Source organism: Lactuca serriola, chromosome 8 (assembly GCF_051521515.1).
Source record: "Lactuca serriola cultivar US96UC23 chromosome 8, Lser_US96UC23_V15, whole genome shotgun sequence".
NCBI lineage: Eukaryota > Viridiplantae > Streptophyta > Magnoliopsida > Asterales > Asteraceae > Lactuca > Lactuca serriola.
Window position 1 is genome coordinate 30,849,061 of NC_136415.1, and position 72,089 is coordinate 30,921,149.

Sequence of the window (72,089 nt, forward strand, 5' to 3'; positions counted from 1 at the left end):
ATTTTAAATATGTAAAATACACCCTAATATTATTACAATATTAAAAGTTAATACTTATATATATATATATATATATATATATATATATATATATATATATATATATGTGTGTGTGTGTGTATGTATGTATGTATGTATAAGACTAAAGTCAATCTTACCATTAGTAGACCTCATTCACGAAGTCGGTCTATAATGTGGGTATAAGGTTACTGCCTATAAAATGGCAGTTTAATGGGTGTCCACTCTTACCCACCGCTTCCATGACTGGTGGAGGGTTGTTAGCCGAACGGGTAGGAAAGGACTATAATTCTCCATTCATTAAAAGTATAATGATAAATACTAAATAACTAAACACTTATAAATTCCCACTCTTAGTTACTTAGGAAAATGTGAAAAGGTGCTAACCCATGAAATTTCACTTTGCACCTTGTTAAGTCGTTAGTGGAGCGTGTGTGGTTAACCGGCACACTAACCTGGGACTGACCAAGTGTGGCAAAGGGTAACTTAAATTTATCATAGATTGGTGGAGCGTGTGTGGTTAACCGGCACATCGAGTAATGATAAATATTAAGGGTACAAAGTATATTTGCATGGTTATTCATACCTTGTTTGTGATCCTTGACATCCCAGTCACAAACTTGAGAGGGCACAATCGAGATTCAAACATGCCATTGAAAGTTCAATGTATCTCACAAGATCTAGGAGTTTCAATTCCAATTAAAACTTAGCTATATTTCGGTTTTCATGGTGGAAATTGGTAAATCATCATTTAACTACCTTCAACTATTTTATAACTTGGATTACGGCATCCCTCTTCCGGTTATAAGTAGGTTGTTGGGTCCTAGCCTTAATTTTTAATATTGGGTGTTATATTAAGGACTTTAAATCAACTAACTTGAATTTCTCCCTTATAGATGTCTCCTCCAAACAACTATGGTTTTCCCAAATCATTAGGAACAAGCTTCCTAATGAAGATGATATCCTAAATGGCAACCAAGGTGAAAGATCAATCCCTTTGTTGTGCATTAGTGGGACTGGAAATCATACTTCACTTCCTCCACCTCCTCCAATAAATCTCCCTATCCCACAAGTTTCAAGACTTGATAAGTTCTAAGTCACTCAGTCCCTATTGGCAAGCAAAGTCTATATGTGTTTACATATTAGAGGTTAAATCACATATTGACAAGCCGGGAGAGTCGGGTATCGAAGTCTCGAGGTAGCTGGCTATTGACTTGGTTCTTCAGTCACACCCTGATGACAGATCAAGACATAACCCTTAATGATCTTACCTATTTGCTTGATACTGCTAAATCAACAATAATTTGGAGCATTGGTAAAGCAAACTAGACTAGAAGATCTACTTCCCAAACCTATTTGGACATAGACAATAGTGACATTGGAAGTCCAGAAAAACTTTCTCTTCCCAATTGAAAGGGATCGGCCATGGTCAAGTCGTTTGACCTAATGGTAACGAGAAAGTTTAAGTCTGTGATTGTCCCATATACCATTTCCAAAGAGTTCATATATTTGTTTTGCCAATAACAGGGACATTGGTTGCGAAGCTACCTAATTTACCTGAAATTTCATATGGAAGGTAAAGTCAAAAGGTTTGACTTTGCTTCAGGTAAACTCCATTATCTAACTCTATTAAGTCTCTTTTTGAGATTCTTAATATATGATGTAATGTAATTACATTTTATGTTTTGGAAGAATCAAAGGAAGCTTATAGTATGATTATGTTGATTCTGATCGTGAAGATGGATTTCGATCGCATGGTCCAATGATTAGAATTTTGAGCTGTTGCATAAGAGTTATGATATATATTGGTTAGGAATAGACAACAAAATGTTTTTCATATGTATTTTCATTGTAAGGATAAGATATTTCCGCAGGTTTTAAAATAAAAGAGTTTTGATTTATTTATTTTTAGTATCCTTACAATGACATTTGTGACAAATTGTTGTTTATATGATTTCGTTGATAGCAATATTGGAAAATAGATTTGATTCTTTCATTTGTGGTAGTGTCATAATTTACCAAATAAGGAAATATTCTCATCACCCAAGTTTCAATTGGACCGAAACTTGGAATCATGCAAGTTGTATAGTATGATGAATAAGAATTTCATCTTTGGAAAATTAAGACTAATTCCCTATTCACATGTATATGTGAGTCAAGTGAAGTACTAAAGGATCGGGTACATTAGGTTGTGCGTTGGTCAAGTCCACCACAAAGGCTACTAAGATTATTCATTATGATTTACTACAGTTTAGTAAATATGGTTATGCTTACAAGTTTAAGTGTAATTCTGAAACATTGGAAAGGTTTCAATGATTGGCAGAACGAATAAGAAGAATAAAATAAGGCAGGAAGATAAAAGTTTCTCCAATCTGAAGAGATGGGAGAGTGTTTGAGCATCTAGTTTTATGATTATCTTAGTGATTATGAAACCATATCACAATTGATCCTCTAAGGACACCTTAGTTCATTTGTTTGGCTAAGGAGAGGAATCATGAATTGTTGAAATGGTTAAATCAAAAGATAAATCATACTTCGTTCCAAAATCAAATCTTAGAGTCATACTCCAAGATTGAGCCTTGAGAGACATAATCTTAAGAAAGGTTTAAAACACTTGTCAAATGTAGAGTAAAATGTTTTCTTACTCTTGTACATTTGAAATTGGTAAGTTGTGATGTTTTGGATAAGACAAAGACCAACTAAGACCAATTGTGAGAAATGTTTTTCCTTGATAAGAATCCGCACTAACTCTTAAATATTTGTTTTTTCGAGGTTTAGTTCTTGACAAAGAGAATCTTATATGACAAAGATAGTTTTGAGAACTGATCAAGAGTATTGTTAATCACTAGCCCACGACTTAAGGTTTATAACATATCGTGTTGACTTATTCTTGTTTCTATGTCATTCCAATTAAAGTTGGCTATGATTGTGAGTTTTATGAGTTCTCAATTGTTTTCATAACAACCTAAAATCAATGGTAGGCCCTTGTGCTGCTAGGTGGCAAGAAAATGAGACCGGGCAAGTTTAGTCCATATGAGTTTGGATTTGTCACTAAACTTGTCTTGTGATTATGGTTATGAAAAATTCACATGGATAGGAACACTTACACCATAAAAATCTAAGTGTCATAAGGTTTCTCTTCGATTCATGAAAATGATGGTGAGGAAATGCTTTCACTGAGTAGAATTTAAGTAGATAGCAATTGTGATATTTGCATTCTCATGTCGTTAGTGGAGCGTGTGTGGTTAACCGGCACACTAACTAGTGAGAATGGCAAAAGGTCTAAGCATTATGATTACGGCATCCCTCTTCATAATTGTTTAGACACACATGTGAGCTATCTAAGGAAAAGTGTATGGCTTTGATAAAGTCTTATCAAAGCATCTCGTATCAGAAATCTGAACTTTGGTAAGAGAGTCAATAAAGTATTGATTTCTAGAAGTCCAGTTGATTTTTGGGTACATGTCAAAGCTAGTGGGAGCATAAGTGTTATGCTAGTAAGATAATAATCATCATGTTAGTGGGAGCATGATTATTATGTTAAGTGTTGCAAGTTAGCAATGTTAATTATAGAAAACAAAAGTTTCAATTCGGGTTTGAACAGTTGTTTTGCTATAATTAAGGGAGAGGATTTTATACTTCATTCCAGTTCTACAAGCTTAGATTGAGATTTTAATCAAATTTAGTCAAGGATATATATGAATGTTATGTTGGAATGGTTCAACATAAGGAAATTCTATATATGTTGTTTTCTCCAAATTCGATTATGATTACGGCATACCTCTTCATAGATCGAATTGTGAGAACATGACAAATAAAAATTTTATAGCATGAATCATGTCCCATATGCTTTGGGTATAGGTTTGATTACATGTGCTATAATATTTATCCATTCTAAAATTTTCAAATGCCTAGGACATTAGAAGGGAAAAAGGAATAGAAATGGATATGACTAAAATGATTAAGCAATTGTCGAGGACAATCTGAGGTTTACCAAAGGTTGCTTGCTCATGGACAATTGGAAGTATATGGTTAGGACCATATTGACATATTCTGAAAAGAGGCAACTCTTGTTCAGAAGTGATAGTCAAAATGGTAATGTGGAATTGTTTCCCTAGGTGTAATTTATTCTTCGAATCTGTGTAAGATTAGAAAACTTAATGCAAAGAAGGATGTTCAATGGAATGTACTTTGAATTTGATATTTCATTTCCATGGGATTGCTTTCCATTGGAATACTCTGTAATGTCTGTTGCCAAGTCTTTGTGACTTTGTGTATAGTCATTACAAGGGGATCATTGCATATAAGTTTAGAATCTAACAGATTATAGTAAATGGATAGAGTTTTGTATTCTTACATTTACAATAAGGATTGGAATTGTGAAATAAGCATCATTGAAATGTTGTCAATCGATCTGCTTCACAAAGAGATGACCATATTTAAACACAGTGTGCATACTTAGAGTATGGCATAGCTATTTTTTAGACAAACATAGTATGCATGCTTGGAGCATGGCATCACTACTGTTTTAATTCAAGTATTAAGTTGATTAATCGATACATGAATAATGAGTAATTCATATGGTGCTTAGATAAAAGATGTTTTATTTACACTCAAAGTGTTGAGGCCATACAGGATTAGTATTATTTTTGTGTTTCACTTTGCATGTTTTGACTTCCACGATAACTAGGTCATTCTTCCCAAATGACTAAGTTATTCAAACCATCCACAATCGGTCATATGTTGGAAGTAGATATGAATCAAGACTGTCATGAATCTGGCTTGTAAGATTTGTCTAATGTGCATTAGACATAGCAATGGTTGCTACATCATTCATTAGTGCTCATAAGTTCTAAGTATTGGATTAAACCCACACTCATTTGAATCACTTCATGGATTTTATCACGAGTGAATCATGAGACGATAATATCTTATATTCTTCAAACCTAGAGATATGAGTTGTTGACTAAGAGTTGGTTATACATTGATTGCACGAAAACGCATTGGTAACTTGATGTTATAAAACGTGTCTTTGTGTATGATTCAACAAGTAGTCAGTACAAGCATATGAGTCGAAGTTTATCCATTCCTTTTACCCTTAATGGTATGAAAGCGATATTTGTGGGCCCCTCGATGATTTAGTGATGGCACCCATAAGTGCTTGGTCAAGCCTGGACTGATTTGATTTGTTCAATTAGCCGGTCATCATAAATCGGAAATCGGAAAACAACAAATGGACAAATAGAATGATTAGAATCCATGTCTCAATCCATATGATATCTAGAATGGAGGAATATATGATCGCTTGTCTAATGAACGCGTCATTGATTTGTTCAGATTCCGGCAGCAGCTTTTAAGAGCTACGATTGCTGGTTAGGTTGTGAAGTTATACTTGCAATGATAGTTATTAGACTTATCCAAGCGGGAGACTGTTGGATTAGTGTCTAAGTCCATAACTATAATTGGTATATACTTGACCCGACCCGGCATGGTCCATTTGGGTTGCACGGCATCGGAACATTTGGGTAGACCTTTTAATGAGAAGAAGATATTTGTGACATATTAATATATTATAAGTGGTAATATATTAATATGAAATCATATTACTTCTTTAGTATTGATCAAGAATTAATTTAGTGAACAAAAAGAGACTAATTAAATATATGGGGATTGATTGTGTAAATCATTGATTCTTATATATGTGGGCTTATGATCCATGATTCCTTATGTTGGGTTTAACCCATGTGGTGGCCCATGGATACTCCATGGAGGTTAAAACCCATGGAGCATAAGGAACGGGTAAAGTCATAGGTTACATGGTGTAACCCTAATGTGCACACTATATAAAGACCCCATTGGTTGGTGAAATTGGCGTTAGTGCATAATATAGAGGGCAAGCCGATTTCATAGAGTGATAAGACTCATATCTTCTCTCATGGTTATTCCAAGTTGGTCATGGTGCTGTGTGAACCATTTGAGGTGTCACATTTGGGGGCTCTTAAGCTCCATGGAATCAAGCACCAATAAAGAGGTATGTAATTCTACTAGTTTTATATTATATGTACTTAATATTATGCTAGTTAGAACAATACCTTGGAAAATTGATATTTGCATGTATAATAGAGAAAACATAGATCCAAGGTATTTAGGGTTGCATGTACACCATAGGAGTGTTAGAATGCTCAAAACCCAACACCAATATGGCACGTACTTGCTTATTTCAAGCTTATAATTCTTCTATTAATTCACCTAAATGGATTGTTGACTCGGGAGCTAATCAACACATGTTTGCTTCTGAGTCACTTCTTCATGATACTTTGGATGTATCAAAATTAGATTTAGTAGTTAGTCATCCTAATGGCACATATGCCAAAATTAATAAAATTGATAATCTAAATCTGTCTGACTCTTTAACCCTGTTTGATGTATTTTCTATTCCTGATTTCAATGTGAATTTACTGTCTGTCCATAAGGTTTGTAAAGATAGTAATTGTGAAGTTGTGTTTAATGAACATAGTTGTAAAATTCAGGGTTTACAGTCAAAGGCGATGGTGGGGAATGGTAGAGAGTCTGGAGGTCTCTATTACATAAATAGTGCACCTTCAGGTATTACTTCTAGTCTCTCTAAGTCCTCTTCAGTTTGTTGCGTGTCTAAATTGACTTGGCATCATAGGCTTGGTCACCCTTCTGATCAAGCTTTGGGTGTTTTAAAATCCAAAATTAAAATTGGTAATGAAAGTCTTCCTCCATGTGATGTTTGTCATAAAGCTAAATAGACTAGAGAACCTTTTCCTGTTAGTCAACACTCTACTTCTAAACTTGGTGAGTTGATTCATCTAGATGTTTGGGGTCCCTATAGGGTGACAACTGTAGAAGGATTCAGATATTTTTTAACCATTGTGGATGATTATAATAGGTCTACTTGGGTCTATTTGTTAAGATCGAAAGATGAAGTGTATGATTGTATTGTTGTTTTCTTTAATATTCTTCTTAATCAGTTTTGTGTTAAAATTAAAACCGTTAGGTCTGATAATGGGACTGAGTTTTTAAATAATAGGATGAAATTTTTAATTGAGTCAAAAGGGATTTTACATCAAAATTCTTGTGTTCATATCCACAACAAAATGGAGTTGTGGAAAGAAAACACAGACATACTTTAAATGTTGCAAGGTCACTTATGTTTCAGTCAGCTATTCCACTTAAATATTGGGGAGATGCTGTTCTAACCTCTTTTTGATCAATAGAACTCCTACTTATGTTTTAAATGGTGCTTCTCCTTATGAACTTGTTTATAAAAGTGTTCCAGTCCTTGATAAACTTAGAGTGTTTGGTTGTTTATGTTTTGCCACCAAATTAAATAATTCAGATAAATTCTCTGAAAGAGCTGATAAGTGTATTTTTCTTGGATATTCTTCTGATAAAAATGGTTACAAAGTTCTTAGTCTTGATTCAAATCATATTTTTGTTTCCAGGGATGTAAAATTCTATGAGTCTGTGATCCTTTTCAAGCTTAAATCTTCATCTTTGGCTGATAGATCTAATGTCCCTATGAATCCAAATGATTTGTTTTCCTATGATGAGTCTTTAAATTCTAGTTCTGTTCTTAATAACACTAGGGTAGAAAACCTGGATAGCAACCATTAGTTGGATGGTGCTAATGCAGACCATGGCCTGGATGAGACTTGTCCCTCTGATGTCAACAACCGGACAGGTGAGGCATATGTGCCTCCTATTGGTGAGATGTTTCCAGGTTCTTCTACATTGACTGAGGAAAATGTTATAAATAATTTTGATCCTTCTGATAGTTTGTCAACTAGGGAAACTAGATCTGGACGTAGTATTCACATGCCAGTTAGATTTAGTGACTATGTTATTGAAGGAAAACATAAATATGGTTTAGAGAGGTCTGTCAATTATTCAACTCTTGATAATAATACTTTTTGTTTTCTTTCAAGTCTTAATAAAACTATTGAACCAAAAAGCTATAGTGAGGCTGCCCTTGATCCAAATTGGGTTAAATCCATGAATGAGGAAATGGAAGCTCTTTATAGAAATAATACTTGGGAAATTACTAATCTTCCTAGTGATAGAAAAGCTATAGGTTATAGATGGATATATAAGATTAAATACAAATCTAATGGAGATATAGAAAGATATAAAGGTAGACTTGTTGCTAAAGGATATAATCAAAGGGAAGGAATAGATTATGAAGAAACTTTCTCATCTGTGGCTAAAATTGTGACAGTTAGAGTAGTTCTCTCTTTGGTTGTTCATAATTCTTGTCCCCTTTTTCAACTTGACATTTTTGAATGGAAACTTATCTGAAAGTGTTTTCATGAGTCAACCTGAAGGATATCACTCAAAGGGTGATACTAAAGTATGTAGATTGTTAAAATCTCTTTATGGACTTAAGCAGACCGCTAGAAATGGATTGAGAAGTTATGTTCTTCTCTTTCCAGTTTTAGATTCAAACAAAGCATGAATGACTATTCTTTATTTGTTAGAGTTTTTCAACATTTTTTTGTGATTCTTCTTGTTTATGTAGATGACATTATTTTAACTGGAAATAATAAAATTGAGTTAAATAATGTTAAAGATTTTTTTAAATCACAGTTTTTAATAAAAGGTCTTGGTGATCTGAAGTATTTCCTTGGTATTGAAGTTTTAAGAACTGAAAATGGTATTTGTCTTAATCAAAGGAAATATTGTATGGAGTTACTTCATGAATTTGGAATGCTTGCATGTAAACCTGTTAAAACCCCTTTAGAGTCTAATCTTGTAATTAAAAGAGAATCAGACGTGGATAAATCAGATTATTTGGTTGATATTACTGAATATCAATAACTTATTGGAAAATTGATTTATCTAACCATTACAAGACCTGATATCTCTTATGTTGTTCAGTTGTTAAATCAATACATGCATAGACCTTACAAATCTCATGTTAATGTTGCTTTTAGATTATTAAGGTATTTGAAAAATGCTCCATGAATGGGGATTCATTTAATAAAGACAAATTCTTTTGATCCAATTGGATTTGTAGATGCTGACTGGGCTAAATGTTTGTTTAGTCGTAAGTCAGTAACAGGTTATCTTGTATATATAGGAGGGTGCCTTGTCTCTTGGAAGAGCAAAAAACAGAGTATTGTTTCTCGCTCATCCACTGAGTTTGAATACAGAGCCCTAGGTAGCGTAACCTGTGAAATTATATGGATTCTAAAATTGCTTTTTGATTTGAATATAAAACCAAAGTTACTAGTAAATATTTTTTGTGATAATGAGTCAGCAATTAAACTTGCTTTAAATCATGTTTTCCATGAAAGAACTAAGCACTTTGAAATTGATCTGCACTTTGTAAGAGAAAAAATTGAAAATGGAGTATTAAAAGTTAATAAATTTTTATCTTCAGAACAAGATGCAGATATTTTAACTAAGTCTCTTGGTAGTAGTCAACATGAATATATTGTGGATAGACTTAATATGGTAAATGTTTTTAAAAAATAACTGGAAATTATTTTTGAGATTAATGTTTAGTTTGAGGGGACATGTTGAGAAAAGTAAAGGTTTAGATGAAACTTCAACATTAAAGATTGTTATTCACAAGGTAGAAATGGTATTATATGTATTTTTGTATGGGTGTGTTTTGTAAAGTGCAGGAGGAAACGGGTTTATACGCGGGTTGTAGTTCGGGTAATGGATATATTCATGAAGTTATGACCCGTGTATATATTCTAGCTGAACCGAACAGTTGATTAATTATCTCAAGATATTTTATGAGTTCACCTACTTTTCTCTCATTCACTGTAACAGATTAGGGTTTGTTCATAACCTTTCTTTGTTCTTAGATCACATAGATTCTCCAGTTCATATGAGTGTGAGTGGTTTATGTAGTAAGGTTTCTTTTGTAATCTGTTGATGTATAAACAATTTGTTTCATGATTAAATGAAATGATGAAGTTGGTAATTGTTGAGTTGATTAGATTTTTAGAGTAATGTTATCCACCGTCTTTGAAGGAGCGGTCAGGATCCTTTTAAACACCTTGTTGACTCGTTGTTCCTAGAATTCTATAAACACCAAATTGTCCCATAAACAGTGAATAACATAACTTTTCTTTTCTTTGGGCAATGCCCTTAACTTATAGCAAAGTCAATCACCTCTTGTAGCCTTGAAAAATATCGATAATTTAAATCGCACCAATTCATTATCAGAAGCCATACTTCAAAGGCAAATGTTCACTTCAACAATAAATGCTCCGCACTTTCCATTTCCATTTCATCATTACAAAGGGGGCTAACGGTGGAGGATATATGCACACCTCAGAAGCGAAGAGTGTATGATGTTGGAATTCTACCTAAACATGTCTTCCAAAAGTAAATAATCTTAAGCGGAGGGATGATGAACCAGGTTATCTTAGAAGAGGAAGGCTTGGATAGTTTTTTTATAACTATTGTGTAACACCCCGTATTTTTCAAACAAATTTAAAGCTATGGTTTAACCAATAAAACAAGGTTTAACAAAAACATTTAACAACATATCATAGTTTAAACCAAATACTTTCAAGACAATCTCAAGGGTGTTACCAACATTGTATCATATAAACCATAGCAAGAAAACCAAGATTTACAAGATCAAAGCTAAATGTAACTTATGTTTCACTGAGTCTTCCATGGACTTCAATACCTATATAATACTTCACACCTTTGAACTATCACTCGCGATACATGGCATAAAAGAGATACGTAAGACAAAACATCTCGTGAGTTACGTGGGTACCATAAAACATTTCAAATAATCTATAAGAAAATAATTTCATACATAACATTACATAACATAACATATCATATCATTTGATCCCTTTCCAAGTCAAGTGTCAAGGTGAAAATAACAAAATCAGTCCACCTAGCTATCATGTTATATCAGAACATCTACTTCGCGAATGGAATTGTAACACCCGCAAATCCAGACAATTTAGAGACAATAACCGTCAAAAATGACTATTTGATGAAAGATTATTTAGAATAAATAATCTTAACCAAGTTATATTATATGCCACAAGGGTTCCGTACATATAAAGCACGCTAAAATCCGAGTTATAACAAAGAAGTTAAGACTTGTCGAAGTTTACGGCAAAACTGGCAGTACACCGGGAATCGTAAAGAGCGAGTTTGCGATAAAATACTTTTTAGCCTTAGCGATCTAAACAAAAGTCGTAGTATATGTTGGACCGAGAGCATGCATAAAAAGAACATCCAAATATGACTTCATATGAGGAAGTTATGATTTTTCTAAGATTTCGCAAAATAGTACGCAACCCAGAATTCGAATTTTAGAACGATCAATTTTTAGCCGACACAATCTAAACTAGAATCGAAGATCTCGTTAATAAGGGATCGACGATAAGAAGATAGACAAAAACGTACGTCGGATGAAAAAGTTATGAATTTTTAACGAACTTTACCTGTCCACACCTGTTAAAATATAACTTTAAAAATAAAGTCAAAATTAGCCGACGAAGTCTAAATGAAAGTTATAGAGTAAGTCGCCACCTACGCGTGGATATAAAGAACGTCAAAAACGGAGCTCGTATGTGAAAGTTGCAGAGTTTAGAAGTCGGGAGCGTGCTAATGTGAAGAGGGTGATGTGGCCGAATCTTAGCCTTTGCTTGCTCCCCATGGTCTTCGCTTTGGATGCTGACAGGTGCCCCCTCCCTCGTACGTGCAACGTACCTCCGAGTAACGTCCTGCATACCGAGGATCAGCCCCCTATAAATACCATGCGAGGGCACCCTATTTTCCTCACACCTTAACCCTTCTCTCTCTAACTTCTCTCTGAACCTCTCCCAAGCCTTAGTACTTCCCAAGTGATAAGAGGCAAGTCCCGGAGCGCCAGAAGGCTCCGAAAAGAAGAGCTTTTCGGCTTGGAAGTTCTGTATCCGCAGAGCCCAGTTCCTAGCCAAACCTCCTAGTAAGTGAGTTATGCTTACCTTACTTTAAGTATAGCTTATGTTTAAGTTCAAAATTGTTATTATGAACTTATAAAGAATATATATATATATATATATATATATATATATATATATATAAAATATGAAAAGTGTTATTATAATATGTTTTAACTACTCGCGGTACGGGGCATCTGGTTTGAAGGACCGAATATGGTTGTTGGATTTTAGAAGTGCTATAATGCCAAAATGGTCTTGCCCTCCAGTATTTCATGTTTGGCCCATTTCTGTACATAGTGGTTGAAAATTATTGTTTAACACTTATAAAACAATATCGCTTTTAAATAGTCGCAATAAATATTAGACTAAAATCTAGCGGTAATGATACTAGGTTTCGTCGAAGGAAAATAGAATTTTTAGAAGCGAAGCGCTGTCCGAGTTTGGAATCATCACTTTAACAAGTACGTGCATAGTTAATTTCATCTTACACATAGATTTGAAGTATTTAATATAAATTACGTGCTATGTGTGCATATTATCTGTGTTCTTGATATTTATGTTGGATGAACAAAACATATACGTTTTATTTGATTTAAATTGTATATGTATTTTATACCTATAAAAATATTGGGTAAAGGTGGGTAGATGAATGATGATATAGATGAAAATTGGCAGCTATGGACTCAGTGCCTGATAGATAAACCATGGCAACTATGGACTTAGTGCCACATAGAAAAACCCCGGAAGCTATGGACTTAGTGCCTTACAAATGAACGTTGGTAGCTATGGATTTAGTGCCCTATAAATGGATATTAGCAGCTATGGACTTCTTACAAATGAACGTTGGCAGCTATGGATTTAGTGCCATATAGATGGATACTGGCAGCTATGGACTTAATGTCTAACAGATAACATCGATAACTATAGACTTAGTGCATGTTGTATGAACCCTGGCAGCAATGGACTTCGTGCCTATTCCTTAGGACAATCCTTAGGAATGAATGAGTGAATGATAGATGATTCTTAGGTTAGATCCTTAAGAAAAAAAAAGATAATGGGGATAAGTAATTGGGTTAATTTTTTGATGATGAAACATAATAACTTTATTATTGTGGGTTTAAAACCCTATGTACTCACCAGGTTTTACCAACCTGACCCACTTAGTTTATTTGTATCATAGGTGTCGATACGAAGCTATATTACATTGAGAGATTAAAGGAGAAGTAAGTCACTAGTGTAAATGAATGTAATGTCTGTTTATGCTTATGTTTTTGTATTGACGACAACATCCCAAAATTTTAATATAAACAAAATACATTTCTTCATAAATGTTTTGATAATATATTAGCATGGTGCGGTTTTAGCCTAAAACTGCAACTCATACCGCTAGGTGCGGTTTTTTTTTGTAAAACTTTAGGTGCGGTTTTATTACGGTACGATTTTTGCGTTTTATTTGCGGTTGCGGTTTGTAATGGTGCGGTTTCGGTTTTAAACTGCAAATTACTAAAATGGCCCAATACTAGGAAAATTCATATGTCTAAAATAAGTAAATAGCCATATTCATTTAGCATCTTAAAAGCCAATAATATCATTTACTACTTAACCATGGCAGTAGGCCAGTAGCCATTTAAATGGCAGAAATTGTAACAAGTCAAAGTAGAAAATTACAAGTTTAAACAAGTCAACAACATAGCCACTAGTTTGGCCCAAAATCGATAAACTTGCAACATATTAAAGAACAAAAATAAAGTTTTTCCAGTTTTTCACTTTCCAACTATGGATCAGACAATAGACATCTATAGCCAAATTCCACAACTTCCACAACTTAGCCAAAATCCATCATTTTCCACTAGTGCTTCCTAGAAGAAAAAAAAAAGAAAAAAATATATATATTAGTATATTTGAAATATGAACAAACATATAAAGAAAACCTTACCAAATTTTAAACTCACCATCTTCTCATTACACTCATCTATGTCTTTATTCTTCATAGAACAACTGAGTCCAAGATCAACCGTTGTACATCTTATCCAATATTGTGTACAAATCAAAGCTTCCGTGGTTTCGGTATTAAGTGAACTTCTATACTTGTCGATAACTCTACCACCCTTACTAAACGTCGATTCCGATGCAACTGTTGATATTGGCATTGCCAAACATGTCTAGCTAGTTTGGATAGAATAGGAAATTTAATTGAATTTGCTTTCCACCATCCCAAAAGATCAAACTTTGGGTCCCTTTTTTTCCTTTCTATCCGCTAGATAGATATCAAACTCAATCTTAATGTCTTGACCCCCATCATCAAACTTGTCAAACTCTAGCCCCAAATCAATATCCATCTCACTAATACTTGACTTTTCACCAAAAACCGGATATTGTGAGTTTGGTATATTCTTATTTCCGCTTTGCCCTTGTAATGATTAAATAACTCATCAAGAGTCTTAGTCACCTTTCCCACTATCTCTTTACTTTTCACTGAACTCGTACCATGGATTAAATCGGTAAACTGATGTATGCGAGCTTGTTGCGTGGATCCAAAACAACCGCAACATACAAGAGATAATTCATATTATCTATGTTGTCTCAATATTTATCATACTTTGTTTTCATCGATAGGTCCATGTTTTTCTTTTGTTCATCTTGACTCAAGATCATCCGAGTGATGGTGGCCTCCATTTTCACAAGTTCAGAAAAAAAAATATTTGATGTTACATACTTTGAAGTGGATATCTTAGTTGTATCATCGGAAAATATTTTCAAGTAGTTGATCATATTCCTAATGTAACAATCAAATATCAAAGTGTAAGTATTCAAATGATAAATATAAAACACCAACTAAATAAATCATATATAATAACATACCTAGCCGCTTGCCAATCAGCACCACTCGGAGCACCAACTACTCTAGGTTTTCTTTTCCTTTTTCTTATGCTCCCGTCCATATCTTCCACCGCCTCGGTGCGAAAATAAGCCTCATAAGAAAGATCTATTATGTAAAGCCTGTTAAGAAAATAACACATGAACACGATGTTATTTAACTAATAACTAATAAGGAAAGAAATCCTACATAAAAGAACTCTTTAACCCTTAAAAAACAGAAAATAGCAACTAGAAAACAAAAACAACAAAAAAACAAAAAAAAAAACAAAAATAGCAATCAGCAACAACAAACAGAAACAACAAAAAAACAGCAAACAGCAAACAAAAACAGCAACAACAAACAAAAAACCAAAAAAAACATTAAAACATAGCAAACGGCAACAACAAACACAAACAAAAAACAGCAAACAACAACAGCAAACAAAAACAGCAAAAAAAAAACCATAAACAACAAACAAAAAACTAGAAAAAAAAAACATATACCTGTGAAACACATTCTCATACACTACGGTTGTTTCCAACATTAGATGTGGAGTTCCTTCTTGTGTCAACATCAAGAGAGGGTTTTAGTTTGGATTTTACTTCAACACGAGCTGGACAATCTTCAAAACTTTTATATCGAGCCGGTGATGATCACACATTCGTCACAGCATTTCGAATTCTAGTAACAGAATCGAATTGCTCTTCCAATCCATCCCTAACAACAAGATTGATAATATGTGCACAACAACGTAGGTGCAAGTATTTACAATCTAGTATATCATTCGGTCCCGCTAACATCCTCTTCAAATATCTTATAGCACCATCATTTGAAGACGCATTATCCACTGTGACAGTAAACACGGTCTCAATCCCCGATTTTTTTATACACTCATAAACCAAACTCCCAATGGTCTCACCCTTATGATTCTCTATAGGAAAAAAATTTAGGATTTTTTTTGTAAATCAAATGTGTCGTCGATCCAATGTGCCATAAGGCACATATAATTAATGTTTTGAACGGATGACCATGTGTCGATAGTTAGAGAAACTGTTTGACCTTTCAACATTTTTTGACTTTTTCTACTTCTTGTTCATAAAGAGATATACGATCTCTAGCAACAGTCCATCTAGATGGCATAATAAACTCGGGATTCAATTCCCACGAGTACTCCCTAAAGCCTTCATCATCGACAATACTAAAGGGTCGATTGTCCTTAATGCACATTTTAGCAATGTCTGGTCTACCCTTCTCTTGGCTAAAGGAATGCTTAGCCAAAGACCCACCCCCCCCCCCTCTGTTTCTTTAGGCTTGAAGTTTAAGGTTGACTGATTTTTTTAATCATTTTTTTCCTTTTTATAAAGGGGTGATCTTACACAAGACTTCTTAGATGACTCAGTTACCCGGAGGTACCAATATCTCTAGTTCCACAAGCTAAAACCTTTTTACAATATTTGCGTTTGACCTTTTAAGCACCTTTCTTATATGGAAAATGTTGTCATACAACTGACTTCAACTTTGGCTTATTTTCTTCTACAGGGACTTCAACTTCATCATTTTGATCGTCTACATCTACTACACCTTCATTTGTAGCCATTCTAAAACAACAAACATACACTGTAATTAGAGCCATATTGTTAAAAACATACACAATTACACACAGACAACTATGAAATTTGAAGACTTTGATGTACAATTTTGCTGCAGAAGATGAGTCATTCATGGCTTTTAACCGTGAAATGGATGCCCAATCCTTCCAAAATGAAAGAAAATATACGAATGTGTCATCTGATGCCTAAAACTAGGACAATATCGAAGATATGCCTATAGCAGGAAAGAAAATAGACGAGAGGTTATCATAGTAACAGAGTTGGACACCATAGCCAAAGAAGTTGAAGTTGAACTAATTTCAAGAGACATCAGCTCAAATTCGACTAGTTCAGAACTCAAATCAGCTCAAATTGAATCAAATTCATTAGAAATCAAAACTCAAATCATCTCCAATTCAAATAACTGAACAGATTCAGAATAGTTGTGCATCGAGTCAGCCAAAAAAATTAATCTTACCTAGATTCAGAGTGTCGATTAGATGTGTCGGAGACCGAAGTGTTGGTCACTAGTGAGCAAGTCGTTGGATTCACTATGCAGGTCGCTAGCTCGATGCTTGCTAGTTGCTATTGTTGGTGTGAACGAAGTTGTGAGGGGTCAGCAACTCGACTTCGATGACAACGATCGAGAGAAGAGAACACATGAAATTTTGATTATATCAATTTTGGATGTCGGCTGGAAGAGAAAAGTAGTATACATGATTTTAGGGTTAGAGTTTTGAGGGGCTGAAAAAGTGAAAAGATAAGGACTTTTTTTGAAGTGGTATTTTTGTTCTCCCCATTTCTTTTTAGTTTTCCCTTTAATTCGTTTTCTTCGATTGTAAATAAATAAACAGATACGTATATTTATCTTTATACATTAATTTTATTAAATTATCAAATATATAATTTAATTATATAATAAAATTTGCGGTGCGGTTTCGGTAAATTTGCACGGTTTTTCAAGCTAAAACTGTACCGTACCATGCTTTGTGGTTGCAGTTTCGGTATTTTACGATTTTTTGCGGTTTTGGATAGCGGTAAATGCGGTTTTTGGCACGGTTTCGGTTTTCGGTTCAGTTCTTGCTCACCTCTAATATTTATCATGTTTTTATGGGGACAAATTCCGCATTATTATCATTTTATAAGGATACTCTGATTTTCAAGTAAGCATAAATAAAATTTTTAAAATGATCGTGAATTTAAGGGTGTCACAGGAACGGACCATCCCAGTATATTCCTCTAGTGTCTCTTATGATGTATCATGGTCTCGTAATTTTCATTGTACCTTTACTTCCTTTCCTTCTAACATTAGCATTTAAACATGAAACAACATTCATATATCAAATCATAAATAATTAGAAATGTTGCAAAGATGTACATTACAGAAGACATACTTTATTTTCAAAGTGGGAAAAGTCCAGACATACTTACCTAAGTCACCAATGTAGATTGATACTCCTTTCCAACACTTTCACATCCCAATTTTTACCACAAATTTTTTCATTTTTTAATATAGAGAAATCATCAAGTAATATAAAACCAAGTCATAAAATCTCAGGTGAATGAAATACAATCATCCCAAATTAGAGTATGAAAATTTAGAAAAATCATTAAATCTACAAGTCGGAGTGTATAGTTAAGCCTTCTCCTTTCCGCGATCATCTGAAGTACCTGAAACATATTTAATCCACAACTATTAGCAAGAAGCTTAGTGAGTTTCCTAAAATATTACACACAACACAACATAATAAACAACTATGCGTTATCAGCAACCCTTAGGATTTTCAGCAATCCTAATGGGCTAACTGTTGGATTAATGTTTAAGTCCATAACTATAACTGGTAAGACTTTACCCGACCCAGCATGGTCCATTTGGGTTGCATGGCATCATGCACTTGGATAGACTATAATGAGAGAAATAACACTTAAGGTTGATTAATATATTATAAGTTCTAATATATTAATAGGATTATTTAATTAGTATTGATCAAGAATTAATCTAGACTAAATTAAGTGATCAAAAGAAGACTAATTAAATATATGGGTTGATTGTGTAAATCATCCATACTTGTATAGTGGGCTAATGCTCCATGGATAATCAAGTTGGGCTAAAACCCATAGGATGGTCCATGGATGCTCCATGGTGTATTTGAACCCATGGATCCAAGGAAATGGAAGGCCATGAAAATTAGGTTTTACCCTAATTGTAACAACTATATAAGATCATATTCTTTGGGAAAAATCGGCCACTATGAATAATAAGAAAGGGCTAGCCGATTTTAGGAGTGTTCAAGTTTCTCTCAAGTTATTCCAAGTGTATTTGGTGTTGTGTGAACCATTTGAGGTGTCACACTTGAGGCACTAGGCATTCAAGCTTCATGAAAACATTCTACATCAAAGAGATATGTATTCTATCTGGTTATATTCATTATTTTGTATGCTAGATTAGGATAATACCTTGGATGTTCATAATTGCATGTATAATAGAGAAAATGTAGATCCAAGGTATTTAGGGTTGCATGTACACTTAGGAGTGTTAGAATGCTCAAAACCCAACCCTAAGATGTTTTTGGACTTATAAACTTGTTTTTTATGTGGTAATGTTCATGCTAATCCAATTTCTAAGATAATTGTCATAATTTCAAGATTTGTATTAGTTTGTATGTTCATGCTAATTTCTTCAAGATTGTTGATGTGAATGATCTTGTTCTTAGATTAATAGAAAAGTTGTGTGGAATAGTTGATTTTAATCCATTTTAATCTAAGAGTTGATTCCAAAGTGTGTTTTTGTAACTTGTCCTCAAGTTATATGAAAAGTCACATTTAAGAATCATAAAACTCATAAAAGTTGGCAAAGGTTACAAAATGAAGAGTCTAGTTCTAATTAAATGGCTTTATGACTCCATAACTTGTCCTCAAGTTATGGAGGTTCAAGAGTCTCTTCATTAAATAATAAATAAATAAAAGTGTAACCTTAATTAGTTCCATAAGTTACAATAAAAAAAGAGTTATTTTTTTTATTAATTAGTTTAAAGTCTTCCATAACTTGTCCTCAAGTTATGGAACTTGAAGAGTTTTTAATTAAAACTATTTTAAACTCATAAGTTATGGAATTAATTAGTTTTGAATAGTTTCAAAACTTGCCCTAAAGTTTTGGAATTTGAAAAAGTTTTCTCTTATGAATACTTTAATTCCAAGTTAATCCCTTAGAATTTTAAAGAGTTAAAATTCAACCCTTATACTTTATAATATTATAAGTTAATAATATTTATATATGTATAAGAGCAAGTCAGTCTTACCATTAGTAGACCTCATTCACGAAGTCGGTCTATAAGGGGGGGTATAAGGTTACTGCCTATAAAATGACAGTTTAATGGGTGTCCACTCTCACCCACCGCTTCCTTGACCGGTGGAGGGTCGTTAGCCGAACGGGTAGGACAAGGACTATAATTCTCCCTTCATTAAAAGTATTAATGATAAATACTAAGTAACTAAGCCATTTATAAATACCCAATCTTAGTTACTTAGGAAAAATGTGAATACGGTGCTAATCCATGAAATTACACTTTGCACTTTGTTTAAGTCGGTTAGTGGAGCGTGTGTGGTTAACCAGCACACTAACTCATATTAAACGAGGTAGGTAAAGGGTAACTTAATGTTTATCATAGTATCGATGGAGCGTGTATGGTTAACCGGCACATCGATTGAGGGGTAAACACTTAAGGGTACTAAGTATATTTGCATGGTTATTCACACCTTGTTATGTGATCCTCTCCCAGTCACAAAACCTGAAGGGCACACTCGAGATTGAAACATGCCATTGAACAGTTCAATGAATCTCAGAAGATCTAGGAATTTCAAATCCAAGCAAAACCTAATAAGATTATTTCGTTTTCATGGTGGAAATTGGTGAATCGTCATTCACCTACCTTCAAATATTTTATAGCTTAGATTACGGCATCCCTCTTCTAAGTTATAAATAGTTTGTTGGGTCCTATCCTTAATATTTCATATTGGGTGTTATATTAAGGACTTCAAATCAACTATCTTGAATATCTCCAAAAAAAGAGGATGTATGGTTTAGACATTTATGATCTTCCCAAATCTCTTGAAACAAGCTTTCCTAAATGAAGATGATGTCCCATGGAAATCATACTTCTTTCACTTCCTCCAGTTATTCTCCCTAACCCAAAAGTTCTTCAAAAATTTAAGGTCACTCAAGCCCTATTGGCAAAGAAAGGTCTATGTGTGATCACATCTTGGAGATGTAGTCACATATTGACAAGCCAGGAGAGTTGGGTGTCAAAGTCTTGAGAAAGTTGGTGGTTCAATCACTTTCTAAGTCTCATAGTGAGTTCCTTTGGGACTCCTATGAAACAGACTATGACAAGACCCTTAATGATCTTATCTATTTGCTAAGATCAACTTCCCAAAACTTTATGGACATTGAAAATGGTGACACTGGAAATCCAGAAAAAGCATTCTCTTCCCAATGGAAAGGGATCGGCCATAGTCAACTCGGTTGACCAAATGGTAAAGAGAAATGCTAGGTCTGAGATTATCCCATGTACCATTCCCAAAGGATCCATATGGTTCTATTTCCAAAAGGAAAGAGCATTGGTTGCGAAGCTGCCAAATTTACCTGAAAGATCATAAGGATGGTAAAGTCAATAAGTTTGACTCTACTTCAGGTAAAGTCTACTGTCTAACTCTGTTAAGTTTCTATTCTGAGATTCTTGATACATGATGTGACTGGGTCACATGTTGATGTTTTAAGAATCAAAGAAAAGTGAAGAAACTTAAAGAAAGAATATGTTGAATCTGATTGCGTAGATGGATTTCTATCACATAGTTTGAAGATCGGATTCTTGAGCTACTTCTTAGGAGTTATGATATATGGCTTAGGAACAGATAACAACATATTTTTCTTGTTCTTTTGCATTGTAAGGGTAGTTTTTCCGCAAAGTTTTAAAATAAAAGAAAAATTTTTAATTTTATTTATTTTAAAATATCCTTACAATGGCATTTGTGGAAAAGAAGTGTTGTTAATATGATTCCATTGATAGCAATATTGGAAATATGAATTTGATTCTTTCATTTGTGGTAGTGTCTAAATTTACCAAATAAGGAAAGATACTCATCACCCAAGTTTCAGTTGGATAGAAACTTGGAATCATGCAAGTTGTATAGCATGATGAATGAGAACTTTCAACCATTTGAAAATTAACACTAACTACTTGTTTACATGGATGTGTGAGTCAAGTGAAGGACTAAGGGATCAAGTAAAATTTCTTGTGCACTTATCAAAGTCCACCACAAAAGATGGATAAGACTATTCGTCATGATTTACTAAGGTTTAGTAAATATGATTATACTTACAAGCTTAAGTATAATTCTGAAACATTGGAAAATTTTCAATGTATGACAGAGCGAATAAGAAGAATCAAATAAGGCAAAAGGATAAAAGTTTCTCAAATCTGAAAAGATGGGAGAGTACTTTTGTAATCATGTATATATGATCATCTTAATGATTAAGAGACCTTATCGCAATTCATTCTCTAAGTGCATTCTGATAGCTAAGAAGAGGAGCTATGAATTGTTGAAGTGGTTAAATCAAGAAGATCAATCATATTTCACTCCATAACAATTCTTAGAGTCATACTCCAAGATTGTAACTTGAGTGACATGTCTTAAAGAAGGTTTAAAAAACACTTGTCAAATATAAGAGTAAAAGTTTTCTACTCTTGTACATTTGAAATTGGTAAGTTGTGATGTTTTGGATAAAACAAAGACCAACTAAGGCTAATTGTGTTAAGTATCGGTCTTGATTAGAATCCACACTATCTCTTGAATATTTGGCAAGATAGTCTTATATGTCAAGAGGACAGTGGGAGTCTTAAAGATCCTGAAAGAAGTTCAAGATCTAATCAAGAATAAAAACTTGTAGTTTAACACTAACACGCGACGTGAGGTTTATAACCTATCGTGTTGACATTTATGTGCCCATTCCAGTTAAGTTGCCTATACATTTGAGTTCTACATGTTCTCAAATGTTTGCATAGCTACTTGGAAGCAATGGCGGGCCCTTGGGCTGCCAGGTGGCAAGAAGTAAAGATTGCACAAGTTCAATCCATATGAGTTAGGATTTGTCACTAACCTAGTCTTGTGATTATGGTTTTGACAAATTCACATGGATAGGAACACTTACACCATAAAATCTAAGTGTCATAAGGTTTATCTTCGATTCATGAAAATGATGGTAAGGAAACTCTTTCACTAAGTAGATTTTGAGTAGATAGCAATTATGGGAATGACAAAAGGTCTAAACATTATGATTACGACATCCCTTCTCATAATTGTTTAGACACACCTGTGAGCTATCTAAGGCAAGGTGTATGATTTTGATAAAGTTTTATCAAAGCAATCTAGTATCAGAAATCTGAACTTTGATAAGAAAGTCAATAAAGTATTGATTTCTTGAAGTCCAACTGATTTCTAAGTACATGTCAAAGCTAGTGGGAGTATAAGTGTTATTCTAATAATCATCATGTTAGTGGGAGCATGATAATTATGCAAGTTAGCAATGTTAATTATAGAAAACAAAAGTTTCAATTCGTGAGGCTCCAGTGGTTGAAAAAGTTGTTTTGCTATAATTAAGGGAGAGGAAATTATACTTCATTTCAGTTCTAAAAGCATAGATTGAGATTTTAATCAAATTTAGTCAAGAATATATATGAATTTCATGCTGGAATGGCTCAACATAAGGAAATTCTATATATGGGTTCATTGTTTGCGTTCTAAAATTCGATTATGATTACGGCATCCCTTTTCATAATCTGAATTATGAGAACTTGGCAAATAGAAATGAAAATATTATAGCAAAAGACTGGTTTAGTCTTTATGTGAGACATCATGAATTGTGTCACATATGCTTTGGATATAGGATCGATTACATGTGCTATATTCATCCTGTCTAAAATTTTCCATATGCCTGGGGCATTAAGAAGGGAAAAGGTCTAAAACTGGATATAACTTAAAACAATTAAGCAATTGTCGAGGACAATCTAAGGTTTACCAAAGATTGGTTGCTCAGGGACAGTTTCAAGTATAGTGTTAATTGTTGGAAGGACCATCTTGTCATATTCTGAAAAGAGGCAACTCTTGTTCAGAAGTGATAGTCAAAAAGGGAATGTGGAAATGATCCTATTGGTGGAAGTTGTTAAATAAGTCTGTATAAGATTAGGAAACTTAATGCAAGAAGGATGTTTCCAAGGATTTGATCTTCTTTGCAATGCTCTGTAATGTTTGTTGTCAAATCTTTGTGACTTTGTGCATAATCATTACAAGAGAATCATTGCATATAAGTTGAGAATCTAACAGATTTAGGTAAAATGGCATGAATTTGGAATTCCTGCATTTGCCATAAGAATTCGGGAGTGTGAAATTAGAATCATTGAAAGTTTGGTCAGTTGGTTTATTTAACAAAGTAAGGGTCATAGACAAACATAGTATGCATACTTGGTGTATGGCATGACTAGTGTTTAGAAAACATAGTGTACATGCTTGGAGCATGGGACAACTATTGTTTTAAATTCAAGAATAAAGTTGATAGCTGAAACAGTATACAATGAATAATGTGCAATCATATGGTGATAAATAAAAGGTGTTTTATTTATATTCATAAGTTCTGAGACCATATTAGATTCATTTATTCTTGTGTTTCACTTTGCATGTTTTGACTTCCATAATAACTAGGTTATTCTTCCAGAATGACTAAGTTATTCAAACCATCCACAGTCAGTCATATGTTGGAAGTAGATATGAATCAAGATTGTCATGGGTTGGCTTGTAGAGGTCCAAGTTGGTGGACAAAGTTGTGCTACAACACTCATGAGTGCTCATAAGTTCTGAGTATTGGATTCAACCCGCGCTCATTTGAATCACTTCATGGATTTTATCACGAGTGATCATGAGACGATAATATCTTATATTCTTCAAACCTAGAGATATGAGTTGTTACTATGAGTTGATAGTACATTGATTGCACGAAAACGCATTGGTAACTCGATGTTATAAAACGTGCCTTTGTGTATGATTCAACAATTAGCAGAACAAGCCATGTGAGTCGAAGTTTATCCATTCCTTTTACCTTCGGGATAAAAGCGATATCTGTGGGCCCCTCGATGATTTAATGATGACACATGTAAGTGCTTGGCCAAGCCAGGACTGATTTGATTTGTTCAATTAGTCAGTCATCATGAATCGAAAATCGGGAAACAACAAATGGACAGAGAGAATGATTGATAATCCATGTCTCAGTCCATACGATATCCAGAATGGAGGAATATATGATCACTTATCTAATGGACAAGTCATTGACAAAGGTCAGAGTTCATCGACAAGGTCAGAGTTCGACGGAAGCTTTTGAGAGGTACGATTGCCAGTCGGTTCATGAAGTCATGCTTGCAATAATAGTTTTAGACTTATCCAAGTGGGAGACTATTGGATTAATGTCTAAGTCCATAACTATAACTGGTAAGACTTGACCCGACCCGGCATGGTCCATTTGGGTTGCATGGCATCATGCACTTGGATAGACTATAATGAGAGAAATAACACTTAAGGTTGATTAATATATTATAAGTTCTAATATATTAATAGGATTATTTAATTAGTATTGATCAAGAATTAATCTAGACTAAATTAAGTGATCAAAAGAAGACTAATTAAATATATGGGTTGATTGTGTAAATCATCCATACTTGTATAGTGGGCTAATGCTCCATGGATAATCAAGTTGGGCTAAAACCCATAGGATGGTCCATGGATGCTCCATGGTGTATTTGAACCCATGGATCCAAGGAAATGGAAGGCCATGAAAATTAGGTTTTACCCTAATTGTAACAACTATATAAGATCATATTCTTTGGGAAAAATCGGCTACTATGAATAATAAGAAAGGGCTAGCCGATTTTAGGAGTGTTCAAGTTTCTCTCAAGTTATTCCAAGTGTATTTGGTGTTGTGTGAACCATTTGAGGTGTCACACTTGAGGCACTAGGAATTCAAGCTTCATGAAGACATTCTACATCAAAGAGGTATGCATTCTATCTTGTTATATTCATTATTTTGTATGCTAGATTAGGATAATACCTTGGATGTTCATAATTGCATGTATAATAGAGAAAACGTGTATCCAAGGTATTTAGGGTTGCATGTACACTTAGGAGTGTTAGAATGCTCAAAAACCAACACTAACAACGCGCCCTGTGGATTAACATCATATTTTAGCGGTTATCAGCAACCTTGGGGACTATCGCTAGTCTCATAGACTCACAACTGTCTAGGAGGTATCAGCAACTCAATTTCACATATAACCCTACTACACATGTAATATAGTGAGAAGACTCACCTCGCGGATAGCAACTAAAACACAAAAGCTCACACACAAGGTAGACGGGTACAACAACACACCTAACTGCAGTTAGGAAGTACTCTCTCAGTCTACACCCTAAAATCCTAATTTGACCAAAAGTCAACCATGGTCAAAAGTCAACGGTCAAGGTCAATGATCAAAGTCAACCTTAAACTTCGTGACCACCCATGGGTCACGTTGTGGGCACTCCACGACAAAATAGTCGAACCATTCCCTAATCGTCATGTCATGGTGAACTAAATGTCACGTCGTGAGAACTGGGTTTCCACATCTTAAGATATTCAACTCTTAATCTGTTAAACCACTCCTTCTACCTTTCTAAAAAAACTTCGTAGAGCCTAAAATGTCACAAAGATCGATGCTTTTCATTCATGCATGTTATAGCTTAAACTTAGGTCAAAATGGGAGAAAACGCACCAAAACTTCATGAATGGAGTCAAAATGGTTAGGGTTTAGATCTCTCACAATTTTTTTTCTTGTCTCTCTTTCTGCCAATGCATCAAAGACGAGATTCATAGTATTATCATACTTCCAATTTGGGAAAAGAAGCACAAAATCGAACCGCAATATAACAAGGTTCGAGATTCAAAGTTTAGGTGGGCGTCATTTTCAATTTCACATACTGAGGTGAATGGAAAATCGTTAATTCTAGATTCGAACTTGACATTTTTCTGTACCGGTTAGTAGTGGAGAGCGTCGAAGGTGAGGCATTGCAGGGAGGTGATGTCGTTGGAGATGAGGTGTCACCAGAATTGGTGTCTGTCTAGGGTGAGGTGTCGTAGGAAGTAGAGGGCGACAACAGCAATGAACGAACGGATTTTAGGGTAAAATGTCCAACGAAGTGTTTTTTTGATATATTATGATCGTGAGTTAACGAAAAAAGGAAAAAAAACATTTAGTTTTTGATTTGATTTTTATTTTTGAAAAATAAAATAAAAAAAGCACTTAGATTATAATCTAACCTATAAACCAGATAAAATTTGGTTTGATCCCTTAATTAGACGGTCATTCTTAATTTTAGTGACCAATTGAAAAAAAAAAAAAAAAAAAAAAAAAAAAAAACTTGAATGACTAAATATATGGCCAAACTTAGTTGTATTATAGTGCCAAAAACCCTTCTTATTTCATCTCAAACTTAAGAAATTTTCTTATAATATAAAATAAAGAAAAAGTAAAAAAATTCTTAGAAAAATGTACTATAAGTCAAAAAAGAAAAAGAAACGCCATGTCTCCTCTTTTTGGGAGGCTTTATATATATATATATATATATATATATATATATATATATATATATATATATATATATATATATATATATATTAAGATTGTGAAAAAAAGAACAGTAAACTGCCCATATATTTGGCAGAATTGGTCCCTTAAGTTTGAACATCTGGCAGATGTGTTTGATTTGCAGGGGTTATTTTGTAAATTTTTCCCATTCTTGTCAACGTGGCTGAAGGTTGTTATGGAACGGACGTCTCAATCTAAGGATATTTCTCTTTCTTTCTCATCTTCTTTCTCCACCGTGTGGCTTTTATCTCTGTTCCAAATTCCATCAACACTTCGATCATCTTGGTCTTGTCGATGGTTCGCGCTGCTCAGCTCTCATTTGGAACATCAAGCTTTTTCCGCCGGCCCTGCGTATCTGCTTCACTTCATCTTAATCATTCCTCTTCTAGGTTTATTGGTAGGTATACTGATGATCCTCCAATTTCATTTCAATAACCCTTTCATCTTTTTCTATTTGGATTTCAATTTCACCAGCTTCTTCGAAGTATTGGTTAATTAATCTGTGTTTTCTGAGATGTCGTTCATTGAATAGTGTATAAAGCTATTGTTGAAGGTGATTATGATTTTAGTTGTATATGTAATCGATTTGAAAATACGTGAAGCAATGATAATTTCTCAGTTCGTCTTCTGTATTTGAATTACTTATTCTAATAGTTGTAGTTGAATGATTCGTTGTTTTTTTTGTTAATTTTTCTTCTTGTAGTGTAAGACCTAGAAATTATCCCGTTTCGTTTGTCGTCAACGAAGCCACTTTAAGGTAATTTCTTTATTCTCTTTCATTTTATTTGTGTTGTTTCACGCTTCTTCGTCGACTCTGATATGATAATAGTAGAGATTTTTACGGGTGCTGCCTCGAAGCCCTAAATCCGTATTCTCTCCCTTATCTCCACAAAATCAACTTGGTATAGCTGTATGTAACTTTATTTAGGGATTTTATTCCATAAATAATGTGGAATTAGTCTACAGTTGAAGCAAGGATGACATCTAGGTTTGCTGAATCAAAGGGAATTGCCATGGAATTTAGGGTATTATAGATTTTCTCTGGAGACCATCGTCGGTTCCTGTATTTTATCCCTTTTACTGTCATGTGTAGATATATATGATGCATAATCAGAAACCAAGTGTTTTTCTGCATCTTTACCAGCTTGCTATGATCTTAATTTTTATCTGGACATGTTATTACTGAAATGATGCTTCTATCATTTATTTTTCTACTGATGTTACCTCCCATTACGTATAACTAGCATCATAATGCAAAGATGAGGATGATGAAAGGATATTGCCCACTTTATTGCCCCTACTACGGGAGTTCATTCCAAGTGCAACAGAAGATATTGAATCTGAAATCGACAATCAAATGACAAAAAAAGGTCCTACCTTTTGTTTTTGCTTTTATATTGATCGTTATACAACTCAATTTTCTTTTTTCTTTTTTTTTTTTTTTAATAATTTTGTCTTTTTGAAATCAATGATAAGTAAACAGCATCCAAGGATGAGTGCATATATGATTTGTATGCTGTGAAAGATGATGAAGATACATCAGCCCCATTTCCAGTATAAGGATTCATCATTTTTCTCTATGGTTCCATGAATTACCTTTTTACCCTTGCCTCATATGGAACATGTTGTTGGATTTTCGTGTAGCTTCCAAGTCAAATTTTAATGGGATTTAGCATATGGTTTGATGGTTTTTTGATATTAGATTTTTTGGTAGAATTGTATCTATCATGTGGAAGTAGCCGATGAGAAACAAGCATCAGATCTATTTCTCAACCATATCAATTCATATATATCTTGAGAAAATGATCATTAAAATCATAAGAATTTTTGTGGTTTAATCATATAATCTCATCAAGTATACTCAACTCTATTCTTAATAAAAGTAAAATAGAAGCTGGGAAGATGGAGGTAGAAGAAAAAGAGTTTGAGTTGACAAAAGTAGTTTTTATAATTCCATTACTAAATGTTTCTTTTATTTTTGGTTTTTCCTCTAATTTATGCTTACAAACAGTAACAACTTTTGAGCCAAGCGAAACAATTTTTATTTTAGTTGGCTGTTTTATCTTGGTCTCCGTTGCTATGTGTTTTTCTCTTGCTCCATTTCTTTTCTGTCCAATGGATTTTTTCCAGTTTCTCATTGTTCTTTACCGACATTGAGGGTTTGTAATTTGTATTTTTGGATCAGGTTATTTTCAATTTCAAATTTATGATTGATTTCAAGTATTCAATCAAGAATTTGGTTATGGGTTCCTGAGAGTCTTTGTATTCAAGGTGTTTTTATAACATCTTCATCTTCATACACAAATCAGATATACGTTTTCATTTAAATTGGGATGAAATTTGTATGCAGTCATAACAGTTCCATTTGAGTTCGTTCAACCTGGAGTTGTTTTCCGTGAAAGCAAACTACTTGGTAGAAATTTACAATTTTGAATTTAATGTATGCTATATAGGTCTTTCAACATGTTGGTGAACCTCTATGAGGAAAAAATGGAAAATATACAGCTGAAAATGAAATTAAGCAAGTGTTGGATCACTAGACAGAATGAATGTTGTTTTCAACATTTTCTCCTTCTGGTAAGTCTGTACCACTATAGTTTTTTTTTTTAATTTGAATCATCATAATGATGAAAGAGACTATGGGGGAGACGGATGATATCCTGGAAGCTGTGAAGATGGAAGCAGTTGATTTGGTAAGAGTTAATTTTTGATGTTAATGGTGAATTTTACAGAATAGCTTTGTTATTTTTTAACTTAAAAGGAAGGTGAATTATTTCTACAGTTTGATAACGAATCTAAATTTGGATTATAGGAAATGATTCCAATTGAGGAAGTTTATGAAAATTTGAGATGTTCTAAAGATGGGTTATCATCAGAGGATGCTGAAAAGAGATTAGAAATTTTTGGGTACAACTAACTTGAAGAGAAGAAGGTTGATTATTTTTTTTTGTTTTTTTCAGGGTTTTAAGCTTTATAAAATGTAAATGTCTGTTAAGATGATTTTGGATTGATTGAAAATTATAATTTTCAGCAGAGCAAGTTCTTGAAGTTTTTAGTGTTCATGTGGAATCCTCTGTCATGGGTTATGAAAGTTGCAGCAATTATCGTTCTCCACTGCTTCATCTTCAGGTAAGCTTTCGCAATTGGCAGCATACATGTTTTTATTATATATATTTTGAGGATTAATGGAACTGATACATGTTAATCCCTATAGCCACCACCACAACGGTTGCTGCAACAACAACTTTTAAGGCCTGTGTGACTATTACTCAATATGTTACATTAAAAATTAGGTCTTTTCAAATTAGACCCCTAATAAGAAAATAAATAGAAAGTGAAACATTGTTATAGAAAGAAATGGAGGTAATATGCTCTATCTAATAAACATGTACATAATTTGAAATGCTTATGTGATATTATTTCTTCTACTGTTTTTCCAATTAATTGAATCTTCCTCTTTTCAATTCTTATTCTACAGTGTTATTGTTCCCAGCCAGATGATACTAATACTGCAAACTGGTACACGAAGCTGTATATATCGTTTTTACCTTTTTCCCCCATTTTAAAAATTTTTAAAAACAAAAAGTTTATTCGATATGTAAATTTCCGTTCAATACTTAATTTTTTTTTCATGGCCTCATGAATTACCTCTTTGCCCTCACTTTATATAGAAAACATTGTTGTATTTCGGAAGATTTGGTTAAATCATTTATTGAAATGATAGTATGAAATATCATTGTTCCCTATTTATATTTCCTAATTTTCATTTCTAAGGTATAAGGAATGTCATATTTAGCTATCTAATTATCATTTTTGTGTATTTGATCAATAAGCTTATAATAATTTATGAGTTTTGTTTTTGTAAAGATTTAGTAAATCAATATAAGTAAACTCATCTTATTGGAAAAAAAACTTAGACAACTCTATATTCTTTCTTTAAATTGATGTTGTATTTTTTATGTTTATTTACAGAAATCAAGGGTATGCACAATTAATGAAATTAAGAAATAGCAATGTACATTCATTATTTTATAGCATACTAGAACATATTTGGTTATTATACGTTTGTAAATAGACGTGTTATAGAATGACACAGATCAAACCCCCCAATCCATGCGAAATCTTCTAACCCCCGCATAGCGGGGGTTCCTTTTCTAGTTGTATATAATAGTTTTGGTGGGTGATGATATGGAGCCACCAAAATTTTCTAGAAAAATTCAAAAAAAAATTATGAAAAATCCACATTAAAGCTTAACCTCTACTTTTCTTAAAGTTATGGGAGTGGTTACCATCAATCCTTCGAAAAAACATTGTCACCTCTGCGTTACATTAATTTCACCACCAACCTACTAGACATTGGTAATTGTTATCACTCCATAATTTTTTTTCTTTATTTTATGATTAAATTAAATAAAAACGTAGTTTAAAACATAATAAAACATTTTACATTAATTAAAACCCCATTACATTAATTAAAAAACAAAGAAAATTAAACCTAAAAAAATAGAAAATTAAAGCTATATTACTAAAATAAACATAAAAAAATTAAACCTATATTACTAAAAAAAACATAGAAAACTAAACCTAAAATTACTAAAAAAACATAGAAAATTAAACCTAAATTACTTAAAAAAAACATAAAAATCATAGAATCTAGTTGCGATATTTGTCGAGAACTTCTTGTTGAACTTTTAAAAATATCCTAAATTTTTTCGGGTCGAGATCCGATTGCGGCACCGTGTTTAAAATATGAAGATCGGTGAGTGCCATATTTCGCCGACGAGCTTCCTAAGTTGATTCAAATTTTCTTTCTAAAAAACTTAGAGTTTTGTCTATTTTTTCCGTTAGTACGTCCTCGTTGGTTGATTTTCCGCTTGAAGACGCCCCCTTTCTCGCTTTGTCCCATCCCAGTGGTCGATGAAGTTGGACGTCCGGTGGACCCTCCCCTTCGGTGGCATCGAACTCGTCATTGAGGTTGAGGCTAACATCAATGTCTGACTCAGACGTTCTTGCCCTTTTGTTGGAGCCGGTGGTAGATCCCGAATGCGCCGTATCCGGATAAATGGCCCATTTTGGAACATTACGACAAACTTCCCACGCTTTTTGGTTGGCGAATTGTTTACCATTGTTGATAATTTTGTATTGATACAACGCGATTGATAAAATGTTGAAACCGTTGCTCCAACTTCTATGCATATTTTTAAGATTGTCAAATACGCCGTTAAATTTGGTGCAAGTTATTCGAAGGTCACGTCATTTTGCATTAACCGAGTCGTATGTCCGGTTCGTTTACCTTCCTAATAACGCGTGGAAATGGTCTAAAACACGATTCTAAAAACTTTGACCCGTTTGCATGTTGCCGAGATCCCCGTCTTGTGATATGAAAATCCAAGCTTTAGCTAAAGTTTCCTCATCCTTTTCGGTCCATTGCGTACTTTTCTTTTTCCTTGAATCTTTTGATTTTTTTGCCTTCTACGACTTTTTTGTGTTTCTTCAACCTGTTCGTCGTCGTCGTTATTGTCGAGGTTTATAGGTTGCGATTGAGATAATGGAACTTGAGATGGTTGTGAAGGTTGTTTACGTTGAGAAGTTTGGGGTTGAAATTGTGAAGAGGGTTGTTGTTGAAAGACTTGAAATTGGGGTTGATTGAATTATGGTTGTTGTTGTTGGTGGTGGTGGTGGTAGTAGTGTGGATGGTATGAAAGATTGGTGAATAGAGGTTGTTGTTGGATTGAAGATGTTATCAATTGCATGTAACTGTGATTTACTAATGAATCATTTGGAGTATTTGAGGTATTTTCATTTGGATCCATAAAAATATATGAGGAAATAGTGTTTTTTGTTGAATATGTGTGTGTACGTGTGTGTGTGTGTGTGTGTTTTAGTTTGAAATGTAAAATGAATGTATACATATAGAGAAATTTAATTAATAATTGAATGACTATTTATAATTATCTTTTTTTTTTTAAATCTTACACGGTTGAAATGTCCCCCCTCCCCTCCCCAACGGTCAAACTCGAGATGCCCAATCAAATCATCCGTCTCTATTCGTCTTTGCACTCATGCCACAACCAGAACATCAGCCCTGGGGGTGGTGTTCATGTGTCTTGGGGGGCTCCACGTCAGCCTTTCACACGTCTTCCTTGTACAACTATGGGTAGCCTAAGAGCACCACATGTCCTTCTATCCAAATTCCATAAACAATCCTCCTAACTTCAGTAAAATGGCTTCTTAATTCTTAAGCTCTTTGGTCCACCCACTATGCTCAAAATCTATAATGGGTTGAATGTTTATATATATATATATATATATATATATATATATATATATATATATATATATATATATATATATTATGTCTTTTTTGTTTATCTAAATAATTAAGAATTTTTCTAAAGAATTAAAAAAAAAAAAAAAAAAAAGAACTTGCATACGGATCATTTTCAATTCGTATTTATCGAAAAGAAGTTTAATCAATCGTAAAAGTAATCAGAATACAAATGAACATAGAATGTAAATAAGATCTTGTTTCAGCTCGATGTATCCGGATTGGTACAAATACAAATGTATAGAGAGAAAGCACACTGCTCATAGTGACAAAAGCTTCAAAAGACTTATGTGCCTATTATATTTATAAAGTACTCAACGAATGCAAAATATACATACTAGAACTTCGATATTAAAAATAAACCTATAAAAATGCCTAGTAAAATACATACACAATCAAAGTCATATTGACTTTTGATATCACAAGTATTTAAGACTCAATATTACAAACAACAGGTATTTAAGAAAACGATATATCTCCCTAATCTAATAAAAGAATATGTTTATTCGCATATTGACAGGTGTCATACTATTAGAATTTTTCATTAATATTGTATGTCACATATCATGTCAGTTGTCAACTTATTAATTATCCATTTCAAATTTCAAAATTTAAATTTTCCACTCTAATTACATTAAATTAATAATTCATCTTTCGTTTTAAATTTTAAATTTTCACATGCTAATTATATTAAATTAATTATAGAAGATTAAAAAATAAAATCAAATTAATACAAATTATAAGGTGATATAACTTCACGTATTTATTTAAATCAATGATTATAATTTTATATAACTAAAAAATTATCTCTTAAGTAATAATTTATTTAAAATAATTGATTAATAATTTTGATTTTTTAATATGAAAGTTTAATGAATTTTATAACCGTGATTCTCAACGATTATAAACTAGAATAAATCTCCTTATTCTAATAAAAGACTAGGTTTATTCTTCTATTGACAAATGTCCTGCTATTAGAACTCCTCACTAATATTGTATGTCACATATCATGTCAGTTGTCAACTTATTAATTATCCATTTCAAATTTCAAAATTTAAATCTTCCACTCTAATTACATTAAATTAATAATTCATCTTTCATTTTAAATTTTAAATTTTAAATTTTCACATTCTAATTATATTAAATTAATAATATAAAGATTAAAAAATAAAATAAAATTAATACAAATTATAAGGTGATATAACTTCGCGTATTTATTTAAATCTACGATTATAATTTTATATAACTAAAATAAATATATATCTTAAGTGATAATTTATTTAAAATAATTGATTAATAATTTTGATTTTTTAATATGAAAGTTTAATGAATTTTATAACCGTGATTCTCACAGGTTATAAACTAGTTCATCAAGAGTAAACTAGAATGCATCGATTTAAACTCATCACCCGGTTACAGGTTTTGGTTTCTGCGATTTTTGTTTCTACAATTTTGGTTACATGTCCGGTTTCTATGATTTGTGTTTCATGTTTTGGTTTTGTTTGATCCGGGTTTCATTTGATTTGGTTTTGCTATGAAGATAACGAACTTGTTCAGGAATAACCGAGAGAACTCCAAAAGCATATTCAAGATTAGAAGCCTCTACATCAGAAAGCTTAGCTGAGAAGCCATGGAATCGATTTTCGTTTTAATTTTAAATCGATTTTGGGTTTAATTGTTGGACTTGAAGGTATTACAGATTTGGTATATGTATTTGATTCTTAATCATCATCTAATCTTTTACAACAAATTGGAGAGAGGGGTGACCGAATAGGGGAGGGTGAGGGAGATGTATTGAGTTTTGATGAACAAGATGAAGATCTGAATGGAGTTTTGATGAACATGATACTATCAAATATGCATTTGTATTTCTTGCTCCCTTTTCACGACTTGTTGCAATAGCAGAGGGAAGAAAAATCTAACCCACTTATAGTTTTGGAAAACCCCAAAAATTCCCAAGAAGGATTAATGACGAAGTAAGAAGAATCTAAAAAGTTTTCCCCTCAAATAGATACCACAACAAGAGCACTTCAAACAGCCCTCATCTTCTCTATCAATCTGAACCAAATTAATGTGTTTCACTTTCAAAAACATAAAGAACACTACCCCCAAAATCACTGCTACCTGATGTTGTAATATTTATACCTAAACAACCTCTTGAGTGTATAACTAATGATTGTAGAAGAAAAGTTATGGTGTTGATTTCGGGATGTATAGAGAATATGAAGAAGATGAAGTTCTTTAGGAGAGAGAGAGAGAGAGAGAGAGAGAGAGAGAGATGGTGGGCCCAAATTAATTAACAGTTTTCTTTTTCCTGTAAATTATAATGAAAAAACATAAAAAGTATATCAGAAATTAGTCTTTTCAGTTTCCTGAGGGACCAAAATCACAAGCAAACATGGTCAAAAGGATCACGAAACCAAAAAATTCGGAGTTTGGACTAAAACCCCCCAAAACACATACCATAGGGACCATTTTTGCAATTTTGTCTTTCAGATTTGGTCAAATGGCATTTTGTTGATCGAGAAAAAAGCAACTACTAAAATGTTAAAGTAACACCAAAATTACCATTCATGCAATTTTCAAAACCAATAGGGACTAATGGCGTGACGTATTTCATAAAAGTACTCAAAGTGCAATATTTTACAAACCGCATGGACCAATTATGAAATTTTGTCTATAATATATAAACTTATTTTTATCTATTTTTACATATTTAAATACTTTTTAAGTTTTCATATGTATATATTATACATATTTATGTATTTTAAATGTATAAACATATTTTTTACATATTTATATACCAGATTTCAGTAGAGATATTTGGCAATTTTTTTACCGTTTCCTCTTTTATTGGACCTCCAATCAACTTGGTTTCTTTTGACATAAACAATTGACAAAATTGCAAAAATGGTCCCTATGGTATGCATTTTTTCCGAGGTTTAGTTCAAACATTGACTTTTTTTGGCTTTATGGTCCTTTTAGCCTAGTTTATACGTGGGAATGATCCCCCAACTTAACTCCTGTTAAGTATTATCTAATGGCGAATATTTACCCTGTAGGCTAAATGAACAATTAATTTTTTTGTCCCTATTTTTTTTGGAGATTTGTGTACTTTTGTATGTACCTTGACGATCACATTGAAATACAATATTAAAGTTACATTTATAATTTTTTATGACGATGACATAACCTAAAGTATTGCCACATTTTGCACCCAATCCATCAATACTCATCAAGAATTGAACACCCGACGATTATATTATTATTAATAACTAACAAATCCACTTGATGCTAACTTTACTGTAACAATATACTAATGAATTTATACCTTATCTATTTTGAATGGCGATGTGTTGTCGAAGAAATAATTTCTTTCATTCAAACTTTCATTTTCATTTGCTTCATTTGTGTCCATTGGATATCTGTTTCGAATAGCGATGTGTCGTCGAAAAAATAGTTACTTTCATTCAAGCTATTATTTTCATCCACTTCATTTGTCTCCATTTTATGAATATCATATATCTAAACATAACACAAAGAAAAACATACATTGAACAAAAAAAAAAACAAAAAAAAGGTTGACTACAAATACCTCATAATATGTGTCACTCATCCATTATTCCCAACTTGTCATTTAATAAAATCTATATTTATAACAAATATTGTACGTTTGCTTTTAACGAAAGTTACTTTTAAAATGACATTGCAAACCGCTTTCAGTTTAACAACTAAGAAATATCAATTGTCTATATATAGAAATAAATTGAAACCAAATTTTCATTTTTATCCATTCTATTTTTGTTAATGTTTCATAGTTTATATTTCTTATTTAACAAATTAATTTTTTTTATTTATATTTAATAATATTCATTGTTACTCTTCTTGTAAATGTATTCATTAGATCATTTTAATTATACAACTTTTATGATTAAATAATATGTTTCTATTTGTTAGTTTTCAAAATTAATAAAGTTTCAAGGTTTAAGATATAAATTAAATAAATTTAAGGTCTTTTCTAAAACTATAACTTAAACTGGTGATATAAAATTATACTATTACATTTTGTTGTTAGATTGATTGACACATATATATTGACACGATGACTCAACCTTATCAACATGATCATTGAACCATATATTGGCACGCATAATGGAATCCTGATTGGCACACATACATTTTTATTTGAATGTGTTAATAAATATCGTTAATGGATAATAATGTAAAATACAATTGTAAATGTCTATTTATAATAACATTATAAAACGTACAAGGTGATGTAAGAGAGTTAATAGAAATTTATAAAGCATGACGATTATGATTAGTTCATTATTTTAACAGAAAACACTTAGGATCTTGATAGAAATTTATAGTAGTTTATTGCAATTAATCAAAACCATGATCATTTTTACACGATTTATTCGTGCCAATAGGACCCGTAATAATTTTATGTATAAATATACATGTTTTCGACTGTAATATAATAATAATAATAATAACTAGAAAGGTTTCCCACGAAGGACCCGTAATAATTTTATGTATAAATATACATGTTTTCGACTGTAATATAATAATAATAATAATAACTAGAAAGGTTTCCCGGGCGTTGCGCGGGACGGTAAGTGTTAGTTTTGGGCGTATGTTCATGTGTTTCATACATTACTATTATATGTACACTGCTTGAATGGTATCCATGGTAAAGTATGTTGCTATTCTGTGTAATTTGCCATGAATCGGATGAAACAAACCTTTCGATAGTGGCTAGCAAAACAACATCAATAGTTCAATACCAGCATGAACTTTCTTAGCATACAATAAAGCCCAAAATAAGAAATACAAGGGTAAATCATGGTAGTTATAAACACATACACATCAATATTGATATACGAACAACCAAAACTCTAAAGTAACATGAGGAGAAAAGTACGGTAAAAAGGAAAAAGTAAAATACCAAAAACACAATCTAACCATGGCTTTTACAAATTCACATCAACAACTTGAGACTTTCCTTTAGGGACTGTATCAACAGAAGTGTAAAAAGCATACAATGAGTTTTTTTATGTAGTCAAACACCTATTGTTCACATCAAACTAGAAAAAAATCAAATCCAATTTTCCCAAACAATCAAAAACATAAAAATTAATAACAAAAATATGATATTAACAACAAATTACACTAACATTTCATTTGACTCCCTTGGTCCAAAATTAATATCAAAAGTATGATATTAACGACAAATTACACTAACATTTCATTTTATCTCTTTGAGCAGCCAATAGTGGCTGAATATAGCAAATAATAGCTACTATTTACACTAAAATTAAACAATACTTGCAATTTCAAGAAAGTGTAAACTAACCTATCTGCAATTGTTCCATTTGAGTTTCACTTCACACATTTCATTAAACTGAACACATACTTAGAGCAACTCCAACGGACCTGCAAATTTGTGTTTTGCAATTGCTTCGGTAAACATTCTTCAAGGTGTCGGTCTGGATATTAATCTAACCAAATTAACAATGTGGTGAAGAAATTGACAATTGGAACTTTAAAAAAAATTAGAAATAACAAACCTGGATATCATATTGGTGTGCAAGTGACAAACAATTATCTATAGCAGTAGGGGTAGTCCTCCAATCCTCAGTCTCTGACACCCATCGTTTTCCAATCGGAGCTATTCCAGAGAAAAATCAAAGCAGAAGGTAAAGCAAATTTTGGTCTTTCAATAAAAGGCAGGATGGAATTGAATTCTTTCTATCCTCTCATGGAAATAACGAAATCCATCAAACAAAAAAAATGAATAATTTTATATCTGTTATTAGTTATGAATATATGGGCTTATTAAGAGAAGAAAAAAAAAACAGATTTATTTTTTATACCATTTGGGCAGTAGCAGTTGTTATGCCAGCTGACAAGTTTCTGAATTGGAGTTCAGGAGCGTCAACACTGCTGACTGCTCAGCCACCTGGATCAGATAAATAAAAACAAAAGATTTATTTTTCTCTTTAACATAAAGGTCAAAAGTGAGATACTATAATGGGGGCAAGATACTAAGGTCGAAAGTGAAAATAATGGTGGTAATTTGGTCATTTTATAGAAAAAGGAAGACTCGAATTGAACTGATTTCTTCCACCCACCTGTAAGTAAAATGAAATCTTTTAAATGCAATGTACTTTTACACATAAACTCAATGTACTTAGAATATAATTCCATAAAGATGACTTGAATGTGATAAGGAAATTCATTTTGTATGAATTTCTGCAAACATAATGTTGCCCTGCAACGTAAATTTGTCAAGAGCACAGATTTTGTAGTTGATATCAAATTTGATGTATAATCGATTTATCGCAAGTTTGCTGTAATTTGTAGATTTTGTGTAACACAATTGATTTGGGTGATTAGTTTTGTAAAAGTGAGTTCAGATTGATTAACAATTATAAAGTTGAAAAGGTCAAAGCTTGTATCCTTTTGGAATATTGGGAATATTACTCTGTTTTCCCTTTTTGTATTTCACAGATTTGTTTCATATATAAACAGAAAATATGAGAATTGTGGTTTACTTTGTTACACTTACAGCATATCCTTTTAAATTGAAAAGCTTCTTGTTTTTGTTGAATTGAACCATGGGTTCTGCTAGTTGTGGAATATAGTGACATGCCACCAGTACCCCAAAAAAGGCATTAAATTTGAAAAAAAAAAAAAGTCAAATTCTTTACATGGGAATTCAAGAATTTAATGAAACATTTGTGCGAATATATATATATATATATATATATATATATATATATATATATATATATATATATATATATATATATATAAAGATTACCTGCATAACTTTCTCCTGTTATGAACAAATCTCTCTGTTGATACTGACGGAATTTCAAGAACCATTTGTGCAATAAAACTCAAGAAAGGTTCTTTTGAAGGAATAACACATTAAAAAGAAGGCCTTTTGAGGTAACCTTCCCGTTCTTTCGAAGAAATCACAACCACGCCATTTTTGTTCATTCAATAGTTTACCTGATTGAAGTTTCATCTATCTGAAATACATAACAATGGCTTAAGAAGATAATTTGAGAAAATCAACAACACACAACAAATTTCATTATTTAACATTTGGTTTTCATATCTACCAAAGAAAATAGAGAACACCTTAATTCTAGGGATGGAAAACATTAAAAAAAAAAAAAACTTAATTTAGCCAATAAACTAATTTCTTTTTAAGCACTCTAATAAATCTCAACAGATAACATCTTTTTAATTATAGCAGAAGTAAAACTTGAAATTCGAGTTAAAAATCATACATAATTTGAAAAGATTTCAGAAATCAACAAAAAAATATATATCCACACAATGAGAAAGAGTTGAATGACAATTGTGCACATAGAGAGAAATTTAGCCAACTGTGGGTTTCTGGGAGTCTACACGCCAGCTAAAGCATATCATCTTCAACAAACACAATCTGAAACTCCATGGTTTTCAAAAACAAAAACATTCGGAGATGATGATTGGAAGGGAAGGAAATGGAAAACAGAGAAATCAATCGTATTACCTTCAATTTGTGTCAGCACTACCTTCATCGACAATTGACCTCCCTGTTGAGATCGATGTATGCCTTCCGCATGTTGAATTCTTTCAAACAAACACGCACAATCTATTTTTCCTTCTTCGACCATACTGTAATCGAAAGTAGATAAGGTAATCAGGCGATAGTGATAACCCCCATACAGCAAACGAAGCCAAATAACCAAGACCAGATACCAGGAGAAGCAAAAGATCGAATTCCTTACCTTGTAGTGAGTCCGGCGGTAGCGATGGTCTTCATCAAGCCCTAATTGCAGGTCCAGATGAGGCGGCTAATGGTGGTGGTGATCGAGATTAAAAAAATATGACGGCGGTGGCGTTGGCCTCTGTCAACGTTTTCTCGGGCTGCTTCTTCACCTGTGGCAACTCTATCCGTCATCGGAATGTTGGAGTGAACTGCTTCTGTGACCTCCTTCTATTTATGAGAATAATCAGAAAGGAAGACGCAATATCCCCAAAACACAACCGAAGGCAGAAAAGGAACAAAAGCCCTAGAAACTACTGAGGTCTTTAGGCAGTGAAGTCTAAAGCGAATCGGTGGAGGTGGAGGCAAGAAGAAAAAGCAGATGAAAAAAAGGGTGTAAGTAGTGATTCTTAGAAGAAGGGATGACACCGATCGTAATGTTATTGCTTACCGAGTCAGGGAGCGGTGGGTTTATAAGGAGATAAAAGAACATCAGGTGTACACAGAAAATAGAAAATGGAAAAATATAACTTCTAATAGAAAATGGAAAAATATTAACAAAACGGGTGAAAAACCAAATACAAGAACACCATAATATAAGAGTATATTTTGACAAAAGTTAAGGGACCATTTATGTCAATCCTTTAGTCACTTTACTGTAGCTAAGCACAGACAATTTTAATCTATAGTATAATAATATAATAGGAGACATGAAAATATTTAAGTAATATATAAAACTTTAAAAAGGAAGAAAAGTGGCTTATTGATTTATTGTACATTGTGCAATTCTATGCCAATACACCAAAAATTCGTACGGAGACCCTTTATACAATTCATTTAAGTTTGATGGTTAAAAAATTGTTGATGTCAAAAGAAAGCAAGGTGGTTGGACTCTGGTCCAGAAAAAGACGAAATGGTAAATTAGAAAAAAAAAATACAAAATATGTCTATGAAAAAAGCTTGTGGATAAGACTAGAGGGAGTGGAGTGCAGTAAGGATGACATGGCGCCTATGTGGCATAGGAAACACCGTCCCCTCTATGTGGTTTGGGGAGTGCGGTTTGGGAGTGCGGCCATTCTTGGGAGCGCTCCTTTCTCTCTCTCTCTTCCTCCTTCTCTCTATCTCTCTCTTCTTTCTCTTTCCTCTCTGTATGGTATACCACTCATTGAGTGTGGTAAGGGGGTGTGGTAAAATAGGGAGTGTGACACTACTCCCTCCAGCCTAACACATTCGTAGCAAGTGAAATCTGCAAAAGAATCCAAGTTGGTGGGCCGAAAGATATGGATAGAACTAGCAGATCTAGGTTGTATAAAGGAGGGTTGGAGACGTGGGTGCCCCAAATTAGATATCGTCGACGTTAAAATAAATCAGTTAGGGGTGTGATAAAAATCCGAAACCGAAAAACTGAATCAAACCAAATGATATATGGTTTACTTGGTTTGGGTTATTCGGTTATTTGATTAATTCAGTTTGTTTAATCGAATAAGGATATATTATTTGGTTATTCGGTTATTTGATTAATTCAGTTTGTTTAGACAAAACTTCAAAAATGGTCCCTGTGGTTTTCGAAAATATTAAGTTTAATCTTTAAGTTCAAAAAACCTCACAGATGGTCCCTATGGTTTCAAAACTTTTAACATTTGGTCCTTCCGGCTCACTCCGTTAGCATTTCACCGTTAAGTAAGGGACATTTTTGTCATTTCACTACCCATGGACCATTTATGAGGTTTTTTATTACTTTTTTTTTAAATAATAATAAATGAATAAAATTTAATATACAAAGGTCCCATGTCATATCTCTCTCTCTCTCTCTCTCTCTCTCTCTCTCTTATGTCTAAGCTTTAACGAATACACTCGTGTCTCCTCCGCCACCGTCACCGCCTCCACTTCTTCCACTGTTGTACATAACCTTCATTCTCGCCCTCACCGAAAATCTAATGCTAACTGGTCCGCCATTAAAGCTGCCACCAACCTTTCCTCTGATGGGATTCTCCATCTTAGTCATCTTAAGCTTGTACGCCTTGTGGGATCGGGGAATCTTGGTCGGGTCTTCCTCTGTCGCCTCCAAGACTGAGAACACACACCATTGTTGAGGCGATGCTATCGATTCAATTTGAGTTGGGGATTCAATTTCTGGAGGTGAGTCATCACCACCATTGTTGGATTCATTTAATTTCATGTTCTGGTCTGACTTCTTGGAGAGGGATTTGATATAAGGTTTCTGATTTCAAGTTTAAAGATCGATTTGAGTGATGAATATATTTGATATGGGTTTGTGGGGTTCTATCCATTTCCAGATTACCTAAGTTTTAGGTTTTCACAGGTGTGGTGGCAAGACTATATATATATATATATATATATATATATATATATATATATATATATATATATATATATATATAAGAACTTATGACAATTAAAATTTCTATAAATGTAAATATCTTCTTATCTATCGGAGGATGACTTTATATTTTTAAGCATACATTTAGTGGTATTTACAATAACAAATAATGTTTATGACAATTTTTATAATATTTAAATATTAAAGAATTAGAAACATGTTGAATGAGTAGTTATGTAATTTGATTTCGAACCAAGAGGTGGTGGTATCGATTTATATCCAATAAAAGATTAGCACTTCTCATCTGAGTCAAAGTAACTCGCTGAGTTACTTGAGTTTTAGTAAAAAGACAAAACGAAAAAAAAACTAATAAAAACCGCAAAAAAAACCGAACCGCCAAAAACCACAAAAACCGAACCGCATAAAACCGAACGGTACGGTTTCTAAATTTCAAAAAACCGAAGTTGCGGTTTTCCGTTCGGTTTTGACAAAAAACCGCACCGAACCGCACCATGCTCACCCCTACGTGGAAGGAAGTAGGGGCCAAAATCAAACTCGACAACAAAATTACGTGAAAAAACCTTAATTTGCTTCAAAGTTTTAACTTTATGAAAATAGTAAATAAATGGTGAGAGTGGATGACAGTTGCACTTGACTATCTACTTTTTCAATACTCACGCTAGGAGAGAGACAAAGCGCATACTGCCATCAATCATCTCTCCCGAAGATCTTGATGAGGAAGACTGTGTTGTTGATCGGCGACGACGACTCAAAGACAACGAGTTGGGAGGTCCGGACACGACGATGGCAAGAGCCGGAAAAAGGCAACAGTGGGCAGTAACTTTGCTTCTTTTTCCATTTGTGTCTCTTATATTTATATATCTTCCATTTTTACATTATTAACGTGGTTTTTTTCCCTTTGGCAAATCTTTCACTCTTTTACACATATCTTTCTGCCATCAAAATCCCAATACTTGAAGAAATTCAGCATGGAAAGGGGAAGAATTAACTATTAAGTCACCGGTAGAAAGGATGGCAAGTGGGTGGTGGCCGGGTGGGAGGAAGTCTTACCCCCCTCAACGGCCGGTGGTCTTTTTTTATTAAGAAAGCAGGCTATTGTATTTAGTTTATTGACTATATTCTATAAGTTAACTTTTCAATGACAATTATTTAGTAAAAAACAGCCAACAATATCAAATGTTAAATGTAACTATAACTAATCATCCTAAACCATGCAATCAAGATAAGCACACGCTTTACAAAAATGTAGAAGAACGACAAGGGACTGATTCGGAGTCTTTATCTTCTTCTACACAACCTAGCTACGGTCAAAAGGTTTTACAAGCCGTCGGCGAAAGGCCGGAGAAAATCGGAGAGCGGCAGAACGGGCAAGAGGGCTGTTTCCGGTGAAGCAATTGACCGACGCAGTCGGAGTGGAAGACGTGTCGACACCTGCTGAGCTGACAAACAACGTCATCAAGATGGTAATCAGCAGAGCATACGAAGCACATCTCTTCCACGGATCTCTGTCGCCTTTCCAGCAGATCTTCGAACCTGATAACCGGAAGATCGACAAGACTTGGGTATGGAGTAGAGTTTTCGCATCGAAACAAGTAGAAGAAGAAGTCCTTGATTAAACTGAGCAACTCGTGCTTGATACGGAAGACTGGGAAGAGAATACAGAGGTAGAAGATGAAGTTCATCAACATATTTGATACGTCTTCTTTGGGTCTGTGATTTTCTTTGTTGTGTTGAAATTTGCGGATGAATCGATGGGTTTATAAGGAAAAGTGGGCCCCTGCCGGCGTGTCGAGAGACATCCTTTCGTTTTCATTAGTTATCTAATATTAACAAATAGAAAAATAATTTTATATTGAATAGTAAGCTTTTTATTTGTTTCCATAAATCTGAATGTCATAAATTAAGGTTTTCATTTTCGTTCTTTATTAAGGGTTACCTACTTGGGTACGTGTTTGAAATTGCTTACTTAAACTGTTTATTAGCACTTTTTCAATTCTACAGAAGTTACCCAGACAAGTGGGTGTGTGTTGTCACTTTGAACCCCATCTAAAGCAATACAGGTCGACCGAAGATGATTTGTAAATGTCGTCTCTAATCATGTGATATAATGTAACTTTTTGTATTATTTTTGTGCGCTTCTATTCTAATCAATTTGTTAATCAATTTGTTAAGAGTTCAATGCCTTTTTGTTTTTGTTTATATCGTGGCCAGATGCAAAGGTCAAGGAGTGGGGGGCACATGCCCCTAATGGCTAATTTTTTTTTTTTTTTTTAATTATTTTTAATTTTACTTTAAAACCCTTTCTGTTTTTGAAAATATTCAAAAAATGCCTCAACAAAATAAAATGTTGGAATCGCCACTCATTCGTGGCATTCTTTCCACCACCATGGGTTTCTATTTCTAGTATCTAATATTGGCTTTAGAATTATTGGTTTCGGGTTTTATAGATTATTGGCTTGTGGTTTTAGAAGTAACTTTCTTGGTGCTCGTTTTAATTTAATGGATACATAGATTATCTTTTTGAATGCAGGAGCAGTGAAAAATTTAAAATCGATAGGTTTCAATTTTGATTTTCAAAACTATGTCGTTGACTATGGCCACGTCAGTTTTCACCAAGTTTGTTTTAGACAAAATTTCACAAATTGTTCTAATACTTTATAACTTTTTCCTAAAATAGTCATTATGATTTTTTGTTTTTCATGAATGGTTCTTATGAGCAAATTTTGCACATCAGTTATTCTTTTGAAAAACACTTCACACGAAAATGGTCTTTCTAACTAACTGTTAACTAACGTTGTTAAATTTGTTGTTAAGTCCATATAAAATCACATTTTTACCCTTGCCCTTACCCATATGAAATTACATTGTTAAAAATCTTATGTAAGCAATATAATCTTTTCACATTATATTTAACAGAAAATTAACGGTGTTAAGCATAATGACTATATATATGTAAGGTTTGTTCTATAGAGACCATCTATAAAAAAAAAGTTTTAGAACGACTATATAAAAATAATAATAATAATAATAAGCATTTGTGAAATTTTGTGTTTATTTAAAGAGGATAAGCCTTGCTTATCCAAAAAAAAAAAACAATACTATTTGGCCATCCAATATGATGACATAATTTCTTCCAAGAAAAAAAAAACAATCGTTTTCTTCTAGAAAATGTATTTTCTATAGTTGAGATTTTAGTCATTTTACAATAAATTATTGTACTTTTGAGTTTTGACAGTTTTCTTGTACAGTTCACTTATGTAGGTTTAGGGGGCGCTTTCAGTCCCTTTGATTAGTAATTTAGTATCATTGATTAGCAATATGTGCCTGATGAACTTTTAGAACAACTACAAAGTTACACGTTCTCATCTTTATTGAAACAAGTAGGAGGCGAATTTGATGTTTAAATTGAAGAAATCGCGCCTGATACGGAAGACCGGAAAGAGTATACAAAAGGGTGAGATTTATAAGAACTTAAGAAGTGGGTTCATGTGCATCGTTTCGTGGGGAAATGAAATTGATTATTAGATTACTAGACGTTTAGATTAATTAAATTAATAAAACTTATGCAATCTAATCTAGTTGATTATGCCACTTGTTTTGTGGCACTGACTCCTAACTTGAGACTGACTCCTAATCTTATCTCAAGTTGAAATGTAAACTAATCTAGTTTATTATGCCACTTGCTTTGGGATATTGTGTTTAGTGTATGATTAATTTGGTTTTTATTTTAGGTAAACTTCATAAATTGGGGTATTGTTTTTAGTGTATAATCTAGTTATTATTTGTGGTAAACTTCATAAAATAATTTTTATATTTTGTGTTTATAATTAATTAAGCTTTTATGTATATTTTTTTTATGTAAATTAAATTTTAAACACCAACAATTTTATTCATTTTGATCTTTATATCCAATCAACAGATCATCTTATTTTTTAAATTTATAATTTTTGTCTTGTTTAAATTTTAATATAAATTTAGTCCAAAGTTAATACTTTTGCCTTAGATTTCAAAATTTTGTTACAAATTCATCATAAAGTTAGTTTTTTACATCTTTTTTTTTTCAATTTTTTGTTTCGAGTATATATATATATATATATATATATATATATATATATATATATATATATATATATATATATATATATATATATATATATAATATGATATTCAGACAAAAAAACATATTTTGATATAATTTTTTTCTATATAAAAATCTTATTTTTTAAAACAATTTTGTACGTGTACTTTTCCAACTTCTAAGGCGATAGGAAATTAGTCGGCACTGAATATACCCATAGAAAACTGTCGATTCTAGGGTCCCATCGACTAATATCGCAGTCTTACCCATAAATTTCTTCTAAAGCCATTAGGTCGGCTACCTTCAGAACTGGTAACATTTATCCGGTACTTCACGTCTCGAATCCTTAGAAGTACCTATCCGACGAAACCCTAGTGATTTCCTTTGAGGAAACCGAAGTCGTCCAGGGTTGAAACTTCCATGAGAGAACCGATTGAGATCGTAGATTGAGAGAGAGTCAATGTACGAAACAAAGACACGTCCCGATAGTGAGAATTTGCTAGAACGCCCAGCAGAAACCAGATCCCACATGAGAACGTGAAGATCCGAGGCAACAAATCCATTCGTGTCTCATTCCAATTCATGATCTATATCTTATTCTTTGAATTTCGAGACGAAATTCCCTCTAACGGGGGGATAATGTAACAACCCGAAGTTGTTCGTCGCCGAAAACTCATCCTACCCGTATAACTCGCCGTATATCGAAACGTTCCGACGTCGTTTTTGGGTTAAATTAATCAAACTTATATGCTTAATTGATGCTAATGAGTGTCCAAACCCCTTAGGAACTCATGATTTTAGCCCAAAATGTTTATTTCATAAATTTTAGAAATGTCCTCGCCGGATTACGGAAACTTAATCGGGTGCAACCAAAAGCCCCGTTTAATGTCGGTATCGGGTAGAATTCCACCGTGTCCAAGTTTTTGCAACCTATATAAACGTGTTAAACATTTCATTTGAAGCTCTTTCTCTCTCTCACTACTCTCTCTCTAACCTCTCTCCTAAATCCAAGTTTAAGGGTCCAAAACTCAATTTTAAGGCCTCAAATCCCTAAGGTACCTTTCTAAACTTAATGTATAGCATATTTGACCTTCAAATTTGGGATTAATACATGAAATAAGGTCTTGTATATGAGTTTACGGCCCTGGAAGGAGCTTGGGCCGTAAACACATAATTAAAGGGTTTTTATGCCTTTAAACCCCTCCTAAACAACTTTGGGACTTAGATATGGCTAAATGACTTCATGGAATGGACTTAGAACATTTGAGACATGAATTTTGAGTGATTTGAAGGAGTTTACGGCCAAGGCACATGTTTGGGCCGTAAACTCATATATTTGGGGTTTTTGTGACCTTAAACCCTTCCAAAACACCAATAAGGCTTAGATATGAATTTAGGGATAATTGGTTTTAGCCTTGGGACACTTGAAACATATTATTTGAGGGATAATTGAGAGTTTATGGCCAAGGCTTGTGCTTGGGCCGTAAACCCTTCATTTTGGGGTATAAACTCCTTTTAAGGTGTTAGAAAGCCACTTTAATACCCCTAAAGCCTTAGAATAATTTTTAGAAGTGTATACAAACAAGTTTTAGACCTTAAAACATATTATTTTCCCCATCTAAGGAGTTCACGGCCATGAGGGTTTTCATGGGCCGTAAACTCCAAAATCTAGTCCAAAAGTCCCTTAAAAATCCATACAAGGTTAGGAAAAATCATTAGAATCACATGTGATTGAGTAAGGGACCAAAACATTAAGGAATTGATGTGAGGGGGGAGTTTACGGCTGTAAACTCCATGTTTACAGCCGTAAACTCCAATAAATAGTCCTTAATATTGTTTAATTCATTCCAAGGCCCTAGAATTGATACTAGCAAATTTCCCCAAGTAGAATAAGGCCATTTTGCACCATAAAATACCCCACCATGAGTTTACGGCCGTAAACTCATGGGGAGGGGGTCATTAGGGCCGTAAACTCCCTAAAGAGTTTACTCTTGAAGTCCCAATTCAATATCCTAGCTATATGTGTCCCCAAACGCCACCCGGGTCCCTCCAAACACTTGTAATGGGGTGTTTCCGCGACTAAAAGTGTTGGTCCCTAACAATTAAATAATCTAAGTCCTAATTAGATACAAATGTGTATCTTTGTATTATACTTAGGAACCTCGTGCGTTTGCAAGTCCCGTACCATCGTTTAGCGTCTGAAATCGTCACGTTTCTCGTCCGGTGAGTTCATACCCCTACGCTTTTTCCGTGTTTTCAATGTTTTCAGGGGGGGAATATAAGCAAACTATAACTGTTTTCAAAACATAACATTGATGTGTTTCAAATAATATCTGGCAAATTTATAAACACTTTTACTCCTTATGTATTATGCTGAGCATAAGGGATGATCTATCAATTACAACTAAATGGATTTTAGTTAAGAAAATAACCAAACTAATCAAATTATTATGGGAATAATTTGGGGTTTCTTTAGTTCTCGTTTTATCATGTACTGATATGTGTATAAAGTTATTAGATAAACTATGTCTGATTCAGTTTATCTCTGTATCATTTGAATGTATTGCCAGATAGTTTCATTGTATGTATCTATATTCACTGTATTATGTTTCATAATCTTTTGTATGTTTAATATCGTATGAGAACCCTGTGAATAGTTTAGTACTAGTTTGTGAGTTACTCACTACCCTTTATGGATGATCAGTAAATCCTCCCCGGAAGTGTAACCAGAGTCTCCTGGAGGGAGAGCGAGGAATTTGTGAATAGATCTATTCGGGACTGACAATCCCACACCTTAACTGCTAGCTACAGTTAGGCGGACACGCCTGGGGTGACAAATTCTGGATATCGTCCGACGTCTGACAAGCGTCAAGGAGGTCTTGTTGTCGTATCAGCATGGTTACCCGACTCACAATACGTATTAATATAAGTTTATTCACAGTTTTGGTTTTAGAGATATATATCTAGTACGGGATGGTAATCTCATGGTCTTTAGTCTATAAGTTTCATATCTATTGCAGGATGTTATTCCTATGGTTAGAATCTATATCTAGTTCGGGATAGTGATCACATGGTTTTATCAAAATATCTTATATCTAGTTCGGGATAGTAATCCCATGGTTTTATCAAAACATCTTATATCTAGTTCGGGATAGTAATCCTATGGTTTTATCAATTATCTTGTATCTAGTCTGGGACGATAGTCCCATGGTATTAAATCTATATGTATTACGGGATGTTAATCCCAAGGTTTCCAAACTACTTTCCATTTACAGTTCGTATAGTTAAAGTATTTTATACTTAATTCGAGATAGTAATCTCATGATTCTCAATATATAGTTTTGTGTATTAAACTATACTCTGTAATATTCAATTGGTCTTGTATTTAGGAAAATATGGGATTTTCCTGGGGTAACGTATAACATGTAATTGAACTGTAAGGAAGGATAACTAAACTGTTTTACATAAGAAAATATGGGATTTTCTTGGATAACAAACCTTTTCGGAAAACTAAAGGAAATTGGTACATTTTTCTGAAAACAAACATCTTATGAACTCACTAGCTTTATGCTGATTTTCAAACCGCTTGTATTCTCAGGTCCACGTTAGACAGGTACCCGGCGATACCTTTTGGAGAAGACGAAGTGCTCAGAAGACTCATCTCAACTTTTGTTCATATGATATATGTATAACACTTGTACAATTTACTTTTGAAACGAATGTAAAACTTTCAAATATATGTAATGTAATGGTTGTTTACTGTGATTACTATGTACATTGGATTTGATACTCAACGTGGAGTCAACCCCGGAAATGTTTCCGCCTTTGGTTTTCGGGGTGTGACAGATTGGTATCATTCCTATATAAAAACCATTTTTATACAAACACGTATTATATATATATATATATATATATATATATATATATATATATATATATATATATATATGATCAAATGAGAACACCTAAAAGGTTGAGAACACAATAACAGACAAATTCATTTGTGATTCAATGTATTCATTTGTGGAGAAATGATAAATTTTTACGCACAATCGACATCCATATGTTTTTCTCTTCAATTGAAATTAAAGGCGTAAAAATATATCATTCCTTCACAAATGAATACAATGAAATCACAAATGAATATATTTTGCTCTTGCGTTCTCAACCTTTTTGGTGTTTTCATTTGATCCTACTCCTATATATATATATATATATATATATATATATATATATATATATATATATATATATATATATATATATAAAATAAATTTTTTTTTTAAAAAAAATTTTAAAATGAGCAAATTTATTTAAAAACATGCGATTTTTTCATAAAAAATTCAAAAAAGAGTTTTGTGATCTCTAAGTATTTTTTTATGTATTTTTATAATTTTTAGGGTTTTTTTAAGTGTTTTTTGTTTTCCATAGAACCTAAACCTATATATATATATATATATATATATATATATATATATATATATATATATATATATATATATATATATAAACACTTTTTTATTAAAATACATGTTTGTATATATTTTTTATAATAACATGTTTGGAGTTTTCAACCCAATAGGTGTTTTAAAAAAAACTTATTTACCCAATAGGTATAGTTTTACACTTATTTACTAAAATTGGGTTGTTTAACACTTTTTTAAAAAAATGTGTCATGTTTCTTTTATTTCTTTCAACCAAAAAAAGCCAATATTCATAACACACAAAAATCATAGTTATTGTTTGTTTTTTCTTTTAATATAAATTTTTTGTTTTTTTGTTTTGTTTTGTTTTGTTTTTTCTACAAATATTTTAGAATTTGATCAACAATTCGTGATGCATCTTTTGGCACCAAAATATACAATAACTTAGAAAACAATTAATATTTTCCTGCAATAATACCCTCCGATACATCCTCTATATTTATGCAAAAAAAAAATCTTTCGTTAAAAAAGGAATACAAACCCAAAATAAAATTGAATACATAGTTATTTTACCCTTATTTTTTAAGCAATCATATTAAATATATAGTTATAATTGGAAAAAGAATGTTGATCTACATCCTAATAGGAGCATCACACATCCAAAAGAAGCAAAATTATAAGTGAAAGAAGCAGAACAAACTCTAAAATGAGCAGTAACTAATAATCAAAAGTTGCAGACCAAAGGTAGAAACAAGGGCAAAAAATTCCAACAAATTGGAAGAAGGCTTTAAAACATAATACAAAAAACAAAAAGGATCGGACCATTACATATTTGATACAATGTTTACTTTCACACTTTTTTTTTGCTAATTAAAGGCTTTATATAAATTTACTTATTTAGTAAATTACATAAAAATTCTTTATGATTGTTGCTCAAAATAAGGTCACGGTGAGCATGAATACCATATAAGCATCAGGAAACCACCATAAATGCTGACACAATCTACCGATGTAAAAAAAAAGTGTAAATCAAATAACCAATAACTTTCTTTAACACAACATTTGTTGGCTAGATGTTTGTTAATGACAGTCAACAAAAATAATCACAAATATAAAGGAATATGTTTCCTTGCAACAACAAAACAAGAGGTAGAGCCAAGGGCAAAAATGTCTATGAAACTGTGAGATGGCTTGCAATGCGTAAAGCAACAACACCACTCAATGAACCAAAACAGGAAACCACCATAAATGCTGACACAATCTACCGATGTCAAAAAAAAAAGTGTAAATCAAATAACCAATAACTTTCTTTAACACAACATTTGTTGGCTAGATGTTTGTTAATGACAGTCAACAAAAGTAATCACAAATATAAAGGAATATGTTTCCTTGCAACAACAAAACAAGAGGTAGAGCCAATGGCAAAAATGTCTATGAAACTGTGAGATGGCTTGCAATGCGTAAAGCAACAACAACACCACTCAATGAACCAAAACAGGAAACCACCATAAATGCTGACACAATCTACCGATGTCAAAAAAAAGTGTAAATCAAATAACCAATAACTTTCTTTAACACAACATTTGTTGGCTAGATGTTTGTTAATGACAGTCAACAAAAGTAATCACAAATATAAAGGAATATGTTTCCTTGCAACAACAAAACAAGAGGTAGAGCCAAGGGCAAAAATGTCTATGAAACTGTGAGATGGCTTGCAATGCGTAAAGCAACAACAACACCACTCAATGAACCAAAATAGGAAACCACCATAAATGCTGACACAATCTACCGATGTCAAAAAAAAAGTGTAAATCAAATAACCAATAACTTTCTTTAACACAACATTTGTTGGCTAAATGTTTGTTAATGACAGTCAACAAAAGTAATCACAAACATAAAGGAATATGTTTCCTTGCAACAACAAAACAAGAGGTAGAGCCAAGGGCAAAAATGTCTATGAAACTATGAGATGGCTTGCAATGCGTAAAGCAACAACAACACCACTCAATGAACCAAAACAGGAAACCACCATAAATGCTGACACAATCTACCGATGTCAAAAAAAAGTGTAAATCAAATATCCAATAACTTTCTTTAACACAACATTTGTTGGCTAGATGTTTGTTAACGACAGTCAACAAAAGTAATCACAAATATAAAGGAATATGTTTCCTTGCAACAACAAAACAAGAGGTAGAGCCAAGGGCAAAAATGTCTATGAAACTGTGAGATGGCTTGCAATGTGTAAAGCAACAACAACACCACTCAATGAACCAAAACAGTTGACCATTTATTGAATCAACAGCCAAACAACACTCAAATAAGGATTAAGGTGGAGACATTCCTCCACGGGACCAATTACAAACATTTGTGAATTGTGATGATGATTGACATGCTCGCAAGTCCTAATCTTCTTAGAGCAAGTCTTCCGTAATCTTGAGTTACAACCATCCAAAACATCAATTTGGTATTAGAGAGAAATTAAAATGTTGATATAGCTATGTACATATATACTAATATAATTTTCATGTTTTCTTAAATTTAATCAACACCTCTGCTGCATTCGAAGCAATAAAAAATCAATCCCAATTTCATTCGATTCTCAGAAATCAGTAAACAGAATTCAAAAATCAGAATTCTCAAAAATCTAACATAGGCAATCTAATCAAAGAAAACTTCTCCACCAAAATTTGAAATCAGGATCATCTTCTTGATATAACCAACACCTATTTCATTCAAAACTCAAAGATGGAGTTCAATTTCGAACCTAATATGAGGTTCAATTTCGAACGAGAGATGGAATCACATGCTAGGAATTGACGGAGGTGGAGTCTGGTGTGACCGAAAGTTGAATGGTGGCCGACTGGAGTTGCGGCCGGCGATGGAGGTGGAGCCAGAGAGACGAATGAGAGATGGCGTCATCGTGCGTAGTTGGTAATTTCTTCCCGCTTGCAGCTTAGTCGTTTAGGTCACGGTTATTTTTTTTATTAAATGGAAAAATCACGTAAATATTTTAAAAACTATACTCATTTAAATAAGTTTTTCAAAAACACTCTTTTAGTCAAAAAAACTCGTTGTTTAGGTTAGGTTATTTTTTTTATTAAATGGAAAAATCACCTTGTTTAGTAAATATTTTGAAAACTATACCCATTGGGTAAATAAGTTTTTCAAAAACACTCTTTTAGTCAAAAACTCAACATGTATACAAATACATTTATTATAAAATAGGTGTTTACATAAATTTTTTATAAAATACATATTTGTATATATATATATATATATATATATATATATATATATATATATATATTTAAAAAGTAGATTTGTATATATTTATATTTTATACGTACACAAAATGTTTTAATGTACTTAGAAAATATCCATTTTATAAAAGTTTTTAAAGCTATACATGTATAATAACGTATTTTACATAAGTGTATTTCACGTATTTTCACATAACTACGTTTTTATAAATAAGTATTTAAAATAAAATATGTTTTTATAAATATGTATTTTCCATACAAAAATATTTGAAAAAATGTTTTTATATAGGTGTTACAAAAATGTTTTTTTAATATATATAGAAAAAAGAAAGTCTTTTATGTGAAAATATATTTTTTTGTATAAATATGATTTTATATAGCAAAAAAAAAATACTCAAAACAAAATTTTGAAAAAAAAGATTTAAAAAAACAAAATTTATGATGAATTCGTAACAAAATTTTGAAATATGAGCTAAAAGTGTAAATATTTTAGCAAACTTGTAATAAAATTTAAAATCTAGGCCAAAAGTATAAATTTTGAAAATAGGTTAGCGTGTTGACCGGGTGAATGGATTAAAATTAGAGTTGACAATGGGTTCTCAACCTAGGTTGGGTTCGGGTTCAACCCATTTATTAATTGGGTTGAATTATTCAACCCAACTCAACCATTTTCTTTAAATGGGTGGATATTTCCGACTCAACTCAACCTTTCAGATAATGGATTGTTACGAGGTTAACCATTTATGTAATTTCCAACCCAACTTATTAAATAAATGGGTTAAACCTGGGTTAACTCATTTAAAATAAAAAAAAAATTAACTAAAGATTACACCAATTAAAATAGTTCCAAACTTAAATAAACTTTGAAAGTATAATAAAAGCACAATCTCAATTCACAAATATAAAGAAATTGTTCAAATAACATTAAAGATATGTAATTTGAAATAATTTTGAAGAGTGACTAGTGTTGTTGGCGCAAAGAAAAAAGATAAGAATTAGGATTGCATTTAAAAAAAATAACAAGACAAAATTGTAATTTATAAATTAATACTTAGATTAATATATGGTAATATTTAAATAATAAATAAATTAAATATATATTAAAGTTAAATGGTTTGGTGGGTTGAAAACGAGTTAATAACTTTTACCCAACCTAATCTATTTAATTAAATGGATTATGTGGGTTGACCCATTTAACCTAAATAGGTTGAAAACCTCAACCTAAATGTGGAAAGGCATGAGTTACATGGTGTGACCCAAATGTGCACACTATATAAAGAAGCCTCATACTTGTAAAATCGACACTTAAGAATACACAAGTGAGAGCTAGCCGATTTTTGGTGCAATATAATCTTCTCTCAAGTTATTTCAATTGTAGGTGGTGTTGTGTGAAGCATTTGAGGCATCAAATTTGGGTGCTAGGCTCACAAAGTCTTAAGGAATCAAAGCTACAAGAAAGGTATGTCATTATACTAGAATTTTGTAGTACATATACCCCATGATATGCTAGTTAGGATGAAAACTTAGAAAAATGAAAGTTTGCATGTATAATAGAGAAAACATAGATCCAAGGTTTCTAGGGTTACATGCACACCATAGGAGTGTTAGAATGCTCAAAACCCAACAGTGGTATCAGAGCCTAGGCTTGTTTTTAGTTATACTTGATGCTACTTGCTTAAAAATCGATTTTCTACTCACTGTATAGTGAACTCGCCAAGTCCATTGGGGGGACTCGACGAGTCCATGTGTAAATTCATCCAACTCGTCGAATTGGTTCATGCACTCGACGAGTTGGAGGCCCAGAGTGCAGAATTTCGAGTTTCAATGCTGGAATTGGACTATGATCATTACCCTAAACTCTTTTTAGATTGTTAAACCTGATTTTGATGTGGTAATGATTGTGCTCATCCAATTTCAAAGATAATTGTTAAAGTTTCAAGTTTTATATTAAGTTCATATGATTCTTGAAAATTGTTGATATGAATTATGCATGCTTATGAGTTTTGTTAGATCATAGAAATTATTTGACATGCTTGTTAGTTTAATTGGTGATCTAAATGCCTTTTAATGGACTCCATAATTTGTCCTCAAGTTATGGAATTCCAAGAGTCTTTTCCATTAAAATCATTAAAACTCATAAGTTATAGAAATGAAAGGTTTCGAATAGTTTCAAAACTTTCCCTCATGTTTTGAATTTGTGAGGTCACTTTAGAAAACTTTAATTTCAAACCCTAGAATTTTAAAAGTTTAAAATTCAACCCTTATATTTTATAGTATTATAAGTTAATAATATATATATATATATATATATATATATATATATATATATATATATATATATATGTAAAAGATCAAGTCAGTCTTACCGTTAGTAGGCCTCATTCACGTAGCCGGTCTATAAGGGGGTATAAGGTTGTTGCCTATGAAATGACAGCTTAATGGGTGTCCACTCTCACCCACCGCTTCCTTGACTAGCGAAGAGTCGTTAGCCGAACGGGTAGGTCAAAGGCTATAACTCTCATTAAAAGTATAATGATAAATATAAAGTAACTAAACCTTTTATAAATTACCAATCTTAGTTTGTAAAACCCCTAATCTAGCAGCACCAAGAAAGGAAAGGAAAACCCTAAGTCAAAGGGTCAACTCGTCGAGTTCAAGGGAGAACTCAACGAGTCGGTGCGTGTCAAGTGTCGTGGATTAAGTGACCGACTCGACGAGTCAGGTCTGGGTTGGGAAACCCTAATTTCAGGACTTGGTGCCTTGTTTAAACATCATTTTAGGCCTCTACCCCAGCCTTCATCACTCCCCTTACCTACTCTCGAAACCCTAAGCATCCATTGAGTGTTCTTAGGCTTTCCTTGCCATTTTTGAGTGATTTGAAGCTAGAAGAAAGAAGGAAACCCTTAGTGATTCAAGAAGAGGCAGTAGATCCAGAGCTTGGGTAGCATTTCAGAACGTTTGGAGGTATAAAGTTTATGCCTTGGTTGTTATTCATCTAGATCCTCTTCTTAGATTGTATTTTGTCACATTTGGGCCATTTCCAAGGTTAATCTGAGTATTAAGCCTTTGAGGATGTATTGGACTTTAGATCTGGGAACTCTTGAGCTTTAGAAGCTCAGAGTTGCTAGCTTTACCCAACTATGGCTTCATTCCATGGTGTAGAGATTCATTTTAGCTTGGATTAAGTGGTTTAGCTTCATAGCACCTTGCATGCACATAAAGTTAGCAACTTTACATGTAATGCTAGCCTTAGGAGCCTAGATCTACGAGTTGGAAGCAATGGAGCAGACTATAATCGACAGAACGGAGATGTAACAAAGTGGACTCGGTGATTCTGTTCATGGACTCGACGAGTCGGGTCGCAAAACCCTAATCCCTTCTAGTTATGAGTCAGATCAGTGAGTTGAATGGTAACTCAGTGAATTGGACAGGACTAGGACTCGGAGATTGAACAACTCGACGAGTCATGGGGTGACTCGGCGAGTCGAGTCATGAATGGAAGGGTTTCTGAGTTTATGAACTTGACGAGTCAGTAGGCTGACTCGGCGAGTAAGGTCAACTTGGAAGGTTGACTTTGACCTGGACCTTGACTTTGACCAAAATTGACTTAGTTTGACTTCTGAAGGGCAGTTTGGGGCTAAGTGTTATTTTGATATTGGTAGCTCGGGGAGCTAGAGGAGCAGCAGTTCGGAGAGTTGTTGGATAGCAATCAGGAGGGTATCAACCAGAGCTTCAGCAGTGCAAGGTGAGTTTCCCTTTGTGTGAATCGGTCTACGGCCACAATGTCGGCCCATGTAGTTACGAGTAGGAAGACCTGGGGGTTAGCCCTAGGTACTGTATGCTAGTATGATATTCAGGACCAAGGTCTGATGTCAAGAGGGTGCCCAAGGAATGGTTTGCATGATAGATTATACTTGTTGTCTGTGTGATACTTGTATATGCCTGGTAGGGAGGTGAGTGCAGGTAAGGTCCCATGTCTCATCATTAGCAGAGTATGGATGGGGTTCCATATCTCATTAGTAGCAGAGCAGGCGTGAGGCCCGAGTTAGGAAAGGATTGAGTGTGGGCGGGGGCCCGTATCTCACTATCAATAGGAGTGTGGACGGGGTTCCATGACTCATCAGTAGCAGGACAGGGGGGGCCAAGATAGGCGAGGCCTTAGAACAAGAATTCAGTAGTATATGTCTAGTTTATGTGTTGTGATATGATTATGTGTTAGTATATGTTAGCGGGAGGGGCCCAGAGACAGGCGAGGCCAAAGAGAAACATATATGTATCCGAGTGGGGCTCGAAGCCAGGTGGGGCCTGTTGTCGGACTTATCCGTAGCCGGGCGTGGCCCGAGGTAGTGGGCGAGGCCCAATATTTATAGTATGTAGCAATGTGTATGGTATGTGGTAGGTTGAGGAACTCACTAAGCTTCGTGCTTACGGTTTACAGTTGTGGTTTCAGGTACTTCCGGTAGCGGAGGGAAGAGCTCGGGGTGATCGCATGGCACACACTAATGTTTATTCAGTCTGGGATGTTACACTCTGATAATAATGTTTTGGAACAGTGAGATTTATGTTTTGACAGAATGATTTGATGACGTGTGGTATTATTATTAAATTAAAATGAAATTTTTTGACTGTATTTTTTGGATGTTTCAAGTTGGTATCAGAGCCTTGGTTTGAGGGATTCGGGCACGCTGTCGGGTGTGTCTGGACTCAAACTGAGGAATTGGTATGACAATTTTCAAAAGGAAAATCATTTTTGGAAAAAGAGCTTTGAGAAAAGAAAGGAATTTCTAGAAAAAGAAAGGAGTTTTGAAAAGAGAAACGAACTTTGAAAAAGAAGAAAAGGGGTGTGGTGCATGCAATCAGCCAAGCTCAAGTAAGTACCCCAAAATACCCATACAAGTTATGTTATGATATGCTTATTAGAATTGCATGCTAGATTAGGGATAAGGATCTAGGAGGATGCCTTATGTGCCTGTTATATGTATATGAGCTTTATGAGTTGCATGCTAGTACAGATTCCTGAGTAGAGGAAAGAACAGTTTGATTGGATTATGTGGTTAGTTTATTTCCCATTGTATGAATGTTTCTTGCTTTGTGCTTGTGGGACTCTTAGTAATGTGAGTTAGCTATTAAGTGAATATGCTAAGTCACATGTGGCGCAGGCTAGATAATCTCAGAGTGATGGATTTGACACTATTGCGCAGCTCTCATTTGAGGCTAACCGTTCTAGGGATAAGTCTATTACTCGAAAGATTATCTGATCTCTGTTGCATGTGGCTATATTCATGAGGTAGCTAGTTGACATTACTGGGAAGTCCTTCAGCAGCTGAGGACAGAGTAAGTTATAGGATACCCTAGGGCAAGCCTAGGATGAGATTAGTGCTGGGAGCAGTATTAGTAAAAGGGACTTGGTGGAGTCGAGGCAATTCTTGAGGAAAGTACAGATAGATGTGGAAGGTAGTATGGGCCCGTACTACTGAAAGCAGAGGATCCGTACTCGAACCAAGGAGGGATGAGATGAGACCATGGAACTGGTAGTGTGTGTGGGATCCCTCAATAGTATTGTGTATTCAGATGGTTGTCATGATATTTTGTAGCATGGTGACACTTTGGGGTAGACCAGTTGGCGGTTCAGGCGCCGGTGAGGAATCGGGCTCAGGTTCAGGAGCTAGTCAGCTCGAGGAGCAGATGAGAGAGTTTGTATCAGCTAAGGTTATGCACAACATTCTAGACCATACTCCTGTGATCTTTGGTTCGGTCAAGGAGGGTACACTGGAGATTTTGGATGAGAGGTTGGGAGCCTACCGTACTGAGATGATGGCTTTGGTAGGGGCGCGTACCCAGCCATTTCGAGAGTTTAGAGCTTGTGGAGCATCAGATTATCATGGGGCTAGGGATCCTATTGCTAGCAGCAGATGGTTGGTTGATGTTGCCAACGCGTTCCGTACGAGTCGGTGTCCCGAGGGGGACAAGGTCAGACTCACCTCCTATCTTCTGAAGGACAGAGCGCGAGATTGGTAGGAGGAGGTTGGTCATGCCATTGGCGATGATGCCGCGTTGGACGTGATGACATGGGGTGATTTATCGGTCGGGTTCAGGGCTGAGTTTGCACCAGTGATTGAGGTACAACAGTTAGCACTGGAGTTCCAGGACCTTCAGCAGACCACTGAGACTGTGGCGGAGATCACCGCCAAGTTCAGAGAGAGGGATCTTCTTATTCCGCAGTATGTGGCAAATGTGGAGACGAAGAAAGCCCGATATCATGAGCTGTTGAGGAGTGACATCAGGCAGTATGTGATCAGGTCCAACTGCAAGACACTGGAGGATATGATTACTCGTGCCAGAGAGAGGGAGGTTGATTTGGAGACAGAGAGGAAGAGGAAGTCGGATGAGATTCAGACAACTACAGGTGTTCGGGAAAAAGACCCAAGGGGCCAGATGCGAGATCGAGGGATTTTCGGGGCCGCAGTCGTTGTGACAAGTGTGGCAGGATGCATGAGGGAGCGTGGAGGGGTGGCAGTGGTGGTGATTCTGGTTGCTTCAGGTGCGGCCGGACTGGTCACTTTAGCAGGGATTGTACTGCTACCACCATCCAGGGATCAGATCTGATTTGTTTCCATTGCAGTCAGTGGGGCCACAGGAAGGCCCAGTGTACGAGTTTGCTTTCAGCAGGACCGGTGATAGCACCTGCCCCTACGACATTGAGGATTACCGATGGCCATCAGGGTCGAGAAGAGGCGCCTACGGCGAGGAGCAAGGCTTTTTAGTTAGCTACAGTGGAGCCGCGAGCAGCACTGGATGTTGAAGGTGTGTATCTTTTACTTTCTTTTCAACTTTGATTCATGATTTTATTGTTATGGTACTGCATCAATGTTAGTAAGTATATATTTGGGAGTATTATATTGCTTACCTATGAATGAGTTATATGCCATCTGCATGCCATGGATGATAGAGTAGCAGTCCGAAGATGTTTCCCTTTAGGGCAGGTTTTCAGGATGCAGTCACTGTAGCAAGTGTAATTGGGAATTGGAAGGCGCTCTGTTAGTTGGCAAGATTGGTTCGGATCTGGTAAAGGGTTAGATGGAGCGTCAGCAGAAGTAAGCGTGGTTGACAGTAGATCGATACTTCAGATGATAGGAAAGATTTGGAATCCGTTTTAAGCAGGGAGCGGTAAGGGTTTAGCCGGATCAAAGTGGGGGAGAACCCTCCGAGTGTTCAGATATAGTAGCATGCTAAACTTTGAGGAGTTAGTTATCTTCGAGAATGGGAGGAAAGCGGTCTGAGGGGGTTGTATGGATAGAGGGGTGCAGGAGTTGGGAATTTGGGAAACTTCCCAACATTGAGTTCATGTAATTATGGTTAGTAGGTGATTGGTTTGGGAAACCAAGCCGAAGATTTTCTCGGCAGGACGCGAGTATAGCAAGGATATAAGACTACGGGATAGCCGTAGCATTCACCAGTAGGTAGACAGTGCGAGAGGTGTAGTGAGGCTACAATTGACCATAGTATTCACATTAGTTGATGGCTGGTTTGGAAAACCAGGTCAGAGGATCGCCAGCAGGACTGGAGTGAGTTGGGATGTAGATTATGCGAACAACCGGCATGGGATGCTTTCAGATTAGTAGTCCGAGGCAAAGACAGCATGGAGAGTGTGGTAAGACTGTGGATTAGCCGCAACATTTGTTAGTAGCTAGTTAGAGGACTGTGGGCGAGGGCCCGTATCTCCTAGTTAGCGGAGTTTGGGCGAGGCCCATATCTCCTAATTAGCTGGATAGAGATTGAGAAAGGATAGTATGTTGAGGATTCAAGATGATTTTGGACCCGCGTAGCCTAGATAGGTGAGACCTTGGGAGAGGCCACTCCAGGATACCGTCGGGTGAGAGCCGTGGGCGAGGCCCGTATGTTAGTAGTTGGTATATGTAAGACCTGAGAGTAGGATTGCTTAGTAGTATGGTTTGGGTGAGACCCGTGGGTGATGCCCGTGCGATAGTAGTAAGGCAAGTGAGACTAGAGGGATAGACTGCTTTAGGATATAGTCGGGTGAAACACGTGGGCGAGGCCCGTGAGATTACAGCAACGCAGGTGGGGCCTGGTAGGGACCTTAGGGTCAAGATAAGGGATCAAGGATCCTATTACTTATAGCGCCAGAGTGACAGGGTAGATAGAACAGTTTTAGATAGCTAAATTTTCTTCGGAAGTCGCTGGGAGCGACTAAGAAATTGTGTTGGGTGTAGTAACCGGTGGGAGTCCGGTAAGCCAGTTATCGGCAGAATCAGTTGGGACCAGGGTGGTCTCGATTCATCCGGAAGGCAGATAAGAGATGACAGAACCTCCAATCAGGGCATTAATGAGAAGAGAAGTTGATGTGGGACAGCAGTGACCGAGAAGTGTTACGCTCCTTGCAGCAGGGTTAGATAATCTCAGAGGGAAAGGTTTGATCCTGCTGTGCAGCTCTCATTTGAGTCTAACCATTGCAGGGATGAATATTTTACTCGAAGGATTATCTGGTCCATTCGTTGGAAAGGGTGCAACACTGAGATATAGTAGAAGAAGCAGTTAACAACTAGCAACAAAGCGGCCAACACTAGGAGTGGTTGGGAATGTAGACAGCGAAAGGTGTATCCTTCACAGAGGAAGGAAGGGTTTAAGTGGTGTGGGAAGATGCCTTGGGAAGACCAGTGAACGTGCAAGGAAAGAGGGGAAGAAAACCTTAGGAAGTTCAGCATGAGTACTCGGGGAGTACCAAGGGGTTGTCGGTTGGATTAGAGCAGCGTTTTCAGGGTTGTTGGTGAGTAGAGTGCTCTTGAGGTTCTTATTGCAAGGGCTAGTTGCAACTAAATGACCGAACGGAAAGCTGATGGAAGCAATTCTGTGAGAATCAGACCCAGTGCGAAACGCATCCACAAAGTAGGGACGTGGTAAGCAGATTGCATGATAGCCGGTAGTAGCAGACTTCGAGGACGAAGTATTGGATAAGTGGGGGAGAATTGTAACACCCATAATCCAGCAGCACCAAGAAAGGAAAGAAAAACCCTAAGTCAAAGACTTAACTCGTCGAGTCGGAGTGTGTTAAGTGTCGTGGATTAAGTGACCGACTCGACGAGTCGGGGAGACTGACTCAGCGAGTCAGGTCTGGGTTGGGAAACCCTAATTTCGGGACTTGGTGCCCTATTTAAACATCATTTCAGGCCTCCACCCTCGCCTTCATCACTCCCCTCACCTACTCTCGAAACCCTAAGCATCCATTGAGTGTTCTTAAGCTTTCCTTGCCATTTTTGAGTGATTTGAAGCTAGAAGAAAGAAGGAAACCCTTGGTGATTCAAGAAGAGGCAGTAGATCCAGAGCTTGGGTAGCATTTCAGAACGTTTGGAGGTATAAAGCTTATTCCTTGGCTGTTATTCATTTAGATCCTCTTTTTAGCTTGTATTTTGTCACATTTGGGCCATTTCCAAGGTTAATCCGAGTATTAAGCCTTTGAGGATGAATTGGACTTTAGATCTGGGAACTCTTTAGCTTTAGAAGCTCAGAGTTGCTAGCTTTACCCAGCTATGGCTTCATTCCATGGTGTAGACATTCATTTTAGCCTGGATTAAGTATTTTAGCTTCATAGCACCTTGCATGCGCGTAAAGTTAGCAACTTTACGTGTAATGCTAGCCTTAGGAGCCCATGTCTATGAGTTAGAAGCAATGAAGCGGACTATAATCGATAGAACGGAGATGTCACAAAGTGGACTCGGAGAGTCTGTTCATGGACTCGGCGAGTCGGGTCGCAAAACCCTAATCCCTACTGGTTATGATTCAGATAAGTGAGTTGAATGTTAACTCAGTGAGTTGGACACGACTAGGACTCGGAGATTGAAGGACTCGGCGAGTCATGAGGTGACTTGGCGAGTCGAGTCGCGAATGGAAGGGTTTCTGAGTTTATGAACTCGGCGAGTCAGTAGGCTGACTCGGCGAGTAAGGTCAACTTGGAAGGTTGACTTTGACCAAGACTTTGACTTTGACCATAATTAACTTAGTTTTACTTTTGAAGGGCAGTTTGGGGCCAAGTGTTATTTTGATATTGGTAGTGCGGGGAGCTATTGGAGCAACAGTTCGGAGAGTTGTTGGATAGTAATCAGAAGGGTATCAACCAGAGATTCAGCAGTGCAAGGTGAGTGTCCCTTTGTTTGAATGGGTCTACGGCCACAATGCCGACCCATGTAGTTAAGAGTAGGAAGACTCGGGGGTTAGCCCTAGGCACGGTATGCGAGTATGATATTCAGGACCAATGTCTGATGTCGGGGGGGGGGGGGTGCCCAAGGAATGGTTTGAAAGATAGATTATACTTGTTGTTTGTGTGATACTTGTATATGCCTGGTAGGGAGGTGAGTGTGGGTGAGGTCCTGTGTCTCATCATTAGCAGAGTATGGATGGGGTTCCATATCTCATTAGTAGCAGAGCAGGGGCGAGGCCCGAGTTAGGAAATGAGTGAGTGTGGGCGGGGGCCCGTATCTCACTATCAGTAGGAGTGTGGACGGGGTTCCATGAGTCGTCAGTAGCAGGACAGGGGTGGGGCCCAAGATAGGCGAGGCCTTAGAACAAGAATTCAGTAGTATGTGTCTAGTTTATGTGTTGTGATATGATTATGTTTTATTATATGTTAGCGGGCGGGGCCCAGAGATAGGCAGGGCCTGAGAGAAACAGATTTGTATCCGAGCGGGGCTCGAAGCCAGGCGGGGACTGTTGTCGGATTTATCCGTAGCCGAGCGAGGCCGGAGGTAGTGGGCGAGGCCCAATATTTGCAGTATGTGGCTATGTGTATGGTATGTGGTAGGTTGGGGAACTCACTAAGCTTCGTGCTTACGGTTTACAGTTTTGGTTTCAGGTACTTCCGGTAGCGGAGGGAAGAGCTCGGGGTGATCACTTGGCACACACCAATTTTTATTCAGTCGGGGATGTTACACTCTGATAATAATGTTTTGGAACAATGAGATTTATGTTTTGACAGAATGATTTGATGACTTGTGGTATTATTATTAAATTAAAACGAAATTTTTTGACTGTACTTTTGGGATGTTTCATAGTTACTTTAGGAAAATGTGAAATTGATGTTAACCCATGAAATTACACTTTACACCTTGCTAAGTCGTTAGTGGAGCATATGTGGTTAACTGATACACTAACTTGGACTAACAAGGGTGGCAAAGGGCGGCTTAAGGTTTATCATAGATCGGTGGAGCGTGTGTGGTTAACCGGCACATCGATTAGGTGATAAAATTAAGAGTACCAAGTTAATTTGCATGGTTATTCACACCTTGTTTGTGATGCTCGGAATCCTAGTCACAAACTTGAAGGGCATAATCGAGATTTAAACATACCATTGAATTGTTCAATGAATCTCAAAAGATCTAGGAGTTTCAATCCAATCAAAACCTAATAGTCTGTTTTGTTTTTCATGGTGGAAATTGGTAAATTGTCATTTACCTACCTTTAAATATTTTATAGCTTGGATTACGACATTCCTCTTCCAAGTTATAAAATATTGTGTTGGGTCCTAGCTTTAATATTTCATTTGGGTGTCTTATTAAGGACTCTTTATCTAATCTAAACTTGTCTTTTTTCCGTTTCAGGTGTCTTCCAACAATGCTTCTGGCTCACACCCTTCTGGCTCCTTTTCTGGGAACAAATTTCGCAACAATTTTATTCAAAAGGATACCCTGATTTTTAAAATAAAGCATAAACAAATCGGTCTTTTCTGGCCGTGAAAATGAGGATGTCACAATTGGGTCGATTTTTGCCAGCTCAAGCTTAACGAGCCATGGCGTGTCATGATATTTTTCAAGACGTGACGTAAGGCAGGGACTTTGTATTATGTAACGCTTGTTCCAGGTATCATTTAATTTTCAAGTTTTTAGGGTTTTGCATTGGGGCTCGACGAGTTGGGGAGCCCAACTCGACGAGTATAGATCGATATTAGATGTGTGACTTAGGGGTTACTCAACGAGTTGGAAAGCCCCAACTCAACGAGTAGGCACTGTAAAGTAAAACCCTAATTTTCAAGGGTTTTTACCCTATTTTAGGAGTTTATGGGTCATTTGTGGCCTCCCTCATTGTCCTAACTGTCCAGAGAGATACCCTAGTCGCGCTTTAGTGCCTTCTTGAGTGTGTGTGAGCTTTGGAGAGTAAATCTTGAGCTTTTTGGAAGGGAACATGAAGCTTGAAGAGATTGAAGTGAGGAGAGGGCTTTAGATCTGACATCTACCTGGTGTTAGCATCCATTTGGAGGTAAAAAGTTGCAACCTTGATCTCTATTTGCTTAGATCTCATCTTATGAAAGTATATGGTCACTTTTGGTGCAAAATGGTGTCATACTCGGATTTGGACTTGTCATGAGGATATGGTTCCAGATCTAGACACATCTAGGTCTTCGTGGACATTAACTTGCTCCCTTTACCTAGTCCAGGCCCTTTTCCATGCCCCAAACATTATATGAACCTTAGTTTTAGTGTTTTAGCCTTTTGAGGCCTTGCATGCACGTAAAGTTTGCAACTTTACGTGGTATTTCAATCTTAGGGGACTGGATCTATATTTTGGAGGTTTGGATTCAACTGGAAGGACTGGTTATGTTTAGACAACGGAAAACTCGACGAGTTGCCCTGGCGACTCGACGAGTTGGAGCGGATTTTCCCATTTTCGGTCTGACGAGTAACTCGGCGAGTTGGTTAGGGTTTTCCCCGGTTTTCTGAACACTGAAGGAACTCGGTGAGTTGCTAGATGCACTCAACGAGTTGAGTTAACATGGACTATTGACCATGACTTTGACCAGGGTTGACCAAGTTTGACCTTGAGGATATTTCTAGTATTTCAGGATTTTGACAAGTTAGTCACAGGATGATTGTAGGCAGATGAGTCGAGGCTACTCGTTGGAACTTATCTGATCTTATCTTATGAGTTTTCTTGAGAGGTGAGTCTTCTTACCATACCAATGGGTCTAAAGCACCAAGGTCGGCCCATTTTATGATATGTGGATTTTTGATTGATTATGCATTATGTTAGTATAACACTTGCATGGAAGACCCCGGGGGGTTCCCGTGGCAGTAGGTTGATACCATGCAGGGGTTCTCATGACATTGGTGTAAGACCTCGGAGGGTTTCCATGGCATCCTAGTATATTTGCGTGTTTAGCTTGTATGATATTTTCTTGGTATTAAAGACCATGTGGGGGTGCCCATGGCAGGAAGACCATGTGGGGTTCCCATGACAGTTAGTTAAGACCATGTGGGGGTTCCAGTGGCACTAAGTGTAAGACCTTGGAGGGTTTCCATGGCATCCTTATATGTTGTATGCATGGCTTATGTGGTTTATGTAGCTTTTATCGCGAATATGGATTATGTGATTATGTGGATTGTGTGGGGTATGCTTTGAGGAAATCACTAAGCATTAGATTACAGTTTGTTGGATTGTTTTAGGTACTTCTGAGCCTAAGGGAAAGGGCATGGCTTGATGGCGCGGCATGCACTCTCTCATGCGTTTTTATGGGACACTCTGACATTTGAAATAAAAATGTTGACGTTATGAATTTGAAAATGATTGTACTTGAGATTTAGTGATTTATTGGGAAATGTTATGACTATTTAAAAATGAAAATTTTCTTTTGAAAAATTGGGCTGTTACAAGTTGGTATCAGAGCCTTGGTTTGGGGGATTCGGGCACACTCTCGTGAAGAAAAAAAAATCAAAAGTTAAAAACTTCTTAAAATGAATAAATAAAGAGCGTGCAATGCGCATGATCGGACGAGCTCAAGTAAGCGGTTCCCCAATATGCTAGCCATGTGTTACTGATATTTGAATTATGATAGTCGGATGGATTTTGCTATGTGTATCCTTTTAAAATTGTATACGGTTAGGAGCTTATTGCCTTAGAATGATTGATTTGGCCTTATTTCATGTTCCTTGTTTAGTTGTGGTCCTAGGGTAGAATCTATTATTCGAAAGTCTATTTGATCCTTTTATGTGTATAATTTGCATGCATAAAGGCAACCTGTTATGATTGGTCTAAATTCTGGTTTGATGTGGATGGGGAAAATCTTAGGGTAACCTAGGATTTAAGTTATAGGGTAGCATGTGAAATATGTTTTGTTCTGGGATGAATTAGAGTACATTGGGCATGTACTACTGAAAGCACATAACATGTACTCGAACTGATGTTAGATCTGGAAGCTCTAAGGAGAACCGGTGTGGGAGGATTCCTTTTTTTATTGTCTTGATCATTCTTTCTTATCAGGATGATGGTGACACGATATAGAGCAGGGGGATCAGGATTATGATTAGGATTAGGATTCGGATCTGGGTCGGGCGAGGCTACTGAGCCCATTGATTAGAGGTTGCACGAGATTATTGTAGCCGAGGTTACCAGAGGCATCCTTGACGTTACCCCAGTGAGTTTTTGGACATTCAAGGAAGGGATGATGGAGATCATGGAGGAGCGGCTCAGGTCGTTCAGAGATGAGATTGCTGCGGGCCAGGTCGGGGCCCGAACTCCCTCGTTTTGGGAGTTCAAGGCGTGCGGGCGTCGGAGTTCTTCAGGGTCAGGGACCCCATAGTTAGCCGATGTTGGGTGGCGGACATGGAGAATGCCCAACACACAAGCTTTTCCCAGATGCGGCAAAGGTGGGGTTTGCCTCATGTATGTTGAGGGACCGAGCCAAGGATTGGTGGGAGGAGGTGACTAGCCAGGTGGGAGCAGCCGGTGTGGCTGAAATGACATGGGCAGAGTTTGTCAGACGCTTTGATCTGGAGTTTGCACCACCTATTGAGGTGCAATGGCTAGTGAGGGAGTTCCATGTGCTCCAGCAGACCACTGCGACTGTGGCGGAGATCACCACCAAGTTTCAGGAACGAGCACTATTGATTCCATAGTATGCTACAGATGAGGACATGAGGAAGACGAGGTATCATTCCATGTTGAGGGATGATATCCGTGAGTTCGTGAGCTTTACAGGGTGCAAAACCCTGATTGAGATGGTGGAGAAGGCCCGTGAGCGGGAGATGGAGTTGGAGTTCCACACTAAGCGGAAGCCAGAAGAGGCTCAGACAGCGGTAGGTCAGGCTAAAAAGCCTAAGACCTCATATTTTTCGGGTATGGGCCAGCAGGGTCATGGCCGGTGTGCCAAATGTGGGAGATATTATGGTGGAGTTTGTCGGGGGACGGACCCAGTATGTTATACGTGTGGTCAGCCGGGCCACGTGAGCAGGGATTGCCCCAAGAAGGGCTTGATTTGTTTCCACTGCAACCAGACTGGCCATAAAAAGGCCGATTGCCCGAGGTTGCAGGGAGGAGGAGGAGCAGTGGCGACGTCTATTCCCACCACATTGAGGATCAATGATGGCCGCCCTGCTAAGGCGGATGCTCCAGCGATGAAGATCCATGCATTTCAGTTGACTATCGAGGAGGCTCGGGCAGCACCAGACGTCGTGGCTGGTACATCTTTTATCTTTCCTGCTTGATATTTATTTGTATTGCTTGTGTGTATATATGTGCTCATGTATAGGGACCTTTTTGGTCAATGGTATGTCGGCTCACATACTATTTGACTCGGGTGCTACCCGATCGTATGTATCTGTTGCGCATAGCAAGAAGTTCCGGGATGCGCCGGGGACTTTGGATTCCCTGCTTGAGGTTGAGATTGCGTATGACCGCACAGTGAGTGTTGCGAGGGTGTATCGGGACTGTGTCCTTAATGTGCTTCGGGAGAGGTTTCGTGTTGATCTAGTCCCGATACCGTTACGAGGGCTGAAGGTGATCGTTGGGATGGACTGGTTGGGGGCCAATGGAGCCACGATAGATTGCGAGCGTCATCTGGTGAGGGTTCAAACCCTAAGTAGGGGGAATTGGTTATTCATGGAGAGAGGGCCTCGCAGGAGCCCATCCTCTGTTCAGCTGTAAGGGCTAGGAGAATTCATCAGCAGGGTTGTTGTTAGGTCAACATTTTTTGGTTTGGGCTAGGCATCTATCTGTATAAGTCCGACGTGCTGGTTGTCGACAAAGACTAAATTCAAGCCTGCTCCAAACCAAGGGGGAGACTGTTAGGTCAACATTTGTTGGTTTGGGCTAGGCATCTATCTGTATAAGTCCGACGTGCTGGTTGTCGACAAAGACTAAATTCAAGCCTGCTCCAAACCAAGGGGGAGATTGAAGGGCCATGTAAATGGTTTGGGTTAGGCTTAGCATGTGATGTCTTTTGTTTTGTGTCTGTAATTTCACTTTATGTTAACTTGAACTTTGTTGTGTTTACTACCGTAAATACGTTTACGGCCGTAAACGTGTTTACGGCCGCAAACTCAGTTTGCGGTCCAGATGGGTATATATAGTGTAGGAGCTGGTCTTTTGGGATGGTTGGTTGCTCTAGAAGTTTACGGTTACTCTTGAGTTGTACCTGACAATTTCTTGTGTTTAATCGTGTGCAAGCTCAATTCATTCATCTTACTGTGTTACTCTTGATCCATGTATGTTTGATTATCAGTTTTAGATCCATAATCGGACCTAACAATTGGTATCAGAGCAGTAAACTGGTATCAAACTCATCCGATCGAGATTTTGTGTGTTCAAGCTGTTGTTTTCATCGATTGATTGTTGGATTTTGCGTTCTGAGCTTTGAAGAAACATTCCGTCTGAAAAATACGAGTTTTAAAGGCTGATTGAGAGTTTACTGCCAACCGTAAACTCTGTTTATTGTTCATTCAGAAACCGTA

At 35.3% G+C, this 72,089-nt stretch overlaps 3 long non-coding RNA genes across 22 annotated transcripts; 2 read left to right on the forward strand and 1 right to left on the reverse strand.

Annotated features, from left to right (window-relative positions):
- The first annotated feature begins 27,314 nt into the window (after positions 1–27,314).
- On the forward strand, positions 27,315–31,237 carry LOC145069656 (uncharacterized). 14 transcript variants are annotated; one of them, XR_013689603.1, is made up of 7 exons: positions 27,327–27,530; positions 27,837–27,890; positions 28,378–28,503; positions 29,587–29,826; positions 29,946–30,065; positions 30,168–30,262; positions 30,612–30,770. It is a non-coding gene; the product is annotated as an uncharacterized LOC145069656 (long non-coding RNA). The 14 variants fall into 14 exon arrangements; XR_013689601.1 differs by having other exon boundaries at positions 27,316–27,530; positions 28,378–29,826; positions 30,165–30,496; XR_013689606.1 differs by having other exon boundaries at positions 27,316–27,530; positions 28,378–29,710; positions 29,768–29,826; positions 30,165–30,770.
- Positions 31,238–37,942: 6,705 nt separating this feature from the next.
- Positions 37,943–41,713, reverse strand: LOC145068584 (uncharacterized). 7 transcript variants are annotated; one of them, XR_013689012.1, is made up of 8 exons: positions 41,255–41,709; positions 41,017–41,141; positions 40,291–40,504; positions 40,036–40,091; positions 39,341–39,426; positions 39,035–39,135; positions 38,821–38,953; positions 37,943–38,222 (listed from the first exon to the last, which is right to left on the reverse strand). It is a non-coding gene; the product is annotated as an uncharacterized LOC145068584 (long non-coding RNA). The 7 variants fall into 7 exon arrangements; XR_013689011.1 differs by lacking the exon at positions 37,943–38,222 and adding an exon at positions 38,241–38,478 and having other exon boundaries at positions 41,255–41,708; XR_013689008.1 differs by lacking the exon at positions 37,943–38,222 and having other exon boundaries at positions 38,621–38,953; positions 39,341–39,598; positions 41,255–41,713.
- A 2,475-nt stretch (positions 41,714–44,188) lies between these two features.
- LOC145070456 (uncharacterized) lies at positions 44,189–45,634 on the forward strand. Its single transcript, XR_013689950.1, has 2 exons — positions 44,189–44,410; positions 44,554–45,634. It is a non-coding gene; the product is annotated as an uncharacterized LOC145070456 (long non-coding RNA).
- The last annotated feature ends 26,455 nt before the right edge of the window (positions 45,635–72,089 follow it).